Source organism: Sphaeramia orbicularis, chromosome 17 (genome assembly GCF_902148855.1).
Source record: "Sphaeramia orbicularis chromosome 17, fSphaOr1.1, whole genome shotgun sequence".
NCBI classification, from domain to species: domain Eukaryota; kingdom Metazoa; phylum Chordata; class Actinopteri; order Kurtiformes; family Apogonidae; genus Sphaeramia; species Sphaeramia orbicularis.
In genome coordinates, this window is record NC_043973.1 from 30005447 (window position 1) to 30077535 (window position 72089).

The 72089-nt window shown below is 36.6% G+C and overlaps 3 protein-coding genes across 4 annotated transcripts; 2 read left to right on the plus strand and 1 right to left on the minus strand.

Annotated features, from left to right (window-relative positions):
• Positions 1-21783: 21783 nt before the first annotated feature.
• Positions 21784-37730, minus strand: fyco1b (FYVE and coiled-coil domain autophagy adaptor 1b). Of its 2 annotated transcripts, none has more exons than XM_030159741.1 (18): positions 37657-37730; positions 36970-37028; positions 36233-36339; positions 35330-35455; positions 33820-33926; positions 32815-32958; positions 31481-31571; positions 28932-31379; positions 27970-28062; positions 27518-27636; positions 27120-27287; positions 26730-26870; positions 25057-25265; positions 24736-24877; positions 24321-24425; positions 22962-23172; positions 22761-22870; positions 21784-21931 (listed from the first exon to the last, which is right to left on the minus strand). In XM_030159741.1, exons 2-18 carry the CDS (start codon positions 37025-37027, stop codon positions 21856-21858), a joined length of 4455 nt encoding a protein of 1484 aa, XP_030015601.1. In that variant the 5' UTR covers position 37028; positions 37657-37730; the 3' UTR covers positions 21784-21855. The 2 variants fall into 2 exon arrangements, with proteins under 2 accessions (XP_030015601.1, XP_030015602.1); XM_030159742.1 differs by lacking the exon at positions 37657-37730 and adding an exon at positions 37522-37541.
• A 1868-nt stretch (positions 37731-39598) lies between these two features.
• On the plus strand, positions 39599-43194 carry LOC115437610 (chemokine XC receptor 1-like). The gene is made up of 2 exons (XM_030160896.1): positions 39599-39639; positions 41302-43194. Exon 2 carries the CDS (start codon positions 41315-41317, stop codon positions 42377-42379), a length of 1065 nt encoding a protein of 354 aa, XP_030016756.1. The 5' UTR covers positions 39599-39639; positions 41302-41314; the 3' UTR covers positions 42380-43194.
• Positions 43195-44107: 913 nt separating this feature from the next.
• On the plus strand, positions 44108-45915 carry xcr1b.2 (chemokine (C motif) receptor 1b, duplicate 2). Its single transcript, XM_030159632.1, has 2 exons — positions 44108-44196; positions 44355-45915. Exon 2 carries the CDS (start codon positions 44364-44366, stop codon positions 45375-45377), a length of 1014 nt encoding a protein of 337 aa, XP_030015492.1. The 5' UTR covers positions 44108-44196; positions 44355-44363; the 3' UTR covers positions 45378-45915.
• Positions 45916-72089: the final 26174 nt, after the last annotated feature.

The following is a 72089-nucleotide window of genomic DNA, read 5'->3' on the forward strand; positions in this document are numbered from 1 at the left end:
TTAGACTATGTTAAAATGTGAGAAAACATCAGATTAGCAGCTTTAAAAATGTTTTTTATTTCATAGTTCACACAGTATATCAGTAAATACATGTTTCTTTGCTTCTAAAATTGAACACATGATGTCCAGCTGAGGGGATATTTTTGTAACTCCATGAAAAATAGGTTCATAAAAAAATTGAATCGCATTGTTATTTTTTTGTATATTTTTTTCATGCCTAAAGAGGAATAAAAACACTCAGGAAAAAAAAAATCTTGATTATGGTTCTCATAATTCATGCATGAAAGGGTTAAGTTGTAATACCACTGACGGCCACTAGGCTTCACTCCAAGAAGCCACAGCTCCCATAGACTTACAGTGACATACTAACTAATGTTTTTTTTGTTTTGTTTTGTTTTGTTTTTTACAGGAATCATTCCAGTCTTATCTGTTTTACTGGGACCCTCCTAAGATTGAACTGGTTCTGTACATTTTTTCATTGTTAATCAGATCCCAGGTCAGACAGAAGGTTGTGTTGTCTGGTTTTTTTTTTAGTAACAGCTGCCAATCTACCCAGATTGCAAGATCAGTCTTTAACCCTTTCATGCATGAATTATGAGAACCTTAATCAAGATTTTTTTCCTCAGTGTTTTTATTCCTCTTTAGGCATGAAAAAACAATGCGATTGAAAATTTTATAGTGAAGAAAACAAACAATAAATAAATAATATAAAAAAAACATTAAAAACAAATATATATAAAGTTAAAAAAAAAATAAAAACTAAAAAACATACTACTACTACTACTACTACTACTACTACTAATAATAATAATAATAATAATAATAATAATAATAATAATAACAAAGAAAATGTTCTTATGTACCTTTTTTTCATGAAGTTGCAAAAATGTCCACTTAGCTGGACACCATGCGTTTAATTTTTGAAGCAAAGAAACATGTATTTGCTGATAAATTGTGTCAAAACTATGGGGTGGGGGGGCTTGTGATTCTGGGGGTTTATACTCAGGGGAGATCTACACAATGTTACTAATTTATGTCAGAAAAGATATGAAATGTGTTAAACTTTTAATAAAGAAATATATATATATACAGGGTGGGGAAGCAAAATTTACAATGAACATTTAGTTGTTTTTTCTCAGCAGGCACTACGTCAGTTGTTTGGAAACCAAACATATATTGATGTCATAATCATACCTAACACTATTATCCATACCTTTTCAGAAACTTTTGCCCATATGAGTAATCAGGAAAGCAAACGTCAAAGAGTGTGTGATTTGCTGAATGCACTCGTCACACCAAAGGAGATTTCAAAAATAGTTGGAGTGTCCATAAAGATTGTTTATAATGGAAAGAAGAGAATGACTATGAGCAAAACTATTACGAGAAAGTCTGGAAGATACTATTAAAGAAGAATGGGAGAAGTTGTCACCCCAATATTTGAGGAACACTTGCACAAGTTTCAGGAAGCGTGTGAAGGCAGTTATTGAGAAAGAAGGAGGACACATAGAATAAAAACATTTTCTATTATGTCAATTTTCTCGTGGCAAATAAATTCTCATGACTTTCAATAAACTAATTGGTCATACACTGTCTTTCAATCCCTGCCTCAAAATATTGTAAATTTTGCTTCCCCACCCTGTATATATTTTTTAAAAATCCATGAATATACAAGAGAACAGCTGTAGAATAACTGTCCACTGTCATGACCACTGTGCATGAAAGGGTTAAACTACATTATAAAATCATGAGTTAAAAACATCATCAATTGTGGCTTTCTCATTTAGTTTGTCAAACAAAGGGAAAACACAGATTTAGAGGAAAATTAAGTCTTATTTTTGTAATTCATTCCTCAGAGAAGGCTTCGTGTTTTTAATTGGCAGCAGAAAAACACTCCAATAAAATTCCATATGAGGGATTGAACAGATCATCTGCTGCAGATACAGGAAGCAGCAGTGTTTCTGGTGTGTCTGTGTAACTGCAGTCTGAATGCGATTTGCTCGGATGGTTTGGTATTATTGTTTGATTCGGCTTTAAGTTAAAGGCGGCTGATATTTTTGACAGTTGTCCAGCATTTAAATGAACTATAAAGCCTCTCTGTAGCCGTCAACTCTCTGATCTCCTCGGCCAATTTCCTCCAACCCTTTGAGGCTGGTTCTCTGTGTAAGTATGTGCTTAGGCAAGACGGCCTTTTGCACTAATTGAAGTCAATGACACAAGCTGCAGGAGCGCGTGAACAAATTGTGTCTCCATGGAAACACATACTGGCAAGAGTGTCCATTGAGGAGCCTGCAGCGCTACATTGGAATTGCTGTATACACCCATCTGAAGCCCTTCATCAGAGAGGGAGTGAAAATTATCCCCACACACAGGAAAAGGAGGGAAAAAAACAGAGCTGTGGATCCTCTTATTGTCTCATGTAAATCATGCTCTAACTGATTTATGGAGTGGACATGGATTCATCCTCCAGGAAATGGACCCAGACATCAAAGATATGATGGACACATGAGCTGCATTAAATGAGGCATTACTGGTAAATAGAGATGAAGGGAAAAAAACAGTATCTGGGGGAAAAAGAAAAAAGGAAACTAAACTGACAGAGCAGCAATTTTTGTAGCTCATTAGCGACAGAAGCTGCAGGACAAAGGTTTTTGAGACACAAGGAATCATTTTAGCTCGAAAATCACAAAGAGTCAAAAGTCACAGGAAAAGACAACCTAACTGCAGACAGCAGTATGATCATTTCTGTTATTGGTGACTCTCATGGGTTTTTTCTAAACCTCTGCAAAACAGAGCTAACACAAATAGCTCAGGTAGTCTGTTATGATAAAAAATATAAGTGGACCAGTGGTGCTGCATTAAAGGTCAAGTCTGACCTAAATGTTAATCCTCAAAGACCTAAATAGTTACTGGTGAACAACATCATCTGTTGAACTAAAATGTATAATTAATACGAATATAATGCAGTTTGTCATCTTTTCTCTGGTATCAGGTGTGTCTTATTTGGACTTTCAGAGGCTCCATAGTTAGTGTGTAAAATCTGTCGTGTTCTGGAACAATGATTCTCCAATAAAATCCACAACAGATGGCTGGAGACACTTTATATTCATGTTAAATTATTAATATATTTTTCTGAAAGGGACTTTTTTTTTTCAGTTTTCTCTGTTTCATATAATATCCTCTGTATTATTATTATTATTATTATTATTATTATTATTATTATTATTATTATAAATTGGGATAAATCTCTTTGGAAAGGTTAAATGTAGAGAAAAATTCATTTGTAGTAATAATAACTTATTCTGGTGCTGTTCTAGGTCGATTAGATCATTCTGTTTGTTAAAACACAAAACAGATTCATGCTGTTAACAGTAGTGGCTTTTCCATTGGACATCCACGCAAAACTTTACTGAAATTTACTAAATGCTGAAAAAACAGAAGTGCGTAATGTTGTTTTTTCCATTAAATCACAAATGTGATGATTTATTTATTTATTATTGCGAGATGACATGAGAAGTCATTCCATAAAGATTGCGACGAACGTTCATATCATGTTGATTTACAGATATATTCATTCTTATTATTTATTACCCCTCTATACTCGTACTAAATTAAAAAAGGATTCGGTTTTCTGGTGTGTCCACACATACCGCACCATGTTTCTTTTAAAACTCTTTCTCTTCGCTTGTTGTTGCTTGTCATCAACATCCTTTTTTTTTCATGGAACTCTAGTTGCAGAAAAAGGTCTTTCCATTCCAGTTTTGCATGATATACCAAAAAAAAAAAAAAAAAAAACACCTCTTGCCAGCGTAAAAACTTTTAATTGAAAAACGAGAGTTTTGGCAAAATTGTCATTTTTCCTTTAGGCAAATTTTTATGCATAACTTAAATTCACACAATTTGAGGGTCAATGTAAAAGTGACTTGTGATTTACTGAGAACAATGATGCAGTTTTCCTTAGTTGACTTAAAATATACTTTTATCTGTAACTCAGCGTCTAAAGTACATTTCAACTTTCAATCCTCAGTAGGTCTTCACCATATCTCGGTCCTTGTTGATCCAAATCTGGATCCTATAATTTCTTGACCGTTTTCACATTTTCACCATTTTCCCAAAAATTAAGGCAGCTATTGCTTCGAAAAGAAAAGAAAAAAAACAAAAAACACTCAGTGTATCAACATATATTTTTTTTTTATCCAGAAGATTTATTTATTTTATATACATGGTGTCCCAAAAAAATTGACATCATTTCATCACTTAAAATTTGTTTGCTCTTTTTGCTCAAAAAAATGTAATCATTTTTATTGTTCTACTTTCAAGAATAGACATGCTGTTTACTGCAACAGAAAAGGCATTCTGTGCATTGAAGAACATCCAAACTCAGTCAAATGTGAATGCACAACGTGAATTTGTTAGAAAATTTCATAAACAAGTGCCAACAGGAAAAACAGGCAGATCTGGACGTGGCAGAAGAAGCGAATGTGGCAGGAACTCCACTACTGTCACAAGCGGCACACACACTGAACATTTCTTATAACTTTGGAACATTATAAAATCCCCTAGAATTTTTTTGTTTGAAATTTGTAGAATAAAACATTTTATGTCCAAAATAAATCCTATTAAGTATCATTTCTGCTGACCACGTAGTCACTCCAATATGGACATTTCAAATGAGATAACATTTTTTGGGACAGCCTGTATTTTATGTATCTATTATATTTATTCAGGTAGATCCCACTGAGATACACAATCTGTTTTTCCAGGCAATCCTTGTCAAAATGCATTTCAATTCTAAAGTACATTTCAACTTTTCCAATTTTCCACTAAGTAGGTCTCTATTATATCTCGGTCCTCCTTGATCCAGATCTGGATCCTATAATTTCTTTACCATTTTGACATTTTTACCATTTTCCCAGAAATCAAGGCAGCTATTGCTTAGAAAAGAAAAAAAAAGGAAAACATTCAATGTGTAAACATTTCTTTTCATCCAGAAGATTTATTTATTTTAGATATTTTATGTATATTTATTCAGGTAGATCCCACTGAGATGCAAGATCTGTTTTTTTTTTTTTTTAATTATTATTATTGGGGTTTTTTTTGTTTTTTTTTATAATTTTTTAAATTTTTATTTTTTATTTAATTATTTATTTTTTTTTATCTTTTTTATTTTTTTTTATTTTTTATTTTTATTTATTTAAAAGAAGAAAAAAAAAAAAGAGATGCAAGATCTGTTTTTCCAGGCAATCCTTGTCAAAATGCAGTTCACATAGAAAACTATTTCATATGTTAAATCCAATCCAACTTAATTTGTAAAGCACTTTAAAAACAACCGCAGTGAACCAAAGTGCTGTACAGAAGAACAGATAAAACCTAAATAAAAGAATAAAATACAAGAATAGATTAAAAAACATAAAAAGCTATACAATTTAAAAAAAAATCAATACATAACACAATAGCATAAAAATAATACATTCAACAATACAACACTAAATGCATAAAAGCAACAACAAAATGACAGTAAAAAAAGAATAAAAGACAAGTAAAGAAGGCAAACAGACCATACCAGTGAAATGCATAATTCACACTCCTCTCCACAGGTTTATGTAAAGCATCAGCAAGTTTCCTTCATAAGTTTGTACATTAATATTTAAAAGTATTAAAAGAAGACAGTGTTTTAAGAGGAATGAGGTTTGGCAGTTCATCCCATGCACATTGTTCATAAATAGAAAGAAAAAAAAAAAAACAGTTTTACCAGCCTCTGAGTTCACCCTGGAACGTTCAGAAGAACACGGTCAGCTGATCTAGAGCTGGAGATGTGTGTGAGGATAAGAGGCTGGAGATGTGAGTAGGTGGTTTACCCAAGATGATAAGACGATCCAGAACTACCAACAGATTTGTTTTCATTTCTACATCTGTCATTTTGATAGCTGATCCTGACCCCGGGTTTTTTTCATATCATACCTGTTCATCATAGACCATAACAGACTGTATGAACATAGAAATCACCTCCACCTTAAAGACCCACACATCCATCACTGACCAAAAACATCTACTGATCTAAACTGTTTAATACCTGTTGATTCACTAATTCTATCAATGCATGTAAATAATTGGGGTAAAATACAGTTTGTCATCTTTTCATGGTCATCAGATATGACCTATTTGGACATTCAGAGACTCCATAGTTACCATGGAAACACCATCATCTTCTACTGAATCACAAGTAAAACCTGTGGAGTTGGATCAATGACACTGAATGGACACACTTAGTCTATATATGCCGATAAATACATTTTAAAAATGAATTAACCCCCCCCCCCAACAAAGTAATACATTTTGTGGACAAAAAAAAAAAAAAAAAGGCTCAAATAATCAACAAAATAAACAAAAATGGCCAAAGTAATGAATAAAATGAACAAAAATGAATAATAATGATAAGTAAAATGAACAAAATAAACCACAAGCTGAACAAAATTGAAGAAAAAACAATAAAAGAGGCCACAAAATGTAGAAAAATGAACAAAATAACAAACAAAATGAACAAAATCAAATAAAATGAATAAATATGTATAAAATAAGAGAGCCATTTGGTTGTTCAGAGATTCCGTAGTTACCATGGAAACACCGTCATCTCTACAACATTGATTCACCACTAAAACCCATGGGGTTGGATCAATAGCAGTAGAAGGAAATGCTTTGTTTATTTTCAGTTAATTATAGGTTTTACTGAAAAAGTCACTTTTCACTTTTATATAATAATCCTCAACTTCAATCTGAGCTTTTATGCACATCTTCATGATCAATACAGTAAATATAAGAAAATGCCTGATTTATACTGATAAAATATAAAATACTGAGGACAATATCATAAATAAATTGTGATAAATCACTTAAGAAAGGTTAAATATAGAGAAAATTTCATTTGGGAACTGACATAAAAGTAGCGCTGGGTCTTTATGGGTGAAGTAATTCAACACAGGTGATAAAAGAAACATGAATCCACCTTCTGGGAGGATGTTTTAAGGGTCAAGGATATCATTTATATATTTATTAACACCTTGCACATAGAATATGTTGCTAAAAGACTGGAAACTGACTGAATTGATCTCCTTGAATGCTTTTAAATCCAAACTCAAAATGCTAGAGACTAACTCAATGATTCGTACTTGTTTTTCATAGTTGGATTTGTCCTGTAAATTACTGTGTGCTGTACCTGTGTGTTGAATTTCATGAATTCATGCACTCCCTTGGAAAAGAGGTTCTTAATCTCAATGGGACCTTTTTTTCCTGGTTAAATAAAGGTTAAAAAAAAACAAAAAACATTAACAACATACGGCAATCAGAGGTGATTTCTCACAGACTGCAGTGGAAGCTCGGCTTCCCCTAAAATGACTCAAATTAAACGGTTAAATCTGTTCAGTTGTGTTGACATTTCATTGACTCCAAATGTGTTAGAACATGTTCATCTCACAGACGAGTTCGTTCAGAATCACCTTTATCCCAAATCATCAGACTGGATGTTGTTCACTTCTCCTCCATTCCCGTGTCTCTGTTTACTCATTCGATCTCTGCTCAGTGCATTTGTCCGTAGACGCTCAGCGTCCATGCACTTCAATGGGACTGAGTGGAACTGTTTTTTTCATTGCCTCAAAACTGGACGGTAATTGGATAAATGCCACCATGTTGTCCCGCCCCCGGACGCTCGGCGTGTCTGGGGGTGAATGGAGCTGTGGGCGGAGCTCGGCCGGACTGGACGCTGGGCTTCCACGTGCTGATTGGAGGATTGGTCAAAACGCTGAATCCCATTTGATTGACAGCTGTTTTCAGATCTCCTCCTTCACTGACACAGTTCAGTTTAATACCGTCATACATTCTGCTGTGAAATGGAGAGAGAAACCACTACGAAATGACTTGTTCATTTCTTGCACTGTAAATAAAACACACTCATTGGACTTCCTTGTTTCAATTTAACATAATTTCAACGTTTTCTTGTTTACTCGGTACGATAAGGTCACTGAGTATTTTCTTTAAAAGGAATGGAGGGACGAATTTATGTTTAAATAACTTGACATTTTTTTTATGTAAGCTGACAATGAACTTCCCTTCTCTGAAAGACGAGCAGCCGCCACTGGTCTGCAATAATCCAACATCTTGTGGTTTGGGCTTTTAAACTTATGGAATCTATATGTTCTCTGAGTAACACCTGTACAATACATATTCATACATATCTACAGTGTCACAGTCATCATCATTTATCATTAACATCTTCATTTATCATTAAGAGTTGTCACTCACTCTCTGAGGCTTTGTTGAAGAAGAACTTGAGGCCGCCATGTCTAAAGTCATGTATAAGATGCCAGTGAAGTGAATGTGAATGAAAAGTGAAGGGATCTGAATTATGTACTGTCTTTGAAACAATAAATAAGGCTGTACCGACATAATGTGTATGTTCCAAACCAGTACGTCTTCCTATTTGTGCCTGTCTCGGATAAAAAGACATGATTTCTCCCTCAAGCTTTCTACACCATCTCGTCTTATGTTACTTTAAAAATAACATCTCTGATCTTTTGAGATGTTGTGGGCAGAGGTTGCTCTAACAGAGTTGCCATGGAAACAGTAGCCATCAAGCTTCTATTTCACCATCTACCTCTAGATAGAAGAAAGGCTGTAATGAACAAGTATTCTCCTCCTCCCCCTCCTCCTAACCCTCCTCCTCCACCACCACCTCCCCCTCCTGTTTGGCTTTTTTTTCCATCTATATGTGATTTTAAAATGATGGGAATTTGTGGGTGGATCAGTATGTATGAAAAGACAACATAAATGTGGTCCAACTGTGCATATACAAAGCAGGTATACAACACACATACTGTACAGTACAGAAACACTGGCTTATCTGTGTTTTTGGTGTCTCTCCTGTCTTTGTGTTTCAGTTAATGATCACGCTGCTGGATCTATATTCCCAGTCCTCTGCAACTATTGCGCATTCATCATAACAATCCTAGATGTTCTGTGCGACAGTGCCGGCTGAGACGCTGCAGGGTAGTAAAGAAACAAAACTCCAAACACAACAGATTATAAAGAAGACTGAGGGGATAACAACATCATTTCCTCATCTCATACCGATGGCAAAGAAATAAGGTTTTGGGGGGAAAAAAATGAACCTGCTGCTTTGGAAAAATGCAGCGATGATGTTTCTACACAATATATGAAGACTGACGTCGTCTTGGTTATTTAAAGTGGTAGTCATCGTTTTTGTTACTCTGCATGTGCTCTGAGATGGGCGCAAACACAGCTATAAGTCTAAAAGATTAATTATAAAGTAAATAATAGAATACAGGGGTGTCAAACTCATTTTAGTTCAGGGGCCACATCCTCCCAATATGATCTGAAGTGGGCTGGACTAGTAAAATAATAAGATAATAATATAGAAATAATGCCAACTCCAAACATTTCAATGTGTTTTATAATGAAAAAAGTAAAATTACATTATGGAAACGTTTATATCTATTAACTGTCCTTTTAAAAATGTGAATAACATGAAAAACCATGAAAAAATGGAAATTTATTAAGAAAAGTAAGTGCAATTTTAACTATATTCTGCCTCTGCTTATCATTTGTAAATATGCATTACAACTTCCAGATCACAGTGGATCTGAAAATACACCAAATATTCTAGTAACTGGCAGAATATTAGTAAAATTGCACTTACTTCTCTTAACACATCTCTAGTTTTTCATATTTTTTGTGAAAGGCTATTTTGTAAATTTTCACATTTTCATGGAATTTCACTTTTTTTTTACAGTGTAATTTTTGCATTTCACAAATTCATCCTACGGGCCGGATTGGACCCTTTAGCGGGCCGGTTTTGGCCCCATGGCTGTATGTTTGACACCTGTCGTCAAGGCTATTTAACCCTTTCATGCATGAATTTTGAGAACCTTAATCAAGATTTTTTTCCTGAGTGTTTTTATTCCTATTTAGGCATGAACAAAACAATGCGACTGAATTTTTTTTTAATGAATCTATTTTTCATGGAGTTAGAAAAATGTCCACTCAGCTGGACAGCATGCGTTAAATATTTGAAGCAATGACACATATATTTAAAACCCATCATCATAAAGTGATATACTGTGTGAAAACTATGCAATAAAAACATTTTTAATGCAGCTAATCTGATGTTTTCTCACATTTTATCATACTCTAATACTAGTTTTTACTCATTTCATGGAGATAATACATAAAAAAAAAAAAAAAAACTTTTTGCTTGAGAAAATTAGCTGTTGATTTACACTCAAACATGTTAGTGCAGACCAGGTTGATCAAGAACAGCAAAGTTACATTAGTGGTCTGAATGTCAGTGTAGATGATGCATGAGCATCCACTGTGTTGGTTAATATCCTCGTGAGACCCAGTAAAGTGAAAATCTTCAGTTTTTTTTTTACATTAAACAGTCATCTTGATTGGAAACTGCAAAATGCAAGTTTTTTCAGAAACATTTTTAAAATCTTTTCTTTTTTTTTTTTTTTTTTTTTTTATGGGCTCAGCTGGCTGACAGGCAGCAGTCTGTACCGATAAGGCAGCAGCCGACACCAACTGTACTCCCAGTCATCATTGCCCATTTTTCTGACACCTTTGCTTGTGTATCCTCTTTTATTTGAACATTTTACCAGGGAGTATCTCACAGTATTTTTTTTTTTTTCCCACTTGTCTTGTCCAGCGTCCTAACAGCAGAATGGTAGTCTGGCTCCTTTTGGTGCTGAACAAATTTGCTTTGCCAAGGGTAACTTCATAAAGTATATGAAGCGCCCTTTGATATTATACTGTGTTTATTATGAGTTTTGTTGAACCACATTTCAAAATTATTTTCATTTATTTATTTTTTAATGGAATGTCCTTTGCAATGAACAGCATTTTTTATTAAAACTGTCAAACTTTAGTCCCCTACAGAGGACAAAAATGCATTGCTGGGTCTCAGGAGGACATGGAATTAAAACAACTAAACCCATGAACATCCAAGAGAACAGCTGAAGAATAACTGTCCACTATAGTGACCACTATGCATGAAAGGGTTAATTAACCTCCTAAAACCCAACTATGGGTTTTCTGTCCACATTTGTGGACAAGAGTTTCACAACTTTACACAAAAAAAAGAAAAAGAAAACTGTTCATCACAAAGGACATTCCATAAAAATTTTAAAAACTGCATCTGAAAAAACTGTTGCATCATGATGTTTCCAATATAGGCACCGATTTAATAAAAAACAAAAAAAGCTTGTACTTTGCTGACATTTCCCAGGTTTTAGGAGGTTAAAATGCTGCCTCTCTGGATGTCCTTATACCAGGGGTGTCAAACTCATTTTAGTTCAGTTCCACATTCAGCTAAATTTGATCTGAATTGGGCCGAACCGGTAAAATAATAACATAATAATATATAAATAATGTCAACTCCTAACTTTTCTCTATTTTAGAGCAAAAAAAGTAAATTTACATTATGAAAAGGTTTACATCTGCAAACTATCCTTTCAAAAGATGTGAATAACATGAACAAACTGAAAAAATAAGTGTAATTTTAACAATATTCTGCCTCAGTTTATCATTTGCACATGTACATTATAACGTACAGATCACAGTGGATCTACAAACACACAAAACATTTAGTAACAGACATAATCTTGTTAAAATTGTACTTACTTCTCTTAAGACATTTCAGGTTGTTCATATTTGTTCAGGTTATTCCCATTTTTTGCAAAATTATACTTTGCTTTAGTGTAAATACATGAAAATATTTACATTTACAAAGAGAAAAATTTGGAGTTGTCATTATTTCTATGTTATTATGATCGTATTTTACTGGTCCAGCCCACTTTAGATTGAATTGGTCTGAATGTGGAACCTGAACTAAAAGGATTGTTAATATCTTACTGTAATTTTTTGCATTTCACAAATTCATCCCAAGGGCCGGACTGGACCCTTTGGCAGGCTGGATTTGGCCCCTGGACCGCATGTTTGACACCTGTGCCTTATACAATATATAATGGGATAGTGGTGCAAAAAGAACAGGAATCAGGACATGAATAATAACACTGGTCTACAATTTTTTAGAAATGATTTGCTTCAGAGATGAAATGTGCTAAATGTTACGTGTTTTAATAAGATTAATTGGAAAATAAATGATAAAAGTGCCGGTTTGCTGATGTTTTCAAAGTATATGATTAAGTGTTATTACACATACAGGGTGGGGAAGCAAAATTTACAATGAACATTTAGTTGTTTTTTCTCAGCAGGCACTACATCAGTTGTTTTGAAACCAAACATATATTGATGTCATAATCATACCTAACACTATTATCCATACCTTTTCAGAAACTTTTGCCCATATGAGTAATCAGGAAAGCAAACGTCAAAGAGTGTGTGATTTGCTGAATGCACTCGTCACACCAAAGGAGATTTCAAAAATAGTTGGAGTGTCCATAAAGACTGTTTATAATGGAAAGAAGAGAATGACTATGAGCAAAACTATTACGAGAAAGTCTGGAAGATACTATTAAAGAAGAATGGGAGAAGTTGTCACCCGAATATTTGAGGAACACTTGCGCAAGTTTCAGGAAGCGTGTGAAGGCAGTTATTGAGAAAGAAGGAGGACACATAGAATAAAAACATTTTCTATTATGTCAATTTTCTTGTGACAAATAAATTCTCATGACTTTCAATAAACTAATTGGTCATACACTGTCTTTCAATCCCTGCCTCAAAATATTGTAAATTTTGCTTCCCCACCCTGTATATATTGGTTTATGTACATTTATATAATAGTTTTATAAATCTTCCACTAAATAGAACCTGTAAAGTGAATGTATTCTAATGTGCAGACAGTGTTTTGAAGTAGATCTTGTAGCTCTGAGACAAATATCCCTTTTGAGTCAAACCCATTCTCTTGTTAATTCTTGAATTTCACATTTTGACCCAAGGCTGTATCTTGGAAAGTTCAGTCAACCAGCATTTTTGACTGGATTTTTCTTTATCAGTGACTCTCATGTGGTAAAATTTCATTACTTTTATTCTGGAAGCATTTTCCTTGTAGACCAGTGTAAAGGGAGCAGAAAGTTTACAAACACAAAAAGAAGAAGAGTCCAGTGGAGGAAAGAAGAGCTGCTGCTGTGAGTGGAAAGTCAGTGACAGGCTGCAGCTTGTGATGGAGGGTCCCAGTGCAGCAGGAAGTGAAACCGTCAGGGTGAAACTATGTTTGACAGGAGCAAACTGTCTGAGAGGGGGAACATGACCTGCCATTACCGCTACAGGGGGGCTGCTAAGCTGGAGGAAAGAAATAGTAGAGGAGAAAACACACACACACGCATACACACATAAACACACACAGGGAGAACAGATGGATGTACACCCACAAACACATCTGCGTATGTGTGTCTGTGCAGAGACACACACATGCAGGGACGCAGAGGTGAGCTCATACCAGCCTCTGAGCGCACACACACACACACACACACACACACACACACACACACACACACTGCCAACTCACTCTGACCCATCTTTATTCAGTTATGGTAATGCAGTGTCACGTAGGTACAGATTATGTTAAGGTGTCTGAGGGAAAGGCTTAAGGAGCTCTCCAGGTGAGTGTTACTGTAGAGAACAGACAATCGGAGAATACATCTACTGAGATCTAAAAATACTTCATCCTGCTATAATCGAAGATAAAGAGGCTTCACGAATTACTGAACTGATGCAAAAGTTACTGCTTAATGTCCCGTTGATTTTTTAGCAATAGATCAGTATTTGTACCATCATATATTTTAAGACTTATAGAGGTGAAAAAACTGATAAAAGCTTCTGAACCCATAAAAACCCAAACATCCACCAGCACCAAAACTATTGACTGATCTAAAATATTTAATAACTTCTGATCCATTAATCCTATCAATACATGTAAATAATTGGTGTAAAATACAGTTTGTCATCTTTTCATGGTCATTGCATATGACTCATTTGGATGTTCAGAGGTTTTGTTGTGAACATGGAAACACTGTCATCTTCTACAACATTGATTTACCAGTAAAACCCATGGAGTTGGATCAATGACAGTGGATGGAGACACTTGTTTTTATGTTCAGGTATTGATATCTTAACTTAAAAAGTACTTTTTCTTCAGTTTTCTCTGTTTTTGATTTAATAACCCTCAACTTTACTCTGATCAACATCTATATCAGGGCTGTCAAACTAATTTTGGTTCAGTTCCATATTCAGCCCAATTTGATCTCAAGCGGGCCAGACCAGTAAAATAATGACTTAATAACCTATAAATAATGACAAATCCAAGTTTTCCTTTTTGTTTTAGTACTAAAAAACCCCAATTAAATAATGAAAATATTTACATTTTACAAAAAAGATGTGAATAACCTGAAAAAACAGAAATTTCATTTGAAAAATTAATGCAATTTTAACAAGCTTATGCCTCGACTTATTATTTATACATGTACATTTACACACAATGTTCCATAAACATTTGGTAACAGACAGAATATTGTTAAAATTTTGGAGTTTGGAACTAAAATTTGAACAATTTCTACAATATTACATCTCTAACACAACTACAGATCACAGTGGATCCATAAATGCACAAAACATTTAGTAACAGGCAGAATATTGTTCAAATTGCACATTTCAGGTTGTTCATCTTTGTTTTTATTTATGTATTTATTTGCATTTTATTGTGAAAGAATAGTTTTGTAAATGTAAATATTTTCACAGTGTAATGTTACTTTTTTCTCATAAATTTTTTCCACATAATTTTTCCCAAAGAAAATTTGTCGTTGTCATTATTTATGGGTTATTGTGTTGTTATTTTTACTGTAGATCACATTGGTCTGTATGTGGAACCTGAACCAAAAGGATTTGGACAACCTGGACTGTTCAGGTTCATTTTTGCACTTTCATCCCACGGGCCAGAATGGAACCTTTGGCGGGCCCCATGTTTGACACCTGTGATCTATATGATCAGTAAATTAAATATATGAAAATACATGATTTTTACTGAAAAATTGCGAAAAAAAAAAGGACAATAATATTACAATCAATGGTAATAAATCACTTAAGAAAGGTTAAATAGAGAGAAAAATTCTTTTGGGAACTGTCAAAAAAGTAGCGCTGGGTCTTAACGTGTTAAACTGGAATATTATCTGCTTTGTCACATAATCTGAGAAAATCCAGCAGTAAACAGTCACACACTCACTGGAAAACTGATACAAGGGAAAATAAAATTGTTTATCAACTAGAACTCATGGGATTACATGAGTGACAAACAGCCCCTTTTAAAAGCATTCAGATAGAAACTCCCACTAAACACAGTAAAATACACAAATAGATTCTCCACTATATTTGGCAAAAACATCACTTTTCTTACTTGGTTAATAAAGCGTCAGCTGTTATTTTTCTTCTGTCAGTTATGTTCAGTGTATTATAAGTTACAAAATGGTTTAATGCTGGAAATTCTTGAATCATCTTTTGAAGCAGTGTTAAGATTAAGCAAATGACCAGTTCATGACAATACAAACACACACACTCACAAATGTTAACTTTAACCACAATATGTTAGAAATAAACGTACCTAGAACATTCAAACAAGACATTTGGTCATTTCTGGGTTTTGAGAAACACTGACCGAGTACCTGATTGATTGAGGGAATAATGAGCCATTAAAGAACATTAGACCATTAGACTGCAAGCAATATCCCTAAAGAAATCTACTTTGTCATTCCTTGCGTCAGTGTTGTTACGACCTTGAAGATTATGAGGAAACAGAACAAGGTTTCCATGTGACCGTGCATATTAACCAGTCCTTTACTCTGGGGTGAATGTTCATTACTTTCCCAAACTGAAACCTTTAAAACTGCACTGTGATTACACATCTAACCTTTTGGGGATAATGCATCTTTACATGCTTGTAATTATTTTATTATACCCAGCAGATTTATTTATTTATTTATTTTTTATTAGCTTGAATGGTGAAATTGTTAAGAGGCAAAATTATTCACATAATAGCTTTAGACAAATGATTGGTGACACAGTTCCGGAAACAAACAAATGCAAAGTGGTTGACAGTCGTACTCTGTGGAAATACATTGTCAAATATCTTCCATGCCTTGTGTGACCAGTGGGAGAGTCTGACAAACTGCAAGGCACAGATAATAAAGCATTTCCTTTTTATTGGAAAAAGGAAGTTGAATGTTGTCGTGTAGCGCCACAGGCTTTCGTAAGTACCTCCAAGAACTGTCAAATACGCAAAACCCAGAATGAAGAAGAGGACAGAGGTTAAGAGATGCTTTTCATTATGATAGAAGAGTGTGTGTGAATAAGTGAGTGCAGTGGGTGAGGAGTATTATCAACATATGAAGAGTTTCCTGTGTGGGACAGCGCTATAGCTCTGAGAATACAAAAACGCACAGAATACACACGTGTGCACATAAGCATTCACTTCTGCAATCATATGAACGCAGCGTTTGTGTATGTGCATGTATTGTGTGTTGCATTAACATTCAGCACATGCATACATAAACACCCATATCCTGAAAACACATACACAAGCACACGCTGAGACACGTGCACACATCACAGATTCCATAAAAGCGGCGGAAAGAGAGGAAGGTAGAGAGAAAGAGAGAGGAAGAGCGGGAGAGAGGTGTCGTGGAGGAGAGAGGGGTGGATGTGACATGATTTACAATGAGATCATTAACCTTGAGAATCGGAGCGGCTTCTGCGACATAAATACCGTGTCTTCGATGGACACCTTGCAAGAACAACACCTTTCACGCACAACACACTCAAGAAAACACATGCAAGCAGGTGTGTACGCAGTAATAGAGAGCTACAGACATACGGTCGCCAAGTTAGCGCTCAAATGGAATTAAATAAAATACTGATAACACTTTATAATAAGTACACACTGTGAAGCATTACTTAAGCATTAACAAATACTGAATTCATCATTTATAAAGCATTTTTCTGACATGAATACTCATTAGTATAAGGTTTATAAGCACATAATACAATTATAATTATAATGGTTTTATTCATCATTAATAAGCTCATCTACAATGTGCTTAATGGTTGTATTTTCACACTTTATAAATTATGGATTCAGTGTCTAAAAATTTAGTATTGCATCACTTACAAGGTTCAAACCAGTTATGATGTGCATTTATGTTTGCACATACACTACTCAGACATGTACTAATGGTTAGTGAATATTTTAGGTTAGTGTTTTTCAACCTTGGGGCCGGAACCCCATGTGGGGTTGCCTGGAATTCAGATGGGGTCCCCTGAAATTTCTAGTATTTGAAAAAAAAAAAAAAAAAATCTTACTAATAAAAAATATATGGTGAGTTGACAGAGACAAACCCAATACATAAAAGACAAACTGAAGCTGAAACTGCAGCACTGTGGTTCTGTTTATCTGTCAAATGTTCATTGTGGTCAGTTTCAGATGCTGCAGCTCTTTCATAATTCATAGTTTCAGTTCTTGTTTGTTCAGTATTAATTGTCAGCCTTGTAAATCACAGCTGGACTGACTGTACATATCCTGACCAAGGAAAATAAAATTCTACCTTTGTGCAGTAATCTAGACCTGGATTTACTGCCTCTGTCCATAATAATATACATTGTATAGACTAAATGTCATCTAAAATCAACATTTATTTGCAACATAGTATAGCAAACTACTACATGTTCAAAAACAAATACATTTTAGCAAAAAAAAAAAAAAAAAAAAAAAAAAAAAAGTCTCCATTTTGAATGTCTGGGGTCGCCAGAAATTTGTGATGTTCGAATGAGGTCACAAGCCAAAAAAGGTTGGGAACCACTGTTTTAGTGGGTATTTTATACTAACTCACATTTATTTTCCTATAAAGAGTTATTAATACAGGAGTTAATTATTTCAGGTAGTTATAAAGCACTTACTACTCATTAATTAAGTCTAGGGTGTGAGCTCATCTAAAGCATGGACTATCTATGACATATAAAACATTTACAAATAAGATTTAAAGGTTGGCAAAGCCTAAAGACTCACAAAAGTTTCAGTTATTCTAACAAAGGAAAGACACAGCACATGGGATTATCAAACAAACTGCATGATTGAATGATGGATGATTATGAATGACGAGTAAAACATTTATAACTGTGCTTATAGCCCATATTTTAATGAGTATTCATGTCAGAAATATGCTTTATAAATAATAAATTCAGTATTTGTTAATGCTTAACTAATGTTTCATAGTGTGCACTTATTATAAAGTGTTACCAAAATATCAATGACGGCTGTATATTGGATGTGATATATGAGTGTGTATCTGCATGTTACGGTGCCTACCCATGATGCACTTCACTTAAATGACCAGCAATCAGCACAACTCATCACACAATCCTTATTTATTTGTCAATTATTTAAAATTCATTCTATTATAAATCTTTAGTATGTCAATGATATTTCATTAAACATTGTCAACAATCATCCCCGGGGGAAGTCAGTTCCCTCTGGTAAACAGTCACACACTCACTAGAAAACTGATACAAAGGAAAATAAAAACATTCATCAACTGGCACAAAGGCTCATGGGATACATGAGCGACAAACAGCTCCTTTTAAAAGTGCATTCAAGTTCAATGCCTTCAAATAGAAACTCCCACTTAACACAGTAAAAGACACAAATAGATTCCCCCAATGGATTTGGCAAAAATATCACTTTCCTTACTCGGTTAATAAAGTGTCGGCTGTAATTTTTCTTCTGTCAGTTATGTTCAATGTATTTATAAGTTACAAAATGGTTTCATGCTGGAAATTCTTGAATCATCTTTTGAAGCAGTGTTAAGATTAATCAAATGACCAGTTCATGACAATACAAAAAGTGTCATTAATTAAAAAAAAAAAAAAAAAAAAAAATCCACACACACACACACAAATGTTAAATTAACCACAATATGTTTCAAATCAAGGTCCACACAGGACAACTTCAAGTATAAAAGTGATTTTTGGACTGTTTGCTGAGAATAATTCTTTGTCTGTTTGACGTGCTGCAGGTTGTAAGCATTTCACGTAACAATAAGACAGTCACTCCCCAAAACGACTTGAAAAGCAACATTAGACATTTGCAGCAAAAACATGTCTTAAAAATCTAGAAACTACCTCTATATAAATAAAATGCATTCTCTTATTTTTCTTTTACCTTCATTATTGTTATCATTTTCAATCTAATCCTCATCTAAAGTCTTCATGAATGTCAGGTAAAAAGAAAATTACAGTTTACATCTCGGCTAAATTGATGAAAATAAGAGAATGAGAAAACAGACACTCAAAATAAAACCTAAATATTTAAAGCACTGGAACTCGCCTTTTGATACAGGCTCCCTCATTATTACCCTTTGAGGGTTAAATCAGAGAAACATGTACACACCGGTACTGTTTGCATAGAAATCATAATGTAGTTACCACTGTAGCCACATCTGCATTTTCATTAGAAACTTTGCACGTCATTAAAGCTTGTTTATCAAAGACGAAACAAGTTCCAGCGGTTCTGTACTTCCTGTTATGCTTCATCCCTTCAAGGTAACAGTAATCGATAAAAGCTTTGCAACTGTTAGTTACTGAAAATGTTTTGTTAATTATAACTATTGTCAAGTTAAACTAGAGTTACTTATCTACTTACAGACAAAACAACAAACTTCATTGTCTATAAAGACTCCTTCCATATGCTGGAATATGATTGCATTACACCAGAATACAAACTTCCGTCCCAGAAAAGAATAGATTTATATTTTTCATGTTTTGTTTTCCTTGTCAATAAACCCCTTTATACAAGTGAAAACTAATCAGCCAGTGGGACTGAGTGGACATGAGGCTGTGGAATACTTGTTGAACTCTCTTCCTGTCATGTTGTGCTGTTAAAAAGTGCAGTGGTACCTTGACTTACGAGTTTAATTTGTTTTGTGACCAAGCTTGTAACTCAATTCGTCCGTATATCAAATCAATTTTCCCATTGAAATTAACTGAAATTAGGGGTGTAACGGTGTACTCATTTGTAACAAGTCGTTTCAGTTTGGGGCTTTTAATACAATACGGATGTGTACCTGATGAATACATGTAGCCTATGTGAAGAACACAAACACTCGCCTTAAATTTCCACACAAACCTTGATGCAGGGAGAGCATTTCATTCATTCATTCATTTTCTGAGCCGCTTTATCCTCACTAGGGTCACAGGGGTCGCTTGGAGCCTATCCCAGCTACAAAGGGGCGAAGGCGGGGTACACCCTGGACATGTCGGAAGTTCATCTCAGGCTGACATATAGAGACAAACGATCACTCTCACATTCACACCTATGGGCAATTTAGATTAACTGATTAACCTATCAGTGCATGTGTTTGGATGGTGGGAGGAAGCCAGAGTACCCGGAGAGAACCCACGCAGACACAGGGAGAACATGCAAACTCCACACAGAAAGGTCCCACCCATCGGCTGGTGTTGGAATCGAACCCAAGAGCACAAGTGCAATCCACTGCACCACCGGGGAGCATTTCACTGTACCAAAAACGTATTGAAAATGTATCGAACCGAAGACCCCTGTTCCGAAAACGTACTGAGCCAAAAATTTTCTGTACCGTTACACCCCTAACTGAAATGCCATTAATCCGTTTCACCTCCATTAGTCAAAATACGTCGAGATAATGTCTAATGTATACAAAACTTATTTCTAACCTATGAGTAACGTGCTTGGAACTTATGTGTAACATATTGAACTTTTCTCCAATGCATACTGACGTATGTAGACATTTTTGATGTGTTCTGAATGACCTGTTTTCACCTCTTCCAGACATGCGGTACAGCGTTTCAGCACCTGCCCTCTGGACAGTGACCAGACTTTGATGTGCATCATGAGATAATACCTATAACACCTAATATCACCATAATCCTCAAATTTAGAATTATATTTAAAAACTAACAAACTGAAATAAAATAAATTTAAATTCATCAACTCATCATTAATTTTCCAAAGCCACAGGGAGTCTCAGCAGAGGGACGTAGGATATATAAAAATGGGGTTGACAGGAGAAACCCGCCAGTTCTCCTCAAGATGCGGTGGTGAGCAGAGATATGGAGGATCCAGCATAAGAAGACCTACTAGCGGTCCTCCAACATTTGTCTTTTTATTGGCTGCGACAACTAGCGGCAACGTATCTGAAGCTCACACATAACTCGGATTTTGGCTCGCAACTAAAAGCAAAAAAATCAGCTCATAACTCGGGAAAACTCGCAAGTTGATGCACTTGTAAGTCAAGGTACCACTGTATATTATTCCCACTTTAAAACACCATCTCAGTTTTGTCAGTTGAGGCAAGTAACAGAACAAATAATCAGAAAGTTTCCTCGTAGGAAGAAGCAAAAGATGCAGCTTAACTTGTACTAAGATGGAGTAAAAAAATACCTACATTCAAATATATAAACACACCTGCAGTCACTCTGGGGTGAAGCTTTACACCCTTAATGCTCTGTTATAGCAGTAATTTAACAAAGGTAGTGCATGCTCCTATTCGCTCATTTAGTGGAAATTTACTTCATCATTTTCACCTTTTGTTCAGCTCGTGCGATCAGAATTCATCGGATGTAGCGCTCCTCAAGAAGAGGCAACTGCTGCAGCCGAGAGAAATGTTTCAAAATGTCACAACCTTTCAGTCCGGTTGCTAAATGGCTGCAGACTTGAACCTCTTTACACTGAAATGTGCATAAGTCTGAACTCGGTGAATAATAGCTTTTAAAAGTCAGTTTTGCACCTGAACGTCCTCCTTTCTCTTCAGTTCAAAGGAGGTCGCTTCCATCGTAGACCACAGGCTTGGCTAGGCTCAGATGATATAGCACTTTCTTTGAGATGAATCTGATTAGCAGAAAAAAGGAAGAGGCGTTTAATTCACACATTTGCATCTTTCTGTTTCTGCTTTGAGTTATCAAGGACAATGAAAAGAGAAGCAAGGAAAGAGAGAAAACACAGACTTCACATAATTTTCCTACATTTGACTGTACTTAGAGTAAACATCTGGAATGCATCTCCACTTGTGTGTCAAATTATTATTTGTGATCAAGCTTCACTTCTTTGCTTTATGTGCAAATAAACAAACTCAAATAGCCTAAAGCATAGAAAATACCACATTTCCTGTTGGAGTCTTGGATGATGTACAAACAACTTTAAAATATTGGTTTTGCTAACTTATCTTCAGAATAGCAAATGAGTGAATGAAAGAATGTTTATGTAGGTAGAAAAAAGGAATTAAATGCTCTGATGGAACGTTTTCTTGTCTGTTGTGAATCAATCATCACCTAAATTGTACAGATAACAGCTTAAGCTCTGGCTGTTTTATCTGTTTTACTTGTTTCTTGGTTGAAATACGCACATTTAGTGATGATCGACTCTTCACATACCTAAATCATGGCTGTAAAACAGTTTAATATGAAATAGTTGGTGTGAGAGATAATTTTAGCTTACAAAGCGGACATCAGCTGAGTAGGCGGTCCTTCAATGCAGCCCAGGACACATTTGTGTAAACACTGCTAAAACAATGTGACCATATGTGGGCCAAATGTGAGCCGAGTGAGTGGATCTCTTAAGCGTGTTCACATTTAGTATTACAGCAGTTCAGTAGTGATTGGATAAAAAAAAAACAAAACATGTTAATGCCAAGAATTTGCACTGGCACAGGGGAACTCACCTGGAGAAGGAGTTGTCAAAGATAAGTGTGTATTCTCCAGGGTTTCGGACTTTGAGTTCTCCCTGGATTGTCTCTTTGTGGGAGTTGCAGCGGGTCAGCGGGATCAAGACCTGGGGGAGCAGAGAAAAGACAGTCCTGTTTACTACAAACGTTTACAGCAAATACAGTCCATGTACTGGAGGAGTGCTGTGTATGTGTGACCTTAGCCTGCTCTAGTGGAGTGTCTGCGCTGTCCCTGTAGACCACGCTGAAGGAGATGCTCTTAGGTTCAGAGGTAAATGTCCAGGTGACAGTGGGACCTGGACTGTTTATGGTGAAGGAGATGGTGCTGTAACAGCTGGACTTGATGAAGAGCTCTCGAGAACTGTCCCCAAAAGATGAGATTTCATCCACGGTGAAGTCAGCAGACAGTCTACAGCACAGGACAGAAACCAGGACACAAGTTTAACGTATTATAGGGAAGCAACTGACAATTACATTCAGTATCAATCCTCCCAAATATGTAAAAATAATACATTTTAATGTGGGAACTAGACTCTTAAGGCTCAGATGGTAGAGCGGGTCGTCCAATAACTGAAGGGCTGGCGGTTCGAATCCCGCTCTGTCCATGTGGCGTTGTGTTCTTGGGCAAGACACTTCACCCTCCTTGCCTCCAGTGCTGCTACTCACACTGGTGTATGAATGTGTGTGAATGTTCGGTGGTGGTCGGAGGGGCTGTAGGCATGGTTTGGCAGCCATGCTTCTGTCAGTCTGCCCCAGGGAAGCTGTGGCTACACATGTAGTTTACCACCACCAGAAGGAGAATGTGAGAGCGAATGATGGATCCACTGTACGCGCTTTGAGTATGCGTTCATAGAAAAGTGATATATAAATCCAATCCATTATTATTATTATTATGTCTATGGAGAACTTTGGAGGTTTTAACAGGTTCAATTTAAGACTTAGTAGCAAGATGAGTGGATTTAGGAAAAAAAAAAAAAACACATGAAAAGTTATGAGGTAAAACTGGCCCAGAATAATTTGAATTATCAGCTGGATGTGCTCTGATAAATTCTGACGAGGCTGCACAGTTTGGGTTAGTGGTGACTGTTTCCATGTTGGTTGGCTCTGCAAAATTGCAATTTTTTTGTAAGTTAATATAAATTAATGTTAAAGTTACTACAAAACAAAATGGCAAACTCCTCTCTTTCAAGATCTAAAATTCATAGATTTTTAAAATACTTTTTTAAAAGACCCACAGAAACCCTGTTTGGACAGCTCATTCAGTTTAAGTCCAGTTTATTAACTTATCTATTCTACTGGAGTTTTCTTCCACCTCAATAGACAACATCAGCTCTTAATTATTAGATGAGCAAAACATATATAGCAAAAATTCACATTTAAGGAAGCTGTTGATAAACAAGAACAGTTTCATGTTTCACTTCCCACTTTGGATTTAACACCAAGTATGAGAAACTTCTCGAGAAAATGAACTTTACTTGAGACAGTGTTCACGTTTTTAGGTCACACTACTGCAGTTACGGTTTTTCCAGTGTAACTTTCAGTGTAAGTGAAACTCACGTGCGTTCTCCGGACTTGAGCAGGCAGATTTCTGCATCCTGAACAGCAGTACTGAGGTCCTCTGTGTCCTCTGATGTGAGGTCTCCTGCACTGTTACTGTTGCTTCTACAGGCAACAACAAAACACAGGATCTACAGTCAGTTCACTATAAAAACCTGTGTTTTATTATACTGGTACATATCGCAAATCAGTATGAATACACTTCTGCTGTTGAGTTTGTCAATATGATGCTGATTTGACCTACAAAACTGAAATGTAATGACCTCATGGGCTTGTTTTTGAGGTAAAATGAGGAAATCTGTTGTAATGGTTGGTAATAATATGTCATGTTGAGGCCTTTCATGTCTGTGCCTCTATATGCTGCAAATGGAATTACCAGATTTCTTCTATAAATGAATCCATGTGAGATACTTACAGTTGTGCTGCCCCCTGCTGCCCATGTGCAGGAGAGCAGGCAGTGGCAAGAGAGTGGGAGTCACTGTCATAGACGCCACTCACTTCCTCCTCTGTGATGATGTCAAAAACACCATCGTCCTGTTTGTCACCTTCATCTGCTCCTGGAAAATATACACGGCCTTCCTTATTTCATTGTGTTCTCTATTCTTGATGCTAGGTACAGTGTATTCTGTCATCGTCACCTGCTGATGGCGTTAATAGAGAATGTGTTAACACCCTACTGTTTGACAGATTAGTCCTGTGAGCGTGTGTTTGTGTTTGTTTTTGCGTGTCCTGTCACCTCCAGCACCGGTCACAGCCCTTCCAGCCTGAAGCAAACGTCTGAACGGCGTCCCTGGTGCGCTGTTCACCGGTTCCTCCTGCGGGTGGCGCTCAACCACTGCGCTGTGCTGGTTGTAGCAGTCCAGGCAGCAGCGCTCTTTACTGCCACCCTGCTGTGTGGTCACCGTGTTACTGCAGCAGTAGTAACAGAAAGGGCGCCCACACAGTCTGGATTAAAACAATAGGAGAGAAAGTGAGAGGAGATGGAATTGTTTTGAAATGCAGATTATTGCAAGAGAGAGAAGAGTAAAAAGTAAAGTAAACCTTTCAAATGAGGACATGCAAAGAATATAGAAAATATATAAAACAAGCCACACATACAGTCCAAATAAGTAACCCTTTCTCAGCAAGTTGCTCCAAAAATTATAAAAAATACTTCTGTACTGGGTTGAGCAAAGTGGAGAAGTCACAAAACAGAGTAGAAATGAAGGATATTGATCTAAGAAAAAATAAACCACATTACAGTTTTTGTTTTGACAGATATTGCAGTATCAGACATAATTTTGCATTTCATTTTCAGTGAAGAAAATATAAAATGTGATTTTTACTGTTGTAGCACAATAACAGTGCTTCTCCGTGTGTGCTGTGACTCAGTATTAACTTGATCTGTACTCCAGGACATGGATATTGCACCAGGCAATAATAAAATCCTAAAATATTTTAATTCTAAATCTTCAGCTTTAGGCCCAATTTATTTTTAGTTTTCAGTTTGGATCTTACAGTGAGCAGTTTTACTCTGAGGAACTGAAAGTCTATACAAAGGCAACAAGACTGCAAATGTAAAAAAGGCTTTGTTATGTAGAAAAAAACAAAAACAAATACTGATAAGAAAATGGGAAGTAAAACTGATGTGGTGTGTAAAGCACGTCACGTATTTGTTTCCAAACAGTGCAAACAATCTGATTAACTGACCCCAATAGAATGTCTTACTATTATTAATGATCATCACAACTTGGCTCAGATAGTATCCGATGGCACCTTAAATTACAGACTTTGAGGGAATATAATAGATCAAAAATAAAACCTGACACCACCCTGATGTAATTTTTTTTTTTATGGTTTGATTTGTTCATTCAACTACAGATTTATATATATATTATTTCCTCTGTATATGTATTCCTATGTATGTATGTATTTATGTATTTCTTAAGGCATCACTTAGACCTATATGTTCTGCTTAACATTCATTCAGTTTCTAATAAAGACAGTTAAATGTAAACGATGTTGATTTTTTAAGATGTGTCCAAGCATTTTTGTAGAATGTTCTCCATTAAGTTAAATGTCATTCTGAGATTGTAGGTTGTTACAATTCAGATACTGTTCATGCAGACACAGTGGATGTATCAGTGATGCTACAGTTCTTTTTTTTTTAAGGAAAAACTTAATGACTGATTAGGAGGTTTTTCTCCTGCTCAATCATTATATCAACCTCTAAAAATCCTCTAATAGTCGACTGCTACCATCTATAGTCACTACTGCTGCCAACCACGATCAACATTTATTCATAGTTTTGTCTTTGAGTATTAAATGGCTGCCTTCATGGCCCCTCTGATTTGACATTTACACGCATCTCTGTCATTATCATTGACAAGGACAAGGACAACTGCCAAATCCAAACAAAGTCCATCTGACCTGCAGGTGTACTTGCGGAGCCAAAAGCTGAACTGACTGTGACAGCCGAGACAGTAGTTGACATCCCTCTCCGTCTCCTCATCCCGCAGTTTCTGCTCAAATTCCAGGGCATCTGTCTTTTGCCAGAGAGCATCCTTCTCCCTGCAGAGAGCACCACGAAGCACATTTGCATATGCAGTAAAATCACACAAACAAAGAGACTTGTTAGTATACTGGCCATTAAACAAAAAAAACAATAAAAATAGATCGCATTAAGGAACAAATGTGGAGATGGATTCTGCTGCTGTGCATATTTAAATCATCATAACAAAGAGGCAAATTGATAACAAGCAGCAAAACAACAAAAAAGCAGATCAGAATTAAAGGCAGAAATAGGAAGTAGAGTAATACCTGATGAGCTCTACAAGCCTTTCCTCCAAATTGATTTTGGTTCGGTAAAGATCGTCAAGTTCGGCAGCTGTCTTAAGATCGATGCTCTGCCTGTCGTTTGTGAGTCTCTGGAGATTTTCACTTAACTCCTGACAGGCCTGCTGTGCTGCTGCTAGTCTGTCCTCAGTCCTGCATACATATATACATACATACATATATACATGACCAGGATGATGCATGACATGTTGAAATAAAGAGGGATTTATATTTCCCTGCAACTGTATGAACATGTAAAGCACAGTCCTAGAAGAGCTATAATAAGAAGAAAGCATTCTAATCTAAACAAATAAGATTAGATACCTTTTTCAACAGAGCTTTAATTTGGTCCAGAATGTGTGATTATGAATACTGTATCTCACCTTGATAAATTCCCTTTCAGATGGATTAACTCATTTTCTTTCTGCTGGATGAGATTTTCAGACTGGGCCATCTGGATGTTTTTCTCCTCAATCTGTTGGCAATATCTCTGATTCTGGGTCTACAATCAGCACAGCAAAGCAAGACATTAGTTCTGTTTCTTTGTGCGATATGCTTGTGACCATAACGTTATGAGACAGCCAATAAACACAATGTAACGGCAATTTGTAGTCTCATTTATCAATCCAACACACAAACGTATATGCTATACGTATATGCGTTTTGTCACAGATCTCGTATTCTAGTGCTGCCTGCTAGATGGGCCATGTTTATCATTTACACTTTAATTTCCTTGACCACTTTGAATGTGAGATTACCGTGCCAAGTCTCCAACTACAAAAGAAATTCTTGCAATGTTCACAAACATTAACAGTGAATCGTGCCATCCTCTCACCTCTAGCTCTCTGATTTTGTTCTCCAGGCTGGCCACATTCCCCTGTTCAGTCTTCACCTGTAATTTCGCTTCCTCTAATGTTTCAGTCAAAGCCTGAAAAAGAATCAAAAGCAAAAATCCATCACAGTCATGATTCACCAAATGAGACCAAAGACCACTCCTGTGGACTTCATAAACATTTGCAGACCAATCTTTCAAAATGGAACAACCTGCTGTTATTCAAAAAGTATTAAAGCTGTTAACTGTGTACTAATACCCTTCTATTATTCACTAAAATGACTCAACTCGTCAAAATGCTTTCAACTGAGTTTTAGGCCATGGAATGAACTTGATTTTAGCCACAACTCTATTATTTTGGTCAGGAAAAATGCCCAAGTTCTTTAGTAAATGAATCTGAAAATTCCTTCATGAACTTTTACTATTATTTAAACTTGTTTGGATTAGAGCTGCAACCAGTTAATCGATTAGGTGCTTGAAGCGAATGCAAAAACTCACGATTCGATTAATCAACTCAAACTGATTGAAGAGAAATATTCTGTTGCAGTTTTCCTGAATTGAAGCTTCTTTGTGCATCACAATAAGCGTCCGTGTGAAACACAACAGTGGAACCAATATTTAACAGCAGAGAAATGAAGGAAACAAAGCTTTGATTCAGCAGAATTGTGGTTGAATGATTTTTTTGGATCACTTTGAGTCAATTAATTGGTTGCAGCTCTAGTTTGGATGTTAACTGCAAAATACCAAGATTATTCAAAACTGTGCTAATTAATATTGTCATTTTTTTAACACCCAAAATTGACATCACAGAGTCATAACCAAAATTATGTCCCATCTAACCAAATGAGAGTGATCCCATTAGTTTTTTGGTTGTGGATGGAAGTCCACACCACTTGGGCAGAATGGTACTACAGGAGCTGACTGACAGCAAATTCATAGTAGATTTTCCTTGTGTTTGGACTGACCTGGACTTCGTTTGAGTGGCTCATTGCTTGGCTGCTGAGTTGGAACTGTAGCGTATGAATCTCCTCCTGGCTGGTCTCCTGCACAGCTTCAGCATCCTGCTGGGCCTTGCTTAGCTTATCCTGCAGGAGCTGCTTGGTCTCCAACAGATCTCCCTCCATACAGACCTGACTGCGGAGTTGCTGGTTCTCCTGACGTAACTGCTCAATGCAGGTGCTCAGTCTCTCTGCTTCTTGTGCTGCCTCCTCCTCCAGCTCTTGGAGCCTTGTAGACAAGCTCTCCCATCGCAGGCGAGCCTCTTCATTTTCAGCGGTGAGCATGCACACGTGCACACCGAGTTCAGCGGTCTCTGTGTTGGCTCTGTGCAGCGCCTCCCTGGACTCGCTGTTCTCCACACATAAGGCATCATAACGTTGCTTCAGTTTGTGTAGCTCCTCTCTGGATGCAGTTATCTCAGCTGCCAGACCTGCCCGGGCCTGAGCTTCACCATCACGCTCACGGACAAGAGATTCCTCACGTTCTCGGGACCGCAGGATTTCATCTACATGGCGGCGGTTCAGCTCCTCTACCTGAGCTTTAAGTTGTTCAGCTAAGACCCGGAGGTCCTCTCTAGAGGCCTCCGTCACCTCCTGCAGGGCCTGAACTTTCATTCTCTCCTCTGTTCCTGCCATAAGCTGAGCTCTGAGCTCCACCACCTCCTCCTGTAGCCTGTGCACCTCCCGCAAGTTAAGCTCCAGCTGAGCCTCCGCTATTACCAGCCTGAACGGAGCTTCTTTGGTTTCCATGGAGGAAGTCTGATGCTCATCATGGAGCTTTTGCATTTTCTCATTGCTTTCTGCTGCTCCTTTTTCGTCGTGCAGCTCTGCAGTCCTGTTCTCCAGCTCCCCTACTCTAGCCTGAAGAAGCCCACACTGAACAGTCTGCTCTCTGAGCTTAGTCTCAGTTTCCTGAAGTTTGTCCAGCAAGTCTGCTTGGCTTTTTTGGGACACAGCAAAGTTCTTTTCCAACTTTGAAGCTTTGGCAGTGAGTATGTCTACTTCCTCATGAGTTGTGGATAACTCTTTTTTCACCAAAAACTGTGCCTCCGTAAGCTCCCTGTTCTCAAGCTCAAGCCTCTTTAATTTAGCATCAGATTCTTCCTTTTGCACAATTGCCTTTTGAATTATCTCCTCCAGATGCAGGTTTTCATCTATAAGTTTTTTCTCCCGGTCTTCCACGCTCATCTTTGCCATCTCTAGTCTATCCTTTAGGTGTTTCTCAGAGGCCCTCAAAGAAGAAAGCTGGTCTAGCAAAGCAGCCTTGCTCTCAGCTAGTTCATTGATGCTCTCTTCACTCTTTCTAACTGTTTGAAGTAGCTTAGCATTTATTTCAATAAGATCGCTGCACTGATTTTTGTACTCCTCAAGGTTCTCAATTTGATCACAAGAAGATAATTCATTATCAGCAGGTTTACAGCTCAGACTTTCTTTGTCAACATTTAGCTTCTCCAACTGCTCCTCTAAATGTTTGATTCTCTCTGAACTTATTGAGAGCTCCTTCTCTCTGTTTTTCAGTGCTTTTCTCAAGTCCACGAGCTCAGATTCTAATTCTTCATTTTGGCTACTACTTGCACTCCATCTCTGCTCTACCTCCTCCCTCTCTTCCTGCAGTCTTTTCCTCAGTTCCTCTGCCTGGCGCTCTCTACACTCCAGTGAGGCTTGCAGGTCCTGAAGCTGGGCTCTTAAGTTTCCAGACTCCTTCTCTTTCAACGTCAGTGCCCCCTGAATACGACCCACCGCCCCCTGAAGCTCCTCCAGCCGTCGGAGCGCCTCCTCTCGCTCTTCACGAGCCCCTGCTTTTATTTTAGCCAGCTTCTCCTCACAGATTTTCAACTCGTCCTCCCTGAGTTTTAGTTCCTGGGACAGGCGCTCAGAATGCCTCCCCCGGTCCTCAGCCTCTCTCTTTGCTTCCAACCTCTCCTCTTCAGCAGTCTTGAGTTTATCCAGCAGTTCTTGGATTTTCCATGCTGAGTCACAGTAACTAGCTGTCTGCTGGCCCTTTTCCTTAAGAGCCTCATCTAATTTAGACAAAAGCTCCATATTTCTGTTCTCAGCTGCAGTGAGTCTGACTTGCAGCTCACTATTCACCGTTTCCCTGCAGGTATGGAGGTGATTTTCTGCTTCTTGTTTACCTACTTCTGAGTTTCTTATGGCATCTGATGTTCGAGTGTCGTCAGAGGACTTCTGCGTTAATAATAACTGGCCTTTGAGCTCTTTGATTACTCCTTTCAGTTCAGCTGCCTCTTTGCCTAATTCCTGAACCTGTACCAGAAGCTCTTGCTGTCTGAGCTCAGACTGATCGAGCTCAATGCGGAGATTTTCTGCGATGCTACAAGGAGATGGTTCCCCCAGTTCTCCCAGCTCACCAAGGAGATTGTGACTCAAATCTGGGATGGGTAGAAACTCCTGTGCCTGGTTAAACAGACGGATCGAAAAAGACGTGATGAGACAACTAAAGCTTCAGTCTTATTTCACATCATTTTGTATGCATCTGTTGATATACATTTGAGTACCTGTGAGTGTGAATAGCTGCTAACCAGACTGTTGACACTCGAACAGCGGCTGGGAGGCTTCCATGAATAAGCCGGCGTGCCTAACGTTTGTCTTTTGCACAACAGAGTCAAATGTTAACATCATAAACATTAAGACAAAGAAAAAGACAAACATTTAGGGATAGTTACATGAGAATAAATAACCATAAAAACAAAACCGGAACAACAAATTACGGAAGGTGATTACCTTGGTGGTATTATGTTAACATGTGTTCTGTGTGTGTGCTAATTTCTTACAAATTCCTTTTAAAAGAAAAGAAATTCCTTTTCAAAGAAAAGGAATTTACAAAAGTTATTTTCAAAGACAGTAATTTCCTCACTGGGATAAAAATACCAAGTTGACAGTCACCAGGAAGTCATGAAATAACTTCACGTGTATTTAGGTTATTTAGAAAAGGAGGGAATAACCTGAAGAGGAGCCTAAATCCCACTGTATTTTCTGTTAATTTCCAACAAAACAGCTAAAGGAATATGTTGCTACCAGTTCGTTCTTTTTTGGTGGTTCTTCAGAAATGCATGCCTGTGCAAGTTATTACGTCAAAATTCATTTTTAAAGCCCAGTTGCATTTCCTGTGGTTGAGTGGTCAAGACAACTGGTGGGAAACAAACCAAACGTTCACGCTAAACCAAAACAACAGGCCTAGAGGTCATCCACTACTGATCCTGTAAATGATATATTCTGTAATTTTGTTCAATATGTATCAAATAGATATTGAATTACATACTTTTTCAGGTCATATTTTGTTGTCAGTGTTGCACACCATTAAATTTAAAGACTTGTGAAATAAACATTATATATAAACACAAATTGTGTCTCAAAGGAAATTGTCCAGAGCTTGTAGAGTAAATGCAAATTGATGATGAAGTGAAAAGTTTTGACAAAGGTGCTGACAGGAGTAACAACCATTAATGCTCACAGACTGTCAGCACCTACGTGCTCTAACACACATTTTTACCCACACTCAAGCTAAAAAAAAGAGCTGTGAATGTGCCGGGTGATCAGATAATTAACTGTTACTTCAGGCTGTGAAAAACCAATGGTGATTCAAACCTTTTTATATTTTAAATTAACTATGCTGCATTTATGTATTATGACGAATAACTCTAGGTTTATTTTAGTGCAGTACTGACGCAAGAATGAAAGAATCGCAAACTTTATTTTATTCAATATTAACCAATTCAAGCATCACCAATTACCAAGTTTAATTGTCTTTCATCAAAAGGAAAAATTCATCATGGGCAAATAAGAAAACAAGTGCAAAAATGCAAACTGTATGTCTGTGAGAGACGATTACCTGGCAAAGGTTGGCCAGTCTGCGTCGAGGTCATAACCTCTGGCTGCAACGTCAAATTGGATTTGGTTGAGCTCATAGAGATGGTTGATTATGTCAGCAGTGAGATGAGACCTGAGGAAAGGACTTCGCGCATAGTACCAGTCACTGCAACAAACAACCACAGATCATGAGCACAAACAGTTTTCTATTAGACAGAAACCAATACTTTGTCAAGCGTGTTATACCTTTGTATGGGATGGTTGATGTTAAAATCAGATTAGATAAGATCAGGTCAGGTGAGCTTAACAATCACAAGCTGTACCAGATCAGACGTACTGCAGTTGTTTTGTATGTCAGTAGTAGGACTGTAGTTAACAATACATTTGCCAGTAAATTTGCACTTTAAACGCAGGATAATTTCATCATATTGTACCCCCAAATAGCAAAAATGACTACTATAACTTCCTACACAACTATTAATTAAAAGACTGATTGTTGTAACTGTATTTAGCAGTACTGTATTAACTAGATACTAAATAGAAAGGCTGGACTGGACAGAATGGAATGTTTTACCAAAGTAGCAGAAGTTTTTCTCCTGTGGTTAAACTTATGCTTTTCTGAGGAAGCCTATACCTATATTTTTATGTCAAAAATATTACCTAGCTACTTTCACAGAATTTTCTATTATTAGATTATACCACCATTTTAGTTTCAGTCAATAACATAGAGATTTCAGTCATATTAGACAAGGGTGGTAAAATAAAGGTCAAATACAGTTAAAAAAAAAGGACATTTAGACTGATGAACGTAAGGGAAGAGAGAACTGTCTGGAGGTGTCTGTGGTCAGCTCTGTGGCTGTGTTTCGTTCCATAAAAAACAGAATTAGAACATAAATCAGGAAGGGTGACTTGCACTTCCTAGAAAAGAAAACTAGCAGAGTACTCAGTAAAAATACAGCCCTTCAGGTTGAAACAACACACTTAGGAAACAAATATGAGGAAACAAATGCAGTGTGCGTTTTCTTACCTTGTGACTTTCTGATTTATTAGACATTGTTGTAATGTGTCAGCAAGGCGCTGGTGAACGAGTGAGTAGCGAATGAAGGCTCTTCCTTTCCCCAGTGATGTCTTTAGCTGAAGACACACAAAAATTCAAACCAAAGTCTTCGTTAAAACTTGTGTCGTTGAACACATACATGACTTACTCAGGGGTAGCTTATGATCTACATGTCCAAATAATAAATATAATTTGTTCTGCTTCTTGAATAATTTCTATATGACACCAATAGTGGATATAACTGCAGGATATTTAGAAGCCAGATTGGTCACATAACCCCAGTGAGAAACTTTTATTAAAATGTATCTCAACATGGAACATTCTGAAGTTTAAGGGTCACCACTGCAAATATACTAAACCTACAGTATCTGTCTTTGAGCCCAAACTCCTGAATACATTGACAGATGGAGGGATTTAAGTAAGACAACAGATTCACAGATGCACCGTAAGGACACCAGCTGGGGACTCCCTTATGTCTGTCTGTGACTGACCAACAAGAAACAACAAGACTGAAAGAAGAGTAAAAGTCACATTTGTAATAACAGTAAGAAATGCCTTAAATAATTAGCAGTCATCTGTTATTGACTGTACAAAGTGAGACCTTCGAAGAGAATCACATTGACCCTTCTGATATCCTGAAGAAACTCTAAATGACAGATATGTTTGCTAATGAATAAGCTGCCATTAACATAAATGAGACATGTGGTCTTAATATGCTTGTAAAACAGAATTTAGACGGTAATTAGTGTGGTCACACTAAAATACAGTAAGTAACATTTTCCCTCAAAAATGGAAGTGAACTACCATATGTTACTGTGGCATTATCAATTAACTTTTTAAATAAGAAAGATCTGTATCTACTGCAATTATATATTCAATAGGTAGGCAATATTTGTTAAATGGCAGCACTAGTATCATGAAACTCAGGACATTAACAATAACAAAATGTATTGAAGCACAGTAGACAGGAAGGAACTGTCTCAAACAGTCTCAAAACTTATTTCTATTTTCAAAGGTCTCTTAATAAATACAAACAAAACTACAAGTTATTTTTGATACACGAGGATCATCAAGGATTGTATATGTTAGTAGCCCATATGACAAAAGCTAATAAACTTCACATTTGTAAATCAACATTACAAGTATGACTTAATTATTCTAATATGCAATATCCACATATGAGGCACACTGATTAAAAAAAAACAAAAAACACAGATAAACTGAAGTGCTACAGACAACAATCAAAGCTATTCTACTATGACACTTACCACAGTGAATACCTGGGACAAAAACAGTGTGAAAAGCTATAGGTGTAAGGCAGCTACTGAATTAGCAGCACTTACGAGTTACCTGACTGACCAGAGGATTAGTTACATGGATATACAGTAACTGAGTCCATGTGTTGCATGCTATGGGAAAACCAGGGCTGACTGTGTCTGTGTGTGTGTGTGTATGTGTGTGTGTTGCAGAGAAGGATTACCTCGGGAATAGACTTAACAAAACGGATGCCATCATTAGCCCCTTTGATCTTAATCAGGCAGTCGCAGAAATAATCCCAGTAGTCTTTCCTCTGGCCGAGAAAGGTTGTTTTTTCTTTCTGGTCAAACTAATAAACACACATCACATTAATGTCCCATTACTTAACAATGGCCTTGGCAATGTTGACTGCACTACAAATGTGTGGAGATTGCTGTATGTAGTTTTTAAAATTTTAAACAATACACTTGAATCTTACAGATGGACATTGTCCTGTTTAGTCTCTAATGGTCCCCAACATTTTTACCTTGTGACAAGTAGTACTCAAAGTTTCTTGTTAGAGGCTTTCCTGACTTGTCAATCATCTTACAATTTTTGGCAACAATGACACATGTTATCTCACATTCCCTTAAAGGACTCTTAAAGTTCAGGTGAACTGTGTTAACACATCTATAAAGTCAACCTGGATCATCCTTTGAAACTCTACATGTTTATTTATTTATTTCAGCATTCATATTGTTTTCATTGTCAGTGAGAATATGTTGTGTTTGTTAAAGCTGAGGACATTCTGTAAGATAATGTATAAAAGGTAGGCAAAATAAGCAGAAAGCTTCAGCCTGCTCCTTTTCAGTCTGACTGTATAAATTACTTAACTAGTATAAATTAATCATTTAATTGGTGAAGTTTGTATTGTAAATTCTCGATTCATGGAGTGATTGTTGGATCTATGGATTGGATGGATCTGTGGATTGTGATTGTTCTTCAGACTGAAATAAAACAATAAAACAAAAAACATGTCACCTCGTTAAAATGTCATTGAACATCACACAACTTGCATTGATACTGGTACTACACTCAGTACTGGTTTCACTGTTTTATATGGGCATATTAACTGTTGGTACAACACCTGTAACAGGTATTCCAGTTTATAGAAGAACTTGTGCAGGTTGGAACTGTCATCAGTAATAGGTTCAGCACACTCCTTGTGTTCTTTACTCAGCTCCAACACAGCATCTACACAAGACAATCAAAACATTTTAACACAAATAAATAGCCGATATATTTTGTGCACTTGTATACGAAGGTAAAATGTAGTGGAATCTTCAAAAATTTCCATAATCTTTTCGGTAATTTTCTGTGTATGTTTCAGTCTTCCTGATGACGTGAGACAGGCCTCTACTGTGACAATGTTTAAGTCCAGGCTGAAAACAGCTCTGTTCAACTGTGCATAGAACAACTGAAAGGGTTCTATCTGCACTCGTCTCTTTTACTTTGTTTTAATTGATAATTATTGATGTTATATTGATTATGTTTTAATTGTAATTGAGTGTTTTTCACCTGTCTCTTTTCCATTTTTGGAAAGCACTATGAATTGCCCTGTGTATGAATTGTGCTATACAAATAAATCTGCCTTGCCTAAAAAACCATGACACATTGAAGATGTGTCCGAAACACTGCAAATAACACAGAAGCAAAAAAAAAAAAAAAATGCATCTATTGATTTTTGCTGTGTTTCTTCCTGTTTGGTCTAGCACAAGACATCACACCTTTCTACTTCAATTCACAGACACATGAAGCACAGATGACAGATGTGCTGTCCTCAACCACAGTGTCTATTGTAGTTATGTGCACATAGCTTATTACCATGCAGATCTCTGATTATCCTCTGCAGTTGATTATCTCCAACGGATGAGGAGGCCATTCTGGGGGAAGGAATTAGATATGGAAATATTCATGTTATTTTGAATCTTCCTTCATAGATAGGATCATATCACAGCGCACTGAGTATTATAATATCATAAAACTAATTCAGTTAAATAGAAAAGCAGTGTCTGTGGAAGGTAAATCAAAACAGAGCTGCTCTAACTTTGTGTCGTCTCTTCACGACACAATGAGTCTTGTTTTCGATATCTCTGTTAAAATGACAAACTGAAGGAAGCACAGTGGCTAAGTTGAGTTAGCAAGATTTGCCTACAGGGAAAGGAGATATATTCACATCAGGTGGAAACAGAGTCACTGTTTCAAGTGACAGCGGCTCTAACAGCTCCAGCCACACAAGTTTTATCTTCTGTTATCACCTGTCGCCATAGCAAACCACAACATCTCACTGTTTTACTTTTTGACATCTATACAACGCAACAAACCGCGACATAAACATCCATTTACCTAGCTGCTCGCGAGCGCTATGACATGCACCTGTTCTCAGCTGCACATTTCCTGGTGTTTTGGTTTTTTTTTTTCCTCAGGTTTTACGTTACAAATCGTAGCAACTGGATGGCAAATTAACCGAAACTATTTAATATTAAATAAAGACTTAAAAGGCACACGTACTTGATGTGTAAAACTGTCCAGAGTCAGCTTGTCGGTGATTCAGCAGGAACATGCTACCACTAAAGGCGGGGTCTGTGAATGATTGACAGGGCAACCGGCCAACGGCATTCCGCAGCTGCCGAAATCCAGCCAAGTTCGGTTGAACAGCACACCGTAAATAAACAAAAAGCTGGAACGTGGTGTTCATGACATGATTTACACATTTTAGACACTTAGTGAACGTGATATGCTAAATATATTCTTGTACTGTATATACAATATTTGTTTTATTTACTTACATATTTATTTATTTCTATCTATCATGCATGGTAAATAAAAATATTTTTAAAGATTTTAATACTGCTTTTGTTATCCAAAATTGTCCTTTTACTGAAACCCATTTAACTTTTTAGCGCAATTTACAAAAGTAATTTAACTGTCATTGTCATTTTGTGTGACACTATTAGATCGTGAATTGACTTACAGTAAGGTATATCATATTAATTATTAATAATATTAATAATATAATTAATATTTTTTCCGAAATATTTTTATTCCTCTTTAGGCATGAAAAACAGAAACAATGTGATTGAATTTTTTTTTTAACCTATTTTTCATGGAGTTACAAAATCATGTGTTTGATTTTAGAAGCAAAGAAACATGTATTTACTGATATACTGTGTGGAAACAATGAGATAAAAACATTTTTAAAGCTGCTAATCAGATATTTTCTCACAATTTAACAACACCTGCATGGAGATAATATGCAAAAAAAAAAAAAAAAAAAAAAAAAAGTTCAAAAAAACAAAACTGTTAATTACAGTTTAATAACAATTAGCTTTTTTTTTTTGCAGTCAAACATATTACTGCAGATCAGGTTTATCTGGAACAGCAGATTTACAGTAATGGTATAAATTACAGTGTATGGGATGATACATTAGCGCCCACTGTGTTGGCTGATATGGAACTAAAACAACAAAATCCATAAATATACAAGAGAACCCCTTTGAACAGCTGTCCACTGTAGTGACTACTTTGCATGAAAGGGTTAATCATATATTTGGATCAGATTATGTTCTCTGTGTCTTGTTTTGTTTTTAAGTCAAATTATTAAGTAATATAAATTATTACATTAAAATCAGACACCACTTAGGAAAAAAACTGAATATGATATTAACAATTGTCGTTAAATATCCATGATAACCTGCAGCAATTTACATATGTACTGTATGTACGTAATATGACATTGCCATTGTTAATTTAAAGGGAAAAAAAGACACACAAAAAAGGAAAAACACAAATGTCACTTTAGCTTTTCTTTGGAATATTCTCCACTATGTACTGTGACATAATACACAGAAATATGACAGACACAACAAAGTTTGTCTCTGTCTGGACATTTAAATATACAACATATACATCAGGTCACACAAACATGTAATATGATCTCCCTCCAGGGTCTCATGACATCCATATAAGAGAACAGTTTATTTTGGACATACACAGACCACGTACTGTATTTCTATTCATTTGGAGGATATGACCCCAAATGACTTGGACGACTTTATTATAATGAAATTACTCAAAATGGAGTTTAAATAACTGTCCAGTGATGTGGACACCCTGCATGAAAGGAATGTTTCATGTTTCTTCCTCATGTATAAATTGATTTCTACACTATTTCTATGTTTTTAATAAACCAGTGCTAATGTGAATAATTATGGTTTTATCAAGTTTGCTATATAAACGTATCAGTAACACATAAAATACACAAATACAATTCACAGACTATATATAATTTCTGGATAATATCTCGTTAATAGTGATTGGTGTAAAGGGTTTTTCAAACTATGTCATGTGACTGAAAGTTGATTTGATGATGTGAAAATGATGCTGGATTTCTGTTCATGTTTGTGTTAAGTACATAAGGAGCAAGTCCCACCTCACTGGGTTTTTAATGCCATTTTACTTAAGGATTTGGATGTGTGCATTGTCCTTGTGAAGGTAAGTATATTTATTTATTTGTTTCTTTACCATGTTATAAAGTTGAGACCATTAGAACTAAGTGATACTAAAATTGTTTTAGACACATTTGGCATTTGCTATTTTTAATTAAGCATTTTTAACATAACTGTGGGTTAAACAGAAATAAAAATATGAAAGAGTTCACCTGATCAAGATGGGTTTACATTAGAGAAAGGAATATATTATGTTATTTATTATTCTAATCATTAAAAGGATGATGTTACTCATCTAATTTCACTTTTTTTTGCAAACCCAAGAAGATTTTGTGTAATCAGTTGTTGATGTAATTATTTTTATATGATTATTTTAAAGTCTATTGTCACTCAGAGAACAGACTTTCAAACAGCTCTGCTGGTCTATAAGTCTCTCCATGGTCTAGTACCAAAGTACAGCTCTGACATGTTGGTCCCATACGAACCATCTCGGACCCAGAAAACCTCAGGGACTGGTCTTTTGCTGGAGCCCAGAGTCAGGACTAAACAGGGTGAAGCTGCGTTTCAGTTCCATGCAGCTAAACTCTGAAACAGTCTTCCTGATGATGTGAGACAGGCCTCTACTCTGACAGTGTTTCAGTCCAGGCTGAAAACTCTGTTCAACTGTGCATAGAATGACTGAAAGGGTTCTATCTGCACTCTTCTCTTTTACTTTATTTTAATTATTACTTATGTTTTATTGATTATGTTTTAATTGTAATTGTGTGTTTTTAACCTGTCTCTTTTCCATTTTTGTAAAGCACTGTGAATTGCACTGTGGATGAATTGTGCTATACAAATACATTTGTCTTGCCTTATATGAACTATGCTTAAAATAGTCCTGCATTATCTATGGGAGTTTTCAACTAATGCTTTCTTAAATTATAAACCACTTAAAGTAAGTGTGCCTTAGTTTCTCCAGTTTAAATGGTGGGCTTCTCTAGAGACAGATTATTAAATTCAGTTTGTTAAATTAATTCACACTGATGTTTTACAAACTCTCAGTATTGGCAGATGTTGCCACCAGTTGTGGCCAGGGGCTAATATGAAGCTCCTAATATGGAAATAATAATGTTAAGGGAATAAATTCCACTCTGTTGTAAATATGTATATATATTAGTCTGTATCATTTTCATTACTATTTTTTTTTATAGTGCATGCACACTTTTTCTTGCAGTTTATTCTGTTGCTGCCTTGACCTAATCTAATCTAAAATAGCTCAATTGTTTCACTCCCACTGAGATTTTGTACAATTAGTTTGATGTTCAACTCCATATTTATTGATGAGTTATTTTGTGTTGGATGTTAAATTATTTTGATTTGGTTTAGGTATACATGATTTTTTTCAGTTAAACACTTATTTGATTTCTAATAATGTTAAAAATAGTTAATTTCAGACAAGCACCATGTGTTTATTGTTGTGTTTGGAGAAGTAGCAGGGATGAAAATTAATGATTAACTCTTTCAGGTTTTTCCTCCTTTTTTACCTCAAACTATTGGGATTTTTTGCAGACAATTTGTTGATTTGCCTGTCTAAATCATCTTATAAATTAACCACCAACATTAACACACTAATAGAAAATATTGATCTAAAATAAAGATGCAGGACAGGATTACATGTGACAGGTCATAGACAACTTGATACACTTTTAATTTTCTTTTGCTGTAGGAAAACACCTGAAATGACGCAAACAACAGTCACATCACCAGATACCAGCACCGATGGATACACAGATTATTACACTGCAGATTATGACAATTACTATGAAGATGAGATGTGCATGGTGACAAGTACCACCGAATTTGGGTCAATCTTCAATCCAGTGTTCTTCTCCATCGTGGTGATCCTCAGTCTGTTCGGTAACATCCTGGTCATTGTGATTCTGGTCAAGTATGAGAATCTCAAGTCCATCACGAATACGTTCATCTTTAATCTGGCTGTGTCAGACCTCCTGTTCACTGCAGGTCTGCCCTTTTTTGCCTACAATCACATGTATGGATGGACTCTAGGGGAGCCTGCGTGCAAAACAGTCAACTTCGTGTTCATCGTGGGCTTCTACAGCAGCGGTATCCTCCTCATCCTGATGACCATCCACCGTTATGTGGCCGTCATGAATCCTCTGGCAGACATTGTGTCCACTAAAGGTTTCCACAGCGTCCTGGCATCTGTGATCATTTGGGCAGTGAGTGTGTTTGCTGCCAGCCCCGCTATCACCTTCACTGGAGTCCAGAATAATGAATACTGTGAATATAGGAATTCTTACTGGAGCTTATGGGGGATTTACCAGCAAAATGTTCTCTTCATTGTGAGTTCTGTAGTGTTCATCTTTTGCTACTCTCAGATCATGTGCAGGTTGTTACGTCCCACAGCCCAAAGAAGAAAAAGCAAAACTCTAAAACTCATTTTTACACTCATGATTGTTTTCTTTATTTGCTGGGCACCTTATAACATAGTAATATTCAAAAAGTCATTTAATTATTGGCCTCGTTCCTCCAGTTATGAACCCAATACGTGTGAAAATTACAGATTGTTGGAATTCGCCCTAAACATTTGTCGACTCCTTGCCTTTTCTCACTGCTGTCTTAACCCTGTGTTTTATGTGTTTGTGGGGGTGAAGTTCAAAAACCATTTGAAGAGATTGTTAAAAGGCTGGAGTCACAACAACAACAACAACAACAGCATCCGCAGCAGACAAAGCAGACATACAATCATTTCATTAACCAGTGGTGAAGAGATGTCACTGTAACTGATGTACACAAACTGAAAGAAAGCCATGTAGGTGAATGCTTAGAACTGTCAAGGGTCTATTTGGAGTCTCCTGTTGTCAGACACTGCAATCTAAATGTGAACATAAATAAGGTATACTATCAGTGTGTGCCATACATTCACAAACCTCTAGTGGGTGTAAAGTTCCCTTGTTTAGATTTAGTCAATAGCCTGTATAATTTTTATACATAACACATTTCTCTATTGTCAGTTTAAGGCTTTTAACAATGAAATGAGATGTACATTGTTAAATGTTTCATTATAGTCTAATCAAGACCCACACACTTTGTGTACCTAATACTGATTCATTTAATTATATATTTTAGAAGAGATAATATAACTGCATACTGTATTCAGTTATAATGCACTGTATTTTATTTTCACTAATCATCATGTAGTTTTCTTACATGTCTACATGTCAAGAATTAATATAAATGTTATGTTACGTTACATTATGTTACTTTTAAAAATTACATGTGTAATGTAATAATTATATTATATAATATACTGATGGATGTAAAATATCAATTGAGTTTTGTTTTTTGTTTTTTTTAAGTTAATCACATGTTGTATTCACAACATGTCTAATAGTCATTTATGGGGCATTTCAGTCCAACAGTCAAATCAGAGTAAGTTCATCAGTCATTGGTTATGATACTACTGTTGACCTGTGCCCTCCATCCAAACAATAATAATAATAATAATAATAATAATAATAATAATAATAATAATAATAATAATAATAATGATAATAATAATAATAATAATAATAGGTTCGATTCCAACACCAGTTGATGGGGGTGGGACCTTTCTGTGTGGAGTTTGCATGTTCTCCCCGTGTCTGCGTGGGTTCTCTCCGGGTACTCCTGCTTCCTCCCACCATCCAAAGACATGCACTAATAGGTTAATTGGTTAATCTGAATTGCCCATAGGTGTGAATGTGAGAATGATTGTTTGTCTCTATATGTTCAGCCCTGTGATGAACAGGTGACATGTCCAGGGTGTACCCCGCCTTCGCCCCTATGTAGCTGGGATAGGCTCCAAGTGAGCCCTGTGACCCTGGTGAGGATAAAGCAGGTTCAGAAAATGAATGAATGAATGAATAATAATAATAATAATAATAATAATAATAATATACTGCCCAATCAAGATGTGGGTGAATGACATGTACAGTATACCATTTTGTTTCTTAAAAGACCATTAACACATGTTCACTTCATGTTAGTTAAAGCAGCGTATGACTTTCATCGCATTTTCTTTTTTTTTTTTTTTCAAATTTGTAAAAACTCAGTGATAACCTAATTACCATTAATCCAATAGTCTTTCCATGCTTATGCACCTGAATTACTTCCTCCACGGTGAACAACTTTGAAGATGATGCCATCATAAACACAAATGAGGCTGTTGGTCTGTAAATGTTTCATCTGTTTGTACATATTTTTTTCTTTGTTTGCAAATGCTTTTATTATTGTAAAACTGTAATAATGTGACTGTCTTGGCCAGCTCTCCCTTGAAAAAGAGATCCCCCATCTCAATGGGACCAACCTGGTATAATAAAGGTTAAATAAATAAATAAAATCTACCTTGATCCATGTTTCATTCAGTTAATGTTGATCAAGTATTGATCCAGTTCAGCCTGGGTCTGTATGATGCCATCGTAACACAAAGTGGGTTGTTCAATTGTCTCTGACTTATTCAGAAACTAAAAGAGGAACCAACTTTTGTCTTGTGCATCTTGTGCATCAAGTTTTTCTTCACAGTGCAGTTTATCTCAAGACGTGACAGCTGGTGTTCAGGGTAAGTTAATACTCTCCGTATGCAGAAGAATTTATCGCTTCTGTCAAGGAGGGATGGAGGGACTTTTTTAATTACAAATATATTTTTCTTACAAAAGGCTGAACAAGTAGATGTCTGCTACATTTTGACAGTTTTAGTTTTGTGATCACTTGTTGTAGAAACCTTCAATGGAGAACAACAGCAGTGTGAGTGGTGGTGATCATTTGGTTTATCTTTGTGACTGGCCAAACTTCGAGACGGTCATCGGCGCCATCTTCATTTTGATCTTCATCCTCAGTGTCATCGGAAACAGCCTCATTCTATGTATCCTCACCTGCTACGAGAACCTCAACGATGTCACCAATCTGTTTTTCCTCAACTTGGCTTGCTCCGATTTGGTCTTCACCATCACTCTTCCGTTCTACACCGTCTACTCGCTGCACCACTGGGTGTTTGGTGACGTTGCCTGTAAGTTCCTGACATCAGCCTATTTTGTTGGTATTTACAGCAGTGTCATCCTCCTTACAGCCATGACGGTGGATCGTTTCATAACAGTGGTGCTAAACTGGCCACGCAACCCTGTAAAAAGGCGAAGGTATGCAATCGGTGCATGTGCAGGTGCATGGGTCATCAGCATCGCATCTTCTTTGAGGGATGCCATGGCTGTGAAGGTGGAGGCCTTTGATGAGAATACTTTTTCCTGTGAAGCTTCCTCAGAAACCAGTGAGAATAACCTTGACTATTACCTTCAAACATCACTGCTCTTCTTCCTCCCATTTGCCATCATTATTTTCTGCTACTCCGCCATCCTCAAGACAGTTCTAACAACTGCAAACAGACAAAGACGCAGAACTGTAGTGGTGGTCTTGTGCATTGTTGCCGCCTTCTTCATCTGCTGGGGTCCTTACAACACTTTCATTTTGATTTCAACTCTGTACAAACCTGTCGGTTGCTATGAAGAGGAGCGCTTTTACATAGCCTATTCTGTCTGCCGTGTACTTGCGTATTCTCACTGCTGCATGAACGCTCTGCTCTATATGCTTTCACAAAAGATGCGAAGACATCTGTTGAGTCTTTTACACTGTGAGAACACCAGGAGGAGTATCAGAGATAGAGGCACTGGCCAGAGTTCATCTGTTATTCAAAATGCTGCGATTACTGCACAAAACTCAGCTGATATATTAGAGTTAAAATCCAACTAGACATTTACTTGGTCAGTTTGTGAATACTCTTTTGAATGTCTCAACAGCCTTCCCTTTTCTTGGTATTTATAAATGTATTTATCGTGGGCATTTTGGATTTAGCGGCAGATAATTGAGACAAATACTAGCATTTAAGAATAGCCCATTTCATTTTTTTATGAAGTAATTTCACTGATGTTTTGCTATTTTTCTTTAAAGTAGCAGTCATGTTTTTTGTGTAACTTAAAACATATACATAAATGAAGCTTATGTCAAAAACTGTAGGTTTGCACATTTTACTCAACGATGTCTTTTTATTCCATGTTTTATGAACTGCTATCGCTGTGCTGTTTTTGGATTATATGATGTATAAATGTTATTTGGGTCTGGTCAAGTGCTCTCACTTCTCTTTTCAACCATTTTTAGTTTGGTTTTTCTTTTGGATTTTTTTGTAAGATTTTCCAGGCTGGACTGTAAATTTTGCTATGTAAGTACATTTACTTGAACAAGCTTCAGACTTTCACTTTGGAAGAAAAGAAAAGAAAAGAAAAGAAAAGAATCATACTGTTTCTATTTATTGAGTCTATTTTGACTCATGCATGAATTCAAAATGTGTTTTGATTCAATAACATTCTTTCATTTCATATTTAATGTCATTTCATCTAAAGAATCTATAAACTAAACACTGAGCATTAATTATGTGAGTACTGTGACAGTTTCTACTATTATTCTTCAACTGGATAAAAAAATGGGTAGTTATCTCATGCTGTATATTTATTCTGGCAGACATGCTTGAATGGTTTGTATTGTTGTTTCTAGATAAAGTGGCAAAGTGAAAAAATGACCTTGAATATATTAAATACACATTTACTGATAGTAAAAAAGAACTGAAACTGCAGTGTGAAATGTGGCAACTCACTGACACAATAGAGCATGACACCACCAAATCATGCCATTTATTAGAATCAAAAAGGCTTCTAGAAATGTGTATTGAGTGAAAACATGCTAATTTGTCTGTCTTACTTTTTTTTTTTTTAATTTAAACACAGATGATCATTTTATTCACTGTAGATTATCATGGGAATCAACTGCAGCCAATTGTTAATGGATTATTATGAGAGTAAACCTGAATTTAAAAATTAACATAGATATATAGGGCTGTCAAAATTAAAGCATTAATGTGGATTCATCCGTCACCGTGATTAATCTGATTAAAAATTTTAACGCGATTAACACATCTGCAGCGCAGAATGATTCTGAACGTCTCTGATAATGCATTTGGGGCAGTTTGTCCATGTAGAGTTACCAATGCACATGAGCAAATGAGCAGTTGATCTGGTAGTGACAGGCAGCAGAGCCAACCCATAAAGATGGAAGATGCTAAACAGCACGTTGGCCCTCTGGATGGGAAATTTGAGTAAAAAAAAAAAAAGACAGAACAGTCGACCGACAAAGTATTATGCACACTCTGCAGGAAGCACTTCCAGATTAAAATACCACATGAATAAGAAGCATACGATAGCTGGGGATTCTGCTAGTACTTCAACTAACACGTCACCCAGCTTGTGACAAACATGTTCAGTGCATATATATTCCCTCATGCAAATGAAACACAATTAGTATAGATAAAAGATAAATTATATTTCATCGTGATTAATTGAAATTCATACAAAGCAACCCTGTGATTAATCTGATTAAAAAATTGTAATCATTTGACAGCACTAATATATATATATATATATATATATATATATATATATATATATATATAATGCAAAACAAAAATAGGAAATTGTTTATGCATTTTTACATTCAGTGTGGGTGTTTCTTTATGTGTCTGTGTAGAAGAAAAGGCATGTAGATCTATACACAGATGCATATGTGCTTAGTGGTCTGTTTTAGTTTTAAAAAAATATATATATATATATATTCTATATACGTACTTCATAATGTGAAAATACAGGCAACAAGGTCACATGAATTGAGCACCACTGGTTTAGTATAAGGAATGACTTGCATTTTCTGCTTTTTTTCTAAATTCTGCAGCCTCATTCTCTGTCATCCTGTGGTGGTCTTTATTTATTTTTTTCTGACTGTGACTGAGGAAGAGGGTTGTTAAAGGGAAACCGAGTGAGGACGAGTTGAAGGAAGACTTATACAAAGGCTGTAAAACTATTCATCACTTTGCTGATCATCGCTGCAATGCATTGTGAATGATTTGCTGATATATTACATGTACTAGGTCAGTGAGTATGGCATCAGCCCATGTATGTATATTCATGATCATTACAGTCAATTATCACTATTAGTGTTATGTGAATACCCAGCAGTATAGGATGAGCCAATAGCTTATACTAGCCTTAAAAAAACAGGATGATTTTTTTCCCCCTGATGATGTTCTTTGAGGCACAGTTAACTGAAGACAGGCAATGCACTTTGGGATATAACTCACTCAGACTCTTCTGGCCCAAACCTGCTGCTACACACTTGTGGAGGGAAGATTTAGGATGCAACACCTGAGAGAACGGATGGAAATCAGATGACAAAGAAAATCAGTTACTTTCTTAGAATTGTTCAAATTCTTTTCAGAATTACGAAATGCATGACCAGCAGATTGTGGTAAACGTACACAAGGCAATATGTATGGTGAAAGAGAGCAGGAAGCAGCGGTATCACATCTGATGGGTGTGGGGTTGCACTTCTGGTCAAAAAATGCTGAGAGGTTCTATGAAAATTGTCATGTACAGTTCTTGACGTTACTTTGTTCTTGTAAAGAAAGCATCACTATAAACTACCATGATACATCATGTATCAATAACACGACTTATTATTATCCCACCACGCAGAGGGGAGGCAACGGGTATTGTTTTTGGTTCCGTTTGTTTGTTTGTTTGTTAACACTCTAGTAGCAAAACTATTGGTTGAATTCATACCACATTGAGTTTATAGATTACCAGTGACCAAGAATAGATGTCATTACATTTTGGGAAAAGTAGGTCAAAGTTTCAATTTTTTATGAATTTTTGTATTCTTCTTTTTTCATTTACTTAGAATTGACAAAATTTCAAATGACTATAGAAGCATCAATTTTGTTTCAATTTACTTCAAACTTGGCACATATGTAGAGGCAACTGATATGCTGACATCAGCACATGCCTAGACATGATGACATCAGCTGGATCAATGCCAAAATACGCTACAATACGTGCGAGGAGCGGGGTTTGTTGTGCCTGGAACCACTTGTTAAAACTGTTTCACTTCTTACTTTATCATAACAACAAACCAACTCCAATCTTTTTCACAATGATGAAAATTCCTGTTTGAAAAGAAAAAAAGTTACAAAAAATGAGAAGATGGTGAATAGTACATGAATATATCCCTGCTTTTTTATGACATATGTTATAGTTTTATACTGTGGAACACTGATAAACACTGGTACAGGTGCCAATATTTCTGTAAAGGCCATATTTGATGTTGACAATAGTTTAGTTGTAAATGTCAACTAAATGTACTGTAATTCAGACACATCTGCCTTGTTATTAACATGTATAAGAACAATCTGTAATTAAAGCTAAAAATCAGGTTAGAATTCTAGGGGTAATAATGGGCTCAGACCTAAACTTTAACAGCCACATTAAATCAATTACATCATCAGCCTTTCACCATCTCAAAAGCGTTGCCAGAATCAAAGGTTTACTGTCTAAACCAGACTTAGACTCATCCATGCATTTATCTCTAGCAGGTTAGACTACTGTAACGGCCTTCTCACTGGACTCTAAACCAGCTGTAAAACAGCTGCAGAACATCCAGAACACTGCTGCTCGGGTCCTGACCAGAACCAGGAAGTACCACCATATTAGTCTTGTGCTCAGATCTGTGCACTGGCCTCCTGTGGCTCAGAGAATAGACTTTAAAACAGCTCTGCTGGTCTATAGGTCTGTCCATGGTCTAGCACCAAAGTACATCTGGGACATGTTGGTCCCATATGAACCATCTGGGACCCTGAGAACCTCAGGGGCTGGTCTTTTTCTGGAGCCCAGAGTCAGGACTAAACCCGGTGAAGCTGCGTTTCAGTTCCATGCAGCTAAACTCTGGAAAGGTCTACCTGATGACGTCAGACAGACCTGTACTGTGACAGTGTTTCAGTCCAGGCTGAAAACAGCTGTTCAACTGTGCATAGAACAACTGAAAGGGTCCTATCTGCACTCTTCTCTTTTACTTTATTTTAATTGATTATTATTTATGTTTTACTGATTATGTTTTAATTGTAATTGTATGTTTTTAACCTGTCTCTTTTCCATTTTTGTAAAGCACTGTGAATTGCCCTGTGTATGAATTGTGCTATACAAATAAATCTGCCTTGCCTAAAGTCACCCCACTAATTGAGTGCTTATTTATTTATTTATTTTTTACTTATAGACTGGGATTTTCCCTTTAATGCGATAACTTAAACATCGTATCACTGTATCAGTCAGTATCTGCTAATATCAGCCAATGCTGATTTTGACCTATAATATGTCTTTTCACCGATGATACTGAAAGACATATATCTACAGTGTTTTATTAAAGGTGTTATAAATTTATAGATAATGTGACATATAATGAAGCTTTTAATGTTGATAAAATATAGAAACAGACAGTATTGGTATCGGCTATCAACCAAAATGTCACTCTAAAAATGAGTATCAATTAGAAATTTTGCAATCAGTGCATCCCTACTTAAATACACAGCTCCAAAAAGTGTGTAAACCCTTTGAAATGTTCCAGTTTTCTTCATGAATTGTCATGAAATGTGTTTAAGCCACAAGAACAGACTGCACAATGTTCTTAATCTAATATTTGTGTGATATCAGGTTCAGGACATTGTCTTTCTATATAGATGTGTCTTAGACGCAGAGCAGAACACATTTTATGACCAATTCATTTAGAAAGGCATGACATTTTAAGGGTTCTTGCCACTGTAAATGTAGCAACACAAATGCACACCGGGACCTTTAACACAATGAAAAGACTAAAATTCAACCTTGTACTTAATACAATAAATATTAAGTCTAGTTTATGGGCTCTCTCTCGCTTTTTTAAACAAATTCTTCTTATTAAAGGTGCTTAAATTCCTGTACTTCTCCATAAAATGTGCTTTTGGGTGTGCTTGGATGTGGCTGAATGCGGTGGAGCAGCCCAGGCTCCATGGGGGGTCCAGAGAGGAGTGGATAGGGACAGCTCAGTGGGCCACTGTAACAGCACTCATATCTGTCTCTGGGGGTAGATTAAGCTTAATTAACTAAACCATCCAGCACGCTTGGATGAATGGATACAAGTCAAGGGCAGAGCAGTCACGGGTGTGCTCACACATTCCCTGGCAGGCAAAGGAGCGCGTTTTTGTGCATGATTTTACAAGTGTGTGTATAATAGCAACAAAAATTGGATACTGTAGCCATAAAAACACTGTAATGACAGCCTTTATTTAGTTTCTAATGTGGCTTTATAATAAACATTCAAGTGACCTACACAGACGTTCAAGATTTAGACGGATACAGAAAACGGCACATATGTGCAATTTGGTGAACAGATATACTTCAACATATCTCAGCAATTTATGAGCCTAAATGATTTTAGGCATTAATGGTTTCCAAGACAGAGATGGACTGAACAAACCTCTGAGATTCCTATTTCTTATGCAACTCTGGAGTTTAACCCTTTCATGCATGAATTATGAGAACCTTAATCAAGATTTTTTTCCTGAGTGTTTTTATTCATCTTTAGGCATGGAAAAAAAACAATGTGATTTTTTTTTTTTTTTTTTTTTTTTTTATGAATGTATTTTTCATGGCACTACAAAAATGTCCACTCAGCTGAACACCATGCGTTTAATTTTTGAAGTAAAGAAACATGCATTTACTGACATGCTGTGTGAAAACTATGAAATAAAAACATTTTTACCCTCCTGAGACCCAGCAATGCATTTTTGTCCTCTGTAGGGGACAAAAGTGTGACAGTTTTACTTAAAAAAATGCTGTCCATTGCAAAGGATATTCCATCAAAAAATTAAATAAATAAATAAATAAATAAATAAATAAATAAATAAATAAATAAAATGCATTTGAAAAAACAAACCAAAAAAAAAAATTGTCGCATTATGCAGTTTCCAATCAAGACAAATGTTTAATGGAAAAAAGCTAAAATTTTCATTTTCCTGGGTCTCAGGAGGTTAATGCTGCTAATCTGATGTTTTCTCACATTTGAACATACTATAATACTAGTTATTACTCAGATAAAATGCAAAAAAACTCTGTAAATTACAGTCTAATAACAATTAGCAAATGATTTAGATAAAAGAACAGGAAAGTCACAGTAATGGTATGAATGTCAGTGTATGGGATGATGCATAAGTGTCCACTATGTTGGCTGATATGGAACTAAAACAACAAAACCCATAAATATATACAAGAGAACAGATATAGAATATCTGTCCACTGGAGTGACCACTATGCATGAAAGGGTTAATATGTTTAGCAAAAACAATGCAAGAAGTGTTTTTTATCAGAATTAATGTACACAGATAAAATGAGAGCAGTAGAATACAGAAATAGAATAGAATAAAAATAAAAAATCAAACCCACAGAGCTCCTGAATAAATGACAATCTAAAGCACCCCATTCCTTATCTTCAAGTCAGTGCAATCTCTTTCCCCGGATCATTTTCTTAGCAAATGATGTTGTTGTTCAATCCTGCTTTTAGCCAAAAGCTAAACAGCTGTTGTTGTTTTCTTATGTTAGTCTCTGCTATACTAGCCCTCCCTGGCCCTAACATTCACTCCCTGCTCTTCTTTTCTCCAGGGCACCTCACCCTCCTTTTTACATTGATTTCTCCCTTTAATTCCAGTTATCTATAACGATAATTACTCCAACCATATGTGAATTTAATTGATGACTTGCAAATGTGTAAATGTGTGTATTTGACTGCTAATAAAGGCTTACTGCTTGTTAATCTGGACTGTCAGGGAAACGTGTGAAAATCGATTAAGTGTGTCAGCCTTATCATTACAAACAACTGTTTTAGTGAACAAATATAGATGACTTAATCCTTGTATGACACATGCTGGCATGTATGACATTTTACTAATGCACCTCGTCCTGATCACATTTGTCATGGGAATAAAATGTTTCAAAAACGGATTAAATCCACTGTTTAACATACAGTCGCTCACACATCCCCACTTAATTCAATCATAAATCCATGAGGATGACATTTGGTGTCCGTTTTGAAGAAAAAAAAAAAGAAAAAACACTGTGAAAGATGAAAAATAACAGCTGGTACACAGTGATCTGGCCTGTGTTTTCCATCTACAATTCTATATTTCTCCACTAGAGGGGACATGGGTATTGGCATAATGTTTCTTCAACTATCCCACTTTGGTTGGGTGGTTATACTCAGATGTAATTTTTACATGAGACACAAAACAGCACAAAGATGCACTGCAGAATGAAAACAAACCCCTTCATTAGTTTGGATCTACTTCTTTCTTTTAGTAGGCCTGTGTTTTCACCAACAAATGAAAAAAGAGACAAAGAACAAATGCAGCCTCTCTCTGTAAATCTCACATCGTCAGATCTGTATATTTTAAGGGCATCCTCCTCTACTTACCTGCTGTTGTCAGATAGAAAAACATGGTGATTACCTACCATGGAGACTTAATTAACAATTCAAACATCTGGATATTCAGACTAGACCTACAGCGAAGGCTTAGCTGCTTCTTGTAAGACTGGCCATTTGATGTATCAAACTGTGTGTTCTGATGTTTTTCGGTAAATTTGTCCCATCTGGCTTGTTTGGTAACTTTCTTAGCATCTCTCACTGGTACTTCTTTTCCCTTTATGTTGTTAATTTTCAGGTGTTTCAAGCATCTTTGTGGGTTTTTTGTGGCTTTTAGAAGGACCGGACAGTAAATGAGACTGTGGGGGCTGTGTATAAGAAAACAAATGCTCTGTGTAAAGCAATAGCACCCCCACATTTCTGTCCACAGCAGTGTCAAATAAGATACCATGACATCATGCAAAGAAATTATTTCCAGAATTTATGTTGCTAAAGGTGCACTTCTGCAGTTTATGACTGCGACATCCAGACCCATTGAGGTTCATGTGTGGTTATGTGACACTCATGTTAGAATCCTCCGTACTGATTCAGTCATTTGTTCACATTAGCCTACTCCATTATGATGCTAATGCTGGTCTCAGTTGCAAAAATATACTGATTTCCATGATGAGGTTTTGGGTCACCCTTGAGTTCTTTAATGCCTTCCTGCCACTGTTCTACAGCTAAGACTAGATACAGAACCAGTGTGTCACCAGCATGCAGAAAAGGCTAAATGTGTCACAGAAGCCTTTCCAGCCAGCATGTCCGTGTGGGCCCCAGAAGGGTTACATTTGGCCTGTATATAAGGGTCCCATGTGGGTTTGTCTGCAGTTTCCATGGTGAACCCACATGTGTTTGCCCATATCAGAATCAGAATCAGAATCAGAATCAGGATCTCTTTATTGTCCTTGTACCACAACAAAATTGAGGTAAAGCTCTCAGGTTCAGTGCAAGAATTTACAGACAGACAACAAATATCAGTAAAAGGCACAGTTATTTACATTAAAAAATAAAAAGTATTGGAAACTAAGATATTTGTAAAACATAGAATTTAAGTAGTGCAAATGGCATGAGAAGTAGTGCAAATGACATGAACGATAAATATCGTGCAATAAATAGTGTGAAGAATAAATAATGAGATATTCAGGTCTCTGATTCTGATTCTGATATGGGCAAACTCATGTGGGGCCACCATGGAAACTGCTGACAAACCCACATGGGACCCTTATATGCAGCCCAAATGGAACCCTTCTGGGGCCCACATGGACATGCTGGCTGAGTATAGTCTGCATGTCCAAGCCAAGAAAAAAACCTTTAGCCCTTTTTACTTGTTAATGTAAGCATTACATGCCCTCAGAATGTATATTTTAAAGCTGCATGGGGCAAAAATCACATAATTACTGTGGGGACTGTGGGGAAATGTATATATGAAGTGAGAGGACATTATATTAACCCATTGGTGACCACACATATCTACTGATCCACTAATCCTATCAATACATGTAAATAATTGATGTAAAATACAGTTTGTCATCTTTTCATGGTCATCAGATATGACCCATTCGGACGTTCAGAGGCTCCGTAGTGAATGTGGAAACACTGTCATCTTGATTCACCAGTAAAACCCATGGAGTTGGACCAATGACAGAGGATGGAGATACGTGGCCTGTGTTCAAGTAATGATACATTTTGCTGAAAATGTCCCTTTTTTCTTCAGTTTCCTCTGTTTTTGATATAATAACCATCAAATCTAATCTGAGCTTTTATAAACATATACATGATCAGTTAATTAAATATAGAAAAATACCTGATTGTCACTGAAACAATGCACAACACAGAGGATAATATAATAATAAATGGTGATAAATCACTTCACAATAGTTAAATTTAGAGGGGGATATCATTGGATACTGCCACAAAAGTAGCACTGGGTCTTTATGGGTTAAAGCAGGGGAGGGCAAGTAATTTTCTAATGGGGCCACATGAGAAACTTTGACAGTTGTTAAGGGTCAGATTAATGCATTCACAGCTCTGCTCTCTATATACACGTATATCTATAAAAACAGCAAATGAAACAATACAATGAAAATGTGGAGTATCGAATACAAATATTTAATGAATATTCACAAAAACATTTTTGAAAATGTGCAAAACCAGCTCCACATTAACTTTACATGAAAAACAATAAATGTATCCAGCCTTGTTTGTTTGCATAACTCAGTTCCTTTTCTGTTTCTTTACCTCTGACTTCAGTGAAGAAATACTTAAAAGTCTATGTCTTGTTAAAAACTCTGCTTCTGAATCAGTCTTTCTTTTTTTTTTTTCGCCATCTTCATGGGCTGAAACTGACCAACAGACCAGTCAGTGCATTAGCCTTATGCTAAGTACGTAAAGTATGTGTGAAAAAACGTTAATTTAGCAGATCCTTCCAAATTAAAGCAGTGTCATTGAATTGATTGCATCTATTACAGTGATATATATTTGCATTGACTTTTAATTTGCCAGTGACCTCATGCAGGCCAGTCAGGGTCTACTATTGGGCCGCATGTGGCTCTCGGGCCTTACATTGCCCAGGTCTGGGTTAAAGTGTGGTTACGTTATTAGGAGGCAATAGGAGGAAAACTAGTCTCCATGTATCCTGACACACCTACAGGACTGTGGTGCCACCCACAGGCTGGTACTGACATTAACAGAGTGCCCCAACACTATTACCTTTTAACCCTGGTTCAACTGCTTTAAATCACTGCTTTAAAAGGCAAAAAAAAAGAGAAAAAAAAACCTTTATGTGACTGTAACAACACATTAGTCGCAGCATGTACTATTCTGGAATACCTGGGCAAATGATATAGTCACTCAATGGCTACTATCAATATACATGGTTACCCCACATCACACAAAAAACAAAAAACAGCAAGCCAAGAACAGCAACTACACACTGAAAATAACAAATACTGACAAAGTTATACAGACTTTTATGTGATATTTTCCTTGCAGGGATTTAGTTGTTTTAATACCATGACTCATCTCTCCACAAATAAATGCTTCATAATGTACAGTATGTACTTGACTAAAAAAAAAAGTTATCTCCAGACAATATAATGCAAAGCCAAAGTCAATGTATCCTGTGCTTAGTGCTGCCCAGGAACAGTCTGGTTCATTACAAAAAACAAACAAAAAGAACAATTTAGCCAAAGACAGTTTTTGCCCTTATTGCAGAATGCTACTGGATAGTGTCAGACTTATCACCAGTGCTGACACAGTGCTAACAAAGTGTGAAGATATGTCTGGTGATGTGAGACTATACCCTTTTACAGTTTTTCTCAGTCGCTTTGGTACATTTCTCGAATCATCCGCGACATTTACAAAACAGTAAATTGCATTGCATTTCTCAAAACAATTCGTACAAATAGCAAAACACCATGGATTACCTGCAAAAGCCAGTCTCTTGCTCAAAATCCTTAGTTCATCTCTCAAAAAGTAAATATCTGTGTCAATGAGCATGTCAGTGCCATCAGAATGACAAGTTCTTGTGTCATTGTGTACGGAGAAGACAGCCCAACTGCTTAGTCATGTTGTCAATATAACAGTGTACTCTGGAGGGATGTTCTGATGTAAACTATGGCTAAAGTCTAGATGAAAAGAGGTGATGACACACACATCCAGTTACTGAAAGGTGTGCAGGAGACCAAAAAAACAGTGGATGAAAGAATCAGGTAAGGTCCACACAACCTGTGAGCTCCCAAAAAAAATGTATTCACCACAAGTAGTGACGTTTCGGACCACAGCCCTTCATCAGACATGGGACAGATCATGATACACAGCTGTTTATAGAGCACGGATTGCAGAGAAGACAGTCCAATCGCTTAGTCATGTTGTCAATATAACAGTGTACTCTGGAGGGATGTTCTGATGTAAACTATGGCTAAAGTTTGGATGACGATTATTGTAAATTGTAAGTCACACCTTAGTGCATGTGGGAGATTGATTGAAAGAGACTGGACAGGATTCACATTTATGCTCTTACTGTTTGGACTGTAATTTGTTGACAGACCATGTCGTTGCGATACAGAAAGGAAAAGACAGCACTGCATGGCACAAAGAAAAAAAACAAAAGTAGAAAAATGAATATAGGTCATTCTCCTTAGGGAAAACTGTCCATGCAGTGCTGTAGGAATTACAGTGCAGTCTTCCTACACCTCCTGATGTTCCTGCGTGTTGGCCCACTAACTGAAGACCCTGGTGCTAAAAGTACTGAAGTCAAATTTTTGGACAATTCAAGTTGAACATATAAACATGCTCTATTTGTTTAGCTACAGTAAGTCCACCTTATAAATATTTTTAATAGATGTTTTTTGTGACTTCAGTACTTTTAGCAGCAGGGTCTTCAATTCTCATCCACATCACAATGAATATCTTTTCTTCCTTGACATATTATGACAACTCGTTCAACCATTTTTTTGCATGTAAAGACTTGAACTAATGCCTAAATGTTGTGGTGGGTCAGACTATTCAACACAGACCCATTATAATACATTTTGATTAGCATGACATCAGCAATTGATAATGTAGGAAAGTAATTGTACGTAATCATTTGCACGGATGTACCAAAGCATTTGCAACTTGTTCAAAGAAATGAGAAACTGCTTTTTTGATTTGCACAAGTGACATAATGATGTGAAGATTTCAATTCTGATCTGAGAAATGTACCAAAGCGACTGAGAAAAACTGTAATACCATGACTCATCTCTCCACAAATAAATACTTCACCATATACAGTATGTACTTGACTAAAAAAACAGAAGTTATCTTCAGACAATATAATGCAAAGGCAACGTCACTGTATTCCGTGCTTAGTGCTGCAGAGGAAGAGTGGTTCATTTTAAAAAAAAAACAAAAAAAAAAAACAGTTTAGGCAAAGAGAGTTTTTATCCTTATTGCAGAATGCTACTGGATGGTGTCAGACTTATCACCAGCGCTGACACAGTGCTAACAAAGTGTGGAGATATGTCTGGTGATGTGAGACTATACCCTTTTAAATGAACATTTTTTTTTAATGCAATATTGAATATAACTAATGTGTGCTGCCAATGAGCAGCTGCAGGCCATGTCTCTTATATTTTTCCTCTTTGATTTTTAACCCTGTAAAATCTGAACCATTAAATCATTGACAGAAAATTCCAGTTCTTTGAAACTGGAGCCTTTATTGGTCCTTCTGAACAACCAAAAAAAAATTATTGCTTTTTTTTTTTTTTTTTTCAAATTTCAATTTCCATGTATGAGTTTCAATTTTGTATCACATTTGATATATCGGCTCTCAATGCTCAAATCTTATTATTTTTGAACTTACAAAAACATAATATAACGCAAACATATCTAACAAATTGGTAATTCCTTTTCAAAACTGTCAAAGTTCTGCCCCCTTCCTCATTAATGACAGTCTTGTAGTGTCACTGGAAAAGCCTCTGGTGAATGAATTCCTCCCCCCTGGTGGGTTATCTGTGTATTGCATGTATCTAATTGTATACAACAGGTTTTTCAAGAAAAAAATATCACACTGATCATGTAAAGGGCTTCAAAAGTTATGTATCAAATAAGATCCGTTTGGCGTTACAGGGTCAAAGTACATTTATTGTACTTTAAAAAACAAAATAGAGAGGGATGACATGTAGCAATAGACGGTCAGGTATTAAACCTAGGTCCAGTAGCAGCAGTTCAACCATGGTATTACATTATTAGTAGTAGTACTTTTTATTATTATTATTATTATTATTATTATTATTAATAAAATAGTAGTAGTAGTAGAAGTATACGTGAGCACAGAAACACATGGCCCTTTCATATCTGAGTCTTATGCAAGAAGAATATTACTATTTAGTTACTATTACTGGTTACCGCCTTCATGTCACATTAATGTATTGTAGTAAATAGTTACTGAGAAAAACTTTTATCTCCATATTTTCACCTGAGTTCTTTCATTAACATATGTATAAACTATATTATTTTAAAGGTACAGGCACAGATAGGTGGAAAATGACTTTCTGCAAGGTGGTTACGTCTATAGGTCACAGATGTTTTTCTAACTACGGTCTGTCTGGTGTCTTCAGTGACATAGCGGTCATCGGGGACTTTAGTCTTCCTGGCTTCTCGACTGTCAGATGAATTCTTTGGTGTTGAATCCAACCTTGTCTGTTTCCATGATGTGGTTCCTTGTCAGTGGGAGGAGATAACACTGTCATCTGCGATTAGCTGAGTACAAACGTGTTGCTGTAATTTGTCCATATTCCCAAAAACTCAGATTACCTGAACTGACAGCCAAGTCTGATTCTCCATTCATTAATTTGAAAAGGCAGTAACAGAGATATAGTACTATATTACTCTCTGTACCATGAGGTTTATGGAATGTTTCTATGCTTGGGCATGATTAGTGATGCATACCAGTCCAACTGAACTGTGCCCGATGCCCTGTCTATACTAAGGTGGATATTTAGCAAAAAGGATAATATACAAATGGCCTCTCATCCGTATACAGACACCATTTCAGGTCATAAAAAGGAGACCTTTAAAACCTATTTTAAAGAACTGTGTCATTGCTCCCCAGTATAAGTCATGCTTGTATCGGGGCTTTGTGTAATGGACATGAACCCGAAACATCAAATATACAGGTTATATAAGTCTTAAAGTCAGAAAATTAAAGACAGCACAGACATCTACAAATTTGGGAGACAGACTCATCTAGAAGTGTTGTAGTGAACACACTTTAACAACCTGAAAAAACACTGTTTATAACTTGTTGTTGCTCAGCTTCATGGCTATGCTTTGTCCAATATTATAATGTGTCTGTAGTTTAAAGGTGCGGGAGACTTTCATCACCAATTTTTCATCAAATCTGTCAAACCCCAGTCATATCCTCAGTATCATGAATCTGTAAGTCTTTCTGTGATTACTCACCTGAATCTCTTCCCTCACGGTGGACAATTTCTTAGTGCCATCCACCATAAACAAACCATTTGTTTACAAACAGAACTTGGAGGAAACTCGAGCATCTTCGGAATTTTGTCGCGACATGCATTGTGGGAAGCGAAGGTTTGCGCAGAAACCTGGCAGCGGCAGTGCAACCATATTATATTATATGGCTTCAACAAACATGATGCGGAAACAGCTGAAATGCAGAAATGGAGCAAGCGGAACATCGCCTGGCCACGGCAGCTGCAACAATCACGACGCGGAAACGGCTGGAGCTCCGCTTCCCTCCAGCCGTTTCCGCGTTTCAGCCGTTTCCACCTCGTGTTTGTTGCAGCCATATGATATAATATGGTTGCACCGCCGCTGTCAGTCGCGAACCTCTGCTTCCCACAATACATGTTGCGACAAAAGTCCAAAGATTCCCGAGTTACCTACCAGCTCTGTAAACAAATGGTTTGTTTAGGGTGGATGGCACTTTGAAATTGTTCACCATGAGGGAAGAGATTCAGGTGAGTAATCACAGAAAGACTTACAGATTCATGATACTGAGGATATGACTGGGGTTTGACAGATTTGATGAAAAATTGGTGAGAAAAGTCTCCTGCAGCTTTAATGTCTGACAGAAACAATGGGACGGAAGGACGGACGGACGGACGGACGGACGGACAGACAGACAGACAGACAGACAGACAGACAGACAGACAGACAGACAGACAGACAGACAGACAGACAGACAGACAGATAGATAGATAGATAGATAGATAGATAGATAGATAGATAGATAGATAGATAGACAGATACTTCATTAATCCCAATCTGGGAAACTGCAGCTCAGCAACAGCATTTGACATAGTAAAAAATAGAATAAAAGAATAAAGAAAAGAACATGAGAGCAAACACACCATACATAATAAATTAAAAATAAGTACAAACAGAACCGGGTAAGAAATCTGTATAATTTTCCAAGAGTTTGTACCGGATTGTACATTGTTGTGTTATAATGTGGAGACTGAAGATTGTCTGGAGAGTAATGGAGAAGAAAAAATGCCCTTTGAGAAACATGGCATAAATCCACCTCTTCAAGTGCCCTGGCACCGTCCACTGATCCATGTCCAGGCACAGTATGGTGCGGTCACACTAGTCAAATGAATTGGACTTGAGGGTCAACTGCGCCTGGACAAGGTACAGATTGCCCAGTGTGACTACATCATATAACTACTGCAGACACAGTTTCAGAATGAGGGAAGCACTTCACTGAAACACAGATTGAGTGCCTTTTATGAGAGTTTAATCTGCTTCTAGTTTAGCAGTCTCTCCCTTAGATGGATGTCAGTGGCCTTGACAGAAGAACATCCTTCAGAACATCTCTGAGCTGAATAACGATAAAATGATGAACAGTCTTTAATGGATTAGACAAAGACAGGTTCATCAACGTGACAGAGTGGACAGAGAGACTGGCAGTGTTTATTTGTGGGACTAAAAACATCAACCACTGCTTTCAAGTTTATGACTCCAACTGTAATAAGTTCATCTCCACGGATGACAATCATAATATGTTGAGGACTACAGACAGTTATTGAGATGAAATGGATTACCTTTAGGAGATTACATTCAAACGATGGACTATGATGGTGATGGATTTCTGTCTTTTACAGGAAGTCAGTCACAAAGAGTATATCTAATACTGAAGGCTTTTAGAACATTTGGGAGTCACTGAACAATTAAGGCAGGCATTAAAACGAAAGGTCTAAACCAGGTGTGTCAAACATATGGCCCATGGGCCAAAACCAGCCCACCAAAGGGTCCAGTCTGGCCTGCGGGATGAAATCATGAAATGCAAAATTTACACTGAAGATATTAACAGTTAAAGATGTCAAACTCATTTTCACTCAATCACTTTTCATTTTGGTTCAGACAAGTAAAAAAAGATAACACAATAATCTATAAATAATGACAACTTCAAAATGCTCTTTTTTTTTTTGGTTAAATGTGAAAAAGTTAAATTACATGATGAAAGTGTTTACATTTACAAACTATCCTTTCACAAAAAATGCAAATAATCATGAACACCCTGAAATTTCCGAAAGTTGTGTATGACTTTTGTCATCAATTTTTCAATAAATCTGTAAAAAACGAGAGATAGCCTATGTATCACATCCATTAGTCTTTCCATGATTACGCACCTGAACCACTCCCCTCACGATGAACAACTTCGACGTGTACTCTCCCACAAACAGTCCATTTGTTTACATACCAAACTGAAACCTAAACGAAACCGTCACTCCGTTTTTTTCAGAATTCCACACAGCCACAGCACCATGAGGCAATGAAGCTGGTTCTGTGTTTAGTACCACTGCGGCCATAATGCGCCTGCATGGAATTCCAAAAAAACCTGCTTTGTCGTATTGTAGTGGTGATATGTGGTTATAGTACATTTGAACACTGCTTTGCATACTGCACCCCACCAAACATAATTTCTTTCGCCAACTGCTCATTTCACCTGATTCTTATCTAGAGGAAACAGGTTACTTACCAGCAGCTGTGCATCTAATTAGATAAAAATAACAGTAAAGTCACATGTTATTGTAACTTTCTAGGTGTCTATAACATTCTAGGTATTTTTTTTTTGCTAAGCAACTTACTGCAAGAGTTCACTTGTTAATGTTTGCGATAAAACATTTCTATATTTTCACACTTATGTAGTATTCAGAAAGGACTTTGAACCACTTTATTAAAAACAAAAAAGATATGTCTTATTTTCTACAATATGGGACATTAAAGAGTGCCTAGGCTACTACTCCTTTTATATATACATGCAAAATTGGGTTTCCCTTTAAGCTACGTATGTGAAATTTCCACATTAACCCATAAACACCGAGCACTACTTTTATGTCAGTTCCCAAATTAAATTTTCTCCATATCTAACCTCTCTTAAGTGATTTATCACTGTTTATTTATAGTATTATCCTCTGTATTTTGCATTTTATCAGTATAAATCAGGTATTTTTCCTATATTTAATTTACTGATCATGTGGATGTTCATAAAAGCACAGATTAAAGTTGAAGGTTATTATCAAAAGCAGAGAAAACTGCAGAAAAAGGGACTTTTTCAGTGAAATATATCATTAACTGAACATAAACTAAGCTTTTCCATCCACTGTCATTGATCCAACTCACCATAAAGGTAACTATGGAGCTTCTGAACGTCTAAATGGGTCGTATCTGATGATCGTGAAAAGATGACAAATTGTATTTTACACTGATTATTTACATGTGTTGATAGGATTAGTGGATGAACAGGTATTAAACAGTTTACATCAGTAGATGGTTTTGGTTGGTGGTGGATGTTTGGATCTTTACAGGTTAAAACAACCTTGTTCAACACACATGAAAATAACTGATTTTAACAATGTTGAAGTTCACAGAAATCCTTAATTGTATTTCAGTTTGCTAATCCCCTTTCCTAACATTAACACATGTAACCTGTAGTTATTTTGACTGAATGCAATAACATAATTTCATTCACCATAACATAAACTTATGTGAATAATGTTTGAATCCATATCTTGCATAGCCAGGTCTATTTCCACACAATCACACAAACCTACATTATTTCATGATCCAAAACTTTCTCAAAAGTGTTAGCATGCAGTTGCTAAATTGAACTTAGATAACAGAAACACGTAGGTAGCTGAAGAGGATGGGGATGTTGATTGAATAACTTGAAAAATAACAGATATAGGGCAAAATTTTGTGCATCCAGACCCATAATCTGCACATAAGAAGCGGACAGAGCTACTGTCGTCACCCATTGGTTACTGAAGTGTCGTTTTGAAGGGAGAAATTTGGACAAAAGGATGGAGCTTTATGAACACAAGGTGTGATGGATGAGTTCACTCCAAACTGTAGCCCACTGACTCAATAAAACAGTGAACTTAAATTATTTTTGGAGCCAGAAGTGACCATATTTGGACAAAAGGACTTTTAAGTAAATAATGCTAGCTTACTGATGCATTAGAATGTAAACATCATGTGACAAAATCCTTTTACAGTCTTTTTAGTGTGACTTATAAATCACAACCACGATCAAAGTATCTTTATTTAATATATAAACAAACTGTCATATACATATACTGTCATATACAGAAAACTTTTTTAGATCACCCTTGTTTTCTTCAATTTCATGGTCATTTCATGGTCATCTGGTACAAATAAAGGTACATTTCTTTGGACAAATATAATGATAACAAAAATAGCTCATAGAAGTTTAATTTCAGAGCTGATATCTAGCCATTTTCCATGTGTTCTTGATAATAACCAAAATCACTTCAGTTCTTACATCAATAGCTATGCCAAAAACAGTGCTTTTAGACATTCCATGTTCTCTTTTCTGTCTGTTTTAGTCACATGATACACACAGGAGTTAGGACTGTATTGCATAACCACTGTTTTTGATGACTTTTGATGGTCTAATATTTTTTTTTACGACTGTAGACCTGCTAGCCTCAAAACATGGCGTGACAGACGAAGGTTCCATCCACCCTAAAATAAAGACTGACTTCTGTAGAAATATCACTGACTTTTATAACAAATTGTTAGAGTGAGGTTCAGTGTAAGTTAATGTTGTGCTGTTTTGAAGCAACATCTGGTGGTACTCCGTAGTATTTCACTTTAAGATACTTAACAACTGGCTTCTTTTTGCTTCTGACACCCTTACCCCTTTGTCAAACATGACTTCTACCTGGGTTGTGTTAGACCAGGGGTGTCAAACATGTGGCCCAGGGGCCAAAACTTGCCCACCAAAGGGTCCAATCCGGCCCCTGGGATGAATTAGTGAAATGCAAAAATTACACTGAAGACATTAACAATCAAGGATGTTAAAATAAAGGTCAGTTCAATCTAAAGTGGGTCAGACCAGTAAAATACTCATAATAAACTATACATAATGAAAACCACAAATTTTTCTTTGTTTTTGTGTAGAAAAACGTAAAATTACACAACAATGTTTGCATTTACAGACTAGTCTTTTACAAAAAATGTGAATAACCTGAAATGTCTCAAGAGAATTAAGTGTAATTGTACTAATATTCTGCCTGTTATTAAATGTTTTGTGAATTTGTAGATCCACTGTATGAAAATGAGAAGCTGAGGCCAAATAATGGCATAAATTGTTAAAATCGCACTTTTTTCTTAATTTCATTTTGTTCATGGTTGTTCATGTTTTTCATTTTTCTTAAAGGTTAGTTTGTAAATGTAAACATTTTGATTATATATTTTCACTCTAAAACATAGAAGTTTGACATATGAATTTTGGAATTGATATTATTTATATACTATTCTGTTATTATTTGCTCATATTGGGCTGTATGTGGCCCCTGAACTAACATGAGTTTGACACCCCTGTGTTAGTCACATCTGCAGGTGCTACTGCATCTAGAACTATGTCTCCAGTTATTGTTTTTGGTGACTGACTTCTAGCAACATTCTGTGAATTTACATGATGTAACTGTGTCGCTATTTAACATCACATAATATCAGATTATATCACATTATGCTATAATACATGGCATTTTGTAGAAGTATTCTGTGAATGAAAACATTTTTATCTTGGATGGTCCCAGTGAGAACTGGACCTCCAGACCTGGCACTGACTCCTCAGTGCTCTACCCACCGAGCTAATATCCTACAGACCATGCTTTTTGGCTTACCCTTCTTTATCCTCAGGCTGCACCAGCTGCTGTCTACCTCCGACTACACTCCACGCCCCTGATATGTTGTCCTCTACCCGCCTCGTACCTTCTCCGCATGTTTTCTAGGTGTTCTATCCCCTTTTTGGCCGCAACTTTCCAAAAGGTGAACAGAAGTGATTTTCAATAGCACCGTGCATGACTAATGGTGGAAACATGTTAAAATCATCGCAGAAATGTCCTTGGGAAGACAAATGAATTTTCAGCAGAATAATTAACTTAATTAACAAATTTGCATGCATATTCATCAGGGCCATTGAAGTCTTTCCAGCTCAGCTTGATGAACGTTGCTGTGTAATAACCAGCTCATTTACATTCTGCCATCCACTGCCATTTGTGTGGATTACTGAGAAAAGGCAAAGTGTGTGTGGAGGGGGGCAGTGTGTGTGTGTGTGTGTGTGTGTGTATATGATGCTAGCAGTATATCTTGTGTAGACACACACTTTCCTCTTTCCTTAACATGCCTCAGACAGATCTTGATGAATTTATTTGACATACTGTTTTGTTGGAAATATACGCTCCGATACTGGAGCAGCTGACTCTCCTTACACACACACACACACACACACACACACACACACACACACACACACACTTTTCGACATTTATACACATATTCATACACACATGCATTGCGTGAATGTGACTGATAGGGGCCTGACTCGTGTGTGCGTGTGTACTCTACACCCATATCGCCTTGCATCCTCCTCCCCCCTCTCCTTTCACCCCCCTTCTCTCTGGTGGGCAGTTCTTGGCACTGATCCTGAGTCGTAAACCCTCCTGGGTTGCCAGACTGTGAGTTGTTAAAAACGTGAGGCCCTCCGTACCCCCTCCCCATCTCTGCAGGGCAATCTTTAAAGGCAGCAAGGTGTGACGGCACAGACTGGCAGCTTGGCAGCCATGCCCGAGGATACCAACGCTCCGTCAGCCGTGAACGGGCACCATCACATGGGCTCGCCTAACTAATACGCTCACCGTACATGTGCCTTTCTCATGCCTCATCTGTGCCAGTCAGAGACAAAGGAATTCATTAAGAAATTTCACATGGCGTTGTTTTGTGATTTTGCTGGGATATAGTTAATTGGGAATTTCACACAAGCTAAGGTAACTGAGGGAGAGATTATCCAAATGAGTTCGGAAAAGTTAATTACACTCACTTGGCTGTGTGTGCCCTTGATCTGGTTGGGAAGGGAACAGCAGGGAAATTTATTTTAAGGAAGCTTGTCCAGGATATTTCTCTAACAATATGTATCTCATTCTCATCATGGGTTTTTCACCTGTGAAGCTGCCACTGTTACCTCCCAGCAGGTTAGTTACCAGCCTGTCAGAAAACTGCTGCACTAGTAACGGTATTCAACCAACGGGGAAGAAATGGGAATGCAAAGCAAAGGCGTTTGCACCTTTAACATAACAATATGGTGCAGTGTCCTGAGACTTTACAGAAGCAATTATCACTCATTCTATAAAAACAGGCATTAGGAAAAAAAACTGAACCACCTAGCACGTAAAACTTGTGATATTAAGCATACTTTCCTCCCTTTGCCTCTGTGATACTTTCTCCTACGCTTTTTATGCAGACATATGTGTGACACTTGAAGCTGTTATCATAGCTGGAAGTGTGAAAGAGAATTGTTGCAGTAATTGTTGCAGCACTTGAGTGTTGTGACAGGAAAATGCTTTTCAGATACAGAATTGGCATTTCAAGTCTTGTCTGCCACAACAGCGTTTGTCTTCCATACTGATCATGGCGTAGCCAAGTGCTCAAATGAATGACTCCAGAAATGTTTTGAAAATGTTCATTAGTTAACAGATAGATAGTTTGGAATATAAGACAGATTTCACGCTTATTGAAACACTTATTGCGTTTTTAATGACATGTTTTACTCATAAAAAAAAAAAAAAGAGAAAAATCCCATTTATTGCGTTGTCTGACCCTCTTTGTTTTGAAGCTTCCACTGATGCAAGACGAATACAAAACACAAATGGACCATTAAACTGACCTTCATACCGGGCCCTTTGAAAATCAAACGGCTGTCATCACAGTGATGAGGAAATTTACAGAAGAACAGCCTGTTTCCCTCCAGTGAGAACATGAGAAATACAGATCAGATGGGCCACGCATGTTTTCATGATCTCCTTTGAAGCAACAACAATTCTTGCAGCTAAAGCGAGTAAATCCATAAATCCTTTATGGTTTCAAGTGAGTCAAAGTCAATCACAGGACATGAAAGGTGGGTTTGTGTGGATGGAGACGCCACACTGTCCCCTGCAGTTTAGCTTTGGTGCCTTGTTGATGTCATGGTTGCTTTTCTATTACTGTGTGTCCTCTGTTGCGCAGCATAGCCTCACACACACCAACACACACATTTGCTGTTTTAACAAAGACACATGTGAAGATAAGATAGATGAGACAGGATGAGAATTGTGCCTTCAGGTATCTCTACATGACTTGTCTGTCTGTCTGTCTGTCTGTGGAGGTAGGAGTGTATATTTTCCACATCCCCAACAGAACTTGCCCGAGTCTATCAGAAAATAAAATCTTGTAACTTCTTTGTATCTCTTCTTTTGAGGTGTTGGGGGGGGGCTGCATTTGACGATGGTACCGTTTGATGGTGCAATTGATGGGAAAGTTCTGAAGAAAGTCCCAAAGCCTCAGAGGAATTTGATTACCTCCATCCATTATCTGCACAGTGAGCAATCGCGAGGCTCACCATCTGTCATCCGTTTCATTTGCATCGTCAACACCTGCCCTGCCTGTTTATGCCTTCACATTTTTTATAAGCTGCCTTTCATGGCAGGGAAAAATGTTGACTTTTCATTCTAAATACATTAATTCCACAAGTTCAAAGAACATATTGAGAACGAACAACTTGGTTTATGTCTAATAGAATTTGGAAACTCTGCTTTTTATTGCTGCAGATTAAAAAAAAAAGTACATTAAAGCTGCTTTCACAGTTTAGTGAACAATAAAGTGTTTTGTTTCAGACAGATAGACAGATAGCTAGATAGCTAGATAGCTAGATAGCTAGCTAGCTAGCTAGCTAGATAGATAGATAGATAGATAGATTACATATACACATACCATATCCTCCTGTTTGTTACCAACACATTGTGCTGCATACACTTCCTCATCTCCTCCCTCCCTCCTCCATCCTCCCCCATCCATCCATCCCATCTCCCATATCCCCAGGTGGTGCCGACGGCTGCGGGGCCCATTAGCGACAGAATTCCTGCCTCCAGCAGGCCATGCGTGTCCCGAGTGACACATTTTTGGACCGGCACCAAGAATCCAACCCTCCGCAGACAGCTCACTTTCCCTCTACAGTCAGTGTGTTGCTTATAATGTGTGTGTGTTTGTTTGTGTGTGTGGGTGTGTGTGTGTGTGTGTGTGCGCATGAGAGAGAGAGAGAGAGAGAGAGAGAGAGAGAGAGAGAGAGGAGAGAGAGAGAGGGGCCTTGCAACACAGCATGGGTCCCACAGGAAATGGTTGAAAGGCAGTATGGGACAGATTGGTGATGGTACAGAATGGACTAGAATACTAAGAAGATACGCAAAGATGTTCTACAGTAGAGAGATCATACATCGACAAGACGACGCTCCTGTCTGGTTGGGACATTTGTTACAGTCGTAGCCTCCACAAAAAAATCCCCATTGTGTCTACTGTAAACTGTGAAGAAGTATAATATTGCTTGAAAAAAAAAAAAAAGAAATTGGATTTTGCCGAAGCACATTGTGTTTGTTGATGTTCTTTGCCAGCTGATGCGTGTGTACCAAATTTTATTTTACAAACAAGTCCTTCTCAACGAGGAGAACTACTTCAATCAGACCCTTTTATTACTTTCTTTTCTCTTTTTTTGCCTTCGCTTTTTGCACACTATGAGATGTACCAAATATTGTGATTACCTTATCTGAACTGAACCACACAAGTGGTATTTGATGGTCGATCAAGATACGTATTAATCATAAAGGGAAGTGATTATAAAACAATACGGATTGAGTTAAAAAAGGGCAGTAAGTCCTTTTAGTATGGATATTATGAATGGATTCTTTCTCCATACTAATAGATACTTAATTATGTACCTAATGACTCTTCACAAAGCACTATATAATTAGTCTAGATGAGCCGAGAAAGTTCCTACTTGTTCTTACATGTTTAATGTAGGTGATTTCTCATTTCCAAATGGGAATGTGAACAAGGGTGGTATAACATCCTGTAGGCTACAGAAAGGTATCTATCTATCTATCTATCTATCTATCTATCTATCTATCTATCTATCTAGACTGTTTTCAAGTAGCACTATTATTGAGCCACTGAAATACATTTATATGGTAATAATAATAATTGATACAATGCAAAATAAGAATGACATTGATTATAAGTGGATATACATTATGTATGTCTTATACGCATCCAGGACAATGTTTCTGAAAGTGTTTTTTTCACTTCACTTTATTTTAAATCTTGGAGTCTGGCTTATTTTAACATGGTCTTAATGTATTTATCATTTATTTATTCATTGTACCTTGTATTATATTATTACTTTATGTTTTTATCATGCTTTTAACAGTTTTTATATTGGCATTTTAGTGATAGAAAAGATTTGGTTGTCTTGATGATTCTGTCACTGATCTATGTATGTATGTATGTATCTATCTATCTCTCGAGACTGTTTTCAAGTAGCACTATTATTGAGCCACTGAAATACATTTATATGGTAATAATAATAATTGATACAATGCAAAATAAGAATGACATTGATTATAAGTGGATATACATTATGTATGTCTTATATGCATCCATGACAATGTTTCTGAAAGTGTTTTTTTTTCACTTCACTTTATTTTAAATCTTGGAGTCTGGCTTATTTTAACGTTGTCTTAACTTATTTATCATTTATTTATTTACTGTCATCATGTTTTTATCATGCTTTTAACAGGTTTTATGTTGACATTTTTAGTGACATATGATGACTTTGATTTATTTTAATCTGTTTTTCATCTTTTTATTTGTAGTCTGTTTTAACCATGATCAGTGAGCTGCTGGGAGTACCTGTCCATGTCCTTTGTCTGTGCTGTTTTTAATCTGTCCCCTGTATGTGCCCTGTGGTTTGGATGGTTAATGTTTTTTGTGTATAACGTTTGAGACGCCCTCTCCAGACTGTAGACCTTGAACCTTGAAGACCCACACAAATATTGTCATCAACCCAACTAACTATACATTTCATGACCATTTTTACCACCTTATAATGTTAACTTGAAAAGATAAAAAACTAACTTCAGATGTCCATTTGATAGATTTGGATGTTTTTAATGCATGGCTTAAATGCTTGATGAAACACAGTTAACAGTGTATATATTTTAAAAACTTTCCAAATAAGTTCATTGTTTTTTTCTCATTGCATACATTTATTACCAACTAAATCTAAAGACTAGATTAAAATATGCTTCTTGTAGAAAGTGGATGGATGCTTTTTTTTTTTTTTTTTTTTATCCCCTTGTGGACTTGTGGTATTTTGTATCCTAACGGTTTCATCAAATTTGAGAAGGGTTAACACTGCAAAATATACTTAGAGATTTAAAAATATATATATATAGTTTTAATAAATGTGCAAATGTATGAAGAATGATTGCAAAAATGACTGCAAACGTGTAAAGTAACTGTAAACCCTTAAAGAAAGGTACAGTATAAGGAAGTATAGTACAGGCTCAGTACAACAGTAACTTCCTGAAGTATACTGTATTTCACTTATTGTATCATGTGGGGCTCTAAAGGCAGTAAATCAATGGTCCTTGTCTTTATTTTGGGGGGGTTTCCTTTTTTTCTGTCTTGTTTTGTTTTGGTTGTTGGGAGTCCGATGTTTGTTTCCTGTATTGAAAAACGTCCTCTTCAACTGAACAAATATTGTATATTTTCCTTCACACCACAAAAATCAATAAATATATTTGATTTAAAACATCTGAGAGGGGTTAACACTGCAAAATATACTTAGAGACTTAAAAAAAACAAACAAATATGTAGTTTTAATAAATGTGAAAATGTATGGAGAATGATGACTGCAAAAGTGTGAAGTAACTGTAAAACCTTAAACAAAGGTACAGTACAAGGAAGTATAGTACAGTCTCACTACAACAGTAACTTCCTGAAGTATATTGTTCTTATTTAACCATTTTGATATTGTCAGATGTATTCTAATCTTACTTTGGACAAAAACATTAAAGTATATATTTTGAAAGATTTGCTCGTCTTGATGATTCTGTCACTGATCTATGTATGCATGTATGTATATATGTAAATAAAATTATGTCTGATCATTCAAAAAAAATGTGTTTCAATTCAGTTCACACACAGAAAAGTAAAAAGCACTATAACCGCAAATGAAAAAAATAGCCC

What these genes read in the sequence shown, in the direction of transcription:
- fyco1b (XM_030159741.1), bottom strand. Translation starts at nt 37,027, where the DNA reads ATGGCCTCCTCATCCGTTGGAGATAATCAACTGCAGAGGATAATCAGA. An exon ending in GCAGCTATTCACACTCACAG is followed by an intron (nt 31,380 to 31,480) that starts GTACTCAAATGT and finishes CTGTTTAACCAG; the next exon opens with GCACAGGAGTTTCTACCCAT. An exon ending in TTTGACAACTCCTTCTCCAG is followed by an intron (nt 21,932 to 22,760) that starts GTGAGTTCCCCT and finishes TCTGCTAATCAG; the next exon opens with ATTCATCTCAAAGAAAGTGC.
- LOC115437610 (XM_030160896.1), top strand. Translation starts at nt 41,315, where the DNA reads ATGACGCAAACAACAGTCACATCACCAGATACCAGCACCGATGGATAC.
- xcr1b.2 (XM_030159632.1), top strand. Translation starts at nt 44,364, where the DNA reads ATGGAGAACAACAGCAGTGTGAGTGGTGGTGATCATTTGGTTTATCTT.